Raw genomic sequence first — 60,948 nt, 5'->3', positions numbered from 1 at the left:
TTAAAGGAACTAAACAAGTGTGTTGGCATTGCACCTTTTGTCCTTTTCCACCCATATATCATTCATGCATTAAGGTTGTGTTAAACAGCTGTAGTTTTTCTTTTATTTATCATCATTATTCTATTCTCCTATAGTTTTCAAGCTTACACTGTTTTTATACCATTACGTTTATTATAGTGAGTTAATTAAACTCTATATATGTCTTACTTTGTCCACCACTCCACCCAATCACATTCTATATAACTACAGTGTCCCAGTAGAATCCCAGTAGAATCCAACAATATGAAGGGGTCTTTTGTACTTTTTTTAATTCACACGCTTCTCTTGCATCTTTGTCTTCTAATTGCTGTCTTACTCTCTTCTAGTTCTTATATGGACCAAATGTTTTTTTGTGTCATTCAATATATATAGGGAATACCTCGGAGTGATAAAGCTGAAACTGATTATTGTTACATACATGGGAAGTTTATCTTTGTCTTATAATTCAGAAGTTATTAGTTGCTTTGCAGAGTCTTATAATTCAGAAGTTTATGTGTCATTCAGTATATATAGGGAATACCTCGGAGTGATAAAGCTGAAACTGATTATTGTTACATACATGGGAAGGCCTTTCAGAAGTTATTAGTTGCTTTGCAGAGGTAACGTTGTTTCCTGCTTTTATTAAATTGAGAACACTCCATTTTTAAAGAGAATAATATCAAACAAAAGAAGTTTATCATGGAAATGAATATAAAATTAATTAATTTATCAGAATTGAAAAAATAACAAATTAACCAAAAATAAAGTTATTTACTAGAAAGTCAAGAAAAAATTTATCAAATAACAAACATAAAATTTATTAATTTATCACCTATCAAAACATATTTTAGCCAAACAATATATGTCTACCTTCATTTACTTTTAACTTCCAAATCATTAAGTTTTATTTTTATTTCACAATCATTGTTCAATTATCTTTTTTAAAATAGTAATAGAATGAGAAAATGTTAGGAAGAACCTATCATGCAAAATTGAGTGCGACACCACGTGAGCAATGACCACATCGACCGTCCCACAGTTTCCACGTAACGGCAACCATTATCTTTGCTTCTTCTTTCAACTCTTTTCACTCTTCCACAAACTTTCATTTTCACAGTCATCAACGTTGTCTTACAGAAGGAAAACAATTGACACCCAAGTTTACTTAGTAATAATATACATATATATATATATATATATATATATATATATATATATATAATTTTTTGAACAACTAACCATTATTCATAATTTCTTTTTATCTCTTTCCTTATGCTACATCATATCTATTTATAAGGCCTATATTTCTCTCTCTCTCATTAGATATGTATAATAATATATTAGGTGTTCATGAATATTTTTCCTTTTGTTTTTAGTAACACAGTCAAATAACCTTATTATATGACAATAAACCGCGTGTTAGGTTAAAGGCACAAAGCAAGTGCGTTTCATTCGAATTTTTCCGGGCATTGATCATTCATTCATTTGGGTTTCGTGTCAAACTTCTGTAGTTTTCTCATGTTTTCCCATTCTTCTAGTTTTCAGTGCTTACACTGTTTTATTTTATGGGTCGTAAGCTAGTGTCACACTCACAAAGGTTAAAAGAAAAAATATGTTATTGAAAGCTAGCAAATTTAAAAATTACAGGAATGTATTTTTATGATCCTAATAAACATCTTTCGTCGTTTTTTATTTTTTTTAAAATCATTGTCCTTAGAATACTAATTAATTTATTTTATTTTATTATGTTTATCAAAATGAGTTAAAACTCCATGTAAAATTTACTTTTCTTTGTCCACCACCAATCACATTCTAACTACTACAATGTCACAGTAGAATCCAACAATATGAGGGGTATTCTGTACTTTTTTTATTCACACGCTTTTCTTACTTCTTTGCTTCTAATTGCTGTCTTACCCTCTTATGTACCAAATGTTTTTTGGGGTGTCATTCAGTGTATGAAATACCGTGGAGTGATAAAGCTGAAACCAAATCTTGTTCCACGCATGGATAAATCTATTAGAAGTAGTTATTAGTTGATTTATAGAGGCAAAAAGTTGGTGAAAACATTTGTGGCAATTTAAAGTTTTCCGCTAGCTGCTCCTCCCTTTATAGCAGGTGCGTGCATATGAAACTTTACTATATATATATATATATATATATATATATATATATATATATTGATTTGCTTGCTGTTTTTATATTTAATTATTAAAATATCGAATATTCTTATGACTAGCTAATTTTCCAGTAAATTTAACAGACTACTTTTGTAGATATCTTTTCTCAACTTTTATTTTTGTATCCTCAAAACTCTAATACTTTATTTATGATATTCGAATTTGATGCCAGTTAAACCAAAATTATATTATAATAATATTCTAACTTATTAATGCTTTCTAAAGTAAAAACAAGGAGAAAATGAACACAAAAAGTCTTCTTGAACCAAATTAGTTTTAAATGTTATGGAAAGGTTAGAATTAACTATTTGGTTCTGTTTATTTTTAAGAAATAATCGTTTCTTATGGTAAAATAAATACTTCTTTTCTCCTGAGAAATTATCTCAATCAAACGAGGACGACTTAAAATCAGCTTTACTTTCTGTTATACATCTCAGTCAGATTTTCTTTTTTGTGCGTTACATGCATTGTACTTTAGATCTTTTTTTTCCTCTTAAAATCTAAGAGTCGGCAAGATGTTTGTTAATTCCTGACTGATAGGTATATGTCTGTTCACTAGCCTCTATTATGTAGCTAGTAATAATTTAAACTTTTAGGAAAATTAGAACTTTTCATGATATCAAAACTTTTCTATTTAAGAGGCTTAAGGTTTGTTAATTGTCACTTCCATTCTTGAGTTTGAATTTTTACACAAGGTTTCATATTTCAAGTTCAAAAAGGTTCTTGTATAAGCGAGGTGCAACAACTATCTCCTAACTAGCTACTGAATCTTTTAGTAGAGTTGGTCTTATATTCTACTTATTGAGACCCGTTTTTTTTGTTTTGTTTTGTTTTTTTTTGTTTTGTTGTTGTTATTCTTCTTCTTCTTATTATTTTTATAAATTTAGGACAATGTTTTGTTAATAAAGACATAATTTTATTGTCTTCCATGTCAGAGTAGGAGCAGCAACGAATACTTAAGTGCAATGATGGAGGATTTTTAAAGCATGTTTTGCGGAGAATCTGATTGTCCTGGAACCGGACAATTGCAACTACTTACTCAGAAGTTAAACTTAATTGTTGGAACAATCTTATGTAAGTTCATCCCCCATATTGTGTAACATAAGGTGAATTTGTTTAAACTTATAAAAGGTAACTTTAAAATAAATACTTTTTAAAAAAGTTTTGTTTTAAGAAAAACAAAAATCTGATTATTATATAAACTTAAACAAACTAATCCAGAACAAAACATTGTACTAATAAGCATGGAAAGTAAACTAGCAGAATGAAACAAACATGTAATAATGATAATAATAATAAAAAAAAGGCTACAGCAGTTTAACACGAATTGAACCCCAATGAATGCATGAATGATGGGTGGGTGGGAACAGACGTGGTTTTCTTCTTCTTTCTCTTGTCGTTGTTGGACGACAACGTCGTGGGATGTGAAAACGATTTCTTGTACACAAGAAGAGTGAAGACTTGAACGATAATGGTTGCCAGATACATGGAAACTCTAGGACAATTAATGTTGTTATTGCTCGCATGGTCTCGCGTGTTTAATTTTTAATGGACGTATACTCGAAGAATTAATGAAGAGTACTGGTTAGTGTGTGAATGATCATGTGTATTAAACCAATTTCCCACCTCATGGATCATATGGGAAAATTTTAATTATTTAATAAAGGCCAAGGCTAGGGTGGACCACTTTGATAAGTGGTTCACTATGGACCAATATTTTCAACCGTTAGATTAATCTGTTATCGTAGGTTTGCACATACTGGATTCCCCCACCATCCTTCTTGTTGCAGCTTCTTTAGTTGGAGAATGCATTGGAATAAGTTAGGATGGGTTTGGTTTGTATTTTTATTTTTTGTTTTCATTTTTTGTTTTTATTTGTTAAAAATTATTTTTATTTTTAAAAGATTAGAATTCTAAAAATATGTTTGGTTTAATTTCTTGTTTTTTGTTTTCAAAAAATAAAAATACTAAAAATGCGTTTTCAAAAAGAAATATATTTTTAGATTTGTTTAAAATTACATTTCTTGTCACTAAGTTTTCATTTTACCCAAAATAAAGTTTTAAGGGAAAAAACTTCTACATCGTTGCCAGACATCATTGTCACGGGCGGCAAACCATAATGGGAGGAGGTTGATAGAATCTCGTGTTAACCTATGATAATAGATGAATCTAATAGTTAAAAATATTTGTGCATAGTGGACCACCAATCAAGGTGATCTACCATAGGCTAGGCCTTCAATAAATATATATAAGTGTTAAGGAATATTCTTAAACACATTGATTAATGATTAAGAAATTTTTAAAAAAATTATTAGGATGTACAAAATTATGGTGTTTATGACTTTTTCTGGACTCATATAATTTTTACAAGAAATACTTACAATATTTAATTTCTTAATCAATATCCTAACTATATACGGATTAATAAGACCCTATAAGTTTTGGTTAAAATAACAAAAATTAATGTACAGTTATTAATTGTGAAAATGAATAATACTGATAATAGATTATATTTAAGTACTATTGGTTCAATAAAAGCATAAAAAAAAATAAATTATAGTCACCTTAATTACTTTCAAACAAATTTATATCTTTTGAAAGAGCTTTTTCTACATGAAAATATTTATAGTGTCCTATTCCTGCAATGTTGGAATTATTGTTGTCTTTATTTTTAAAACTAAAGAAAAATTAACATCATATAAAATAAAATAAAATAATTTTTTAAAGTAAAATATTTTAATATTTTATTGTCAAATTACAAATTTTAAAGAAAATCATTAAATAACATAAAATCATCAGCCTTTTAAGTTTTGGATAATAGTAATATTTTAGATTTAAGTAAACTGGAGCTTATTGAGTAAATTCTATTATTAAGATGATTTGTAATTTTTAAAATTAATTCAACATATTTAAAATTAAATCTAGAAATTAAAAATAACAAAATTTATAAAAAAAGTAATACATTGAGAATTAAAAACAAAACCAGTGGAGTTAAATAAAATTAAGTAAAAAAAATAATTGTCGATGTTTAGATATATTGTAATACATAAAGACAATGTGATCACACCCTACAATTATCTATCTAATTATTGTAATGGATTTCTTTTTTCTTTAATTTTTTCCTTTGCATTGCTGTCTACTCTTTTTTTTTTTTTTTTCTGTTTTTCTTTTTCTCTTTCTGATAGTGCTCTAGTCATCTTACCATGAGTTCAAGCCAAAATACTTGATTAACACGGTGATGAATTCTATAATTATAAAATCGATCGAGACAACTTTTTATGAATTCTATATATACAAAGATCGTCAACTGTTGTTGCAGACATAAAAAATGCACTTCAAGTACAAAATATAATAAACAAAATAGCAGTAACTATTACAAGTCAAAGTGCCATAACGCATCCAGATCCAATTCAAGCCTCAATAATGCACAGATAATTATTAACTATGTATTCCCTCCGTCCCATAATATTTATCAATGTAGGTTTTTTTTTTTTACACAAATTACAAAATTTAGTTAATAAATAAATGGAAGAGTTACAATTTTATAAAATTCATCTTATTATCATTAATTTATTTTTAAATTTTATTGTTTATCATTGATATTTTAAGATATATAAATAAGAAAAATACTCATTAATATTGTATTGAAAAATTAAAACAAAAAATATCATAAGACTTATTTTTTCTTAAACGATAAATATCATGATATCAAGACTTTTCTATTAAAGAGGCTCAGGGTGTGCTAATTGCCACTTCCATTCTTGAGTTCGAATTTTTACACAAGGTTTCATATTTCAAATTCAAAAAGGCTCTTGTTTAACCGAGGTGCAACAACTATCTCCTAACTAGCTACTCAAGCTTCTGGTAGAGTTTGTCTTATATTCTACTCATTGAGACCCGTTTTTTTGTTTTGTTTTGTTGCTGTTTTTTTTTTTCTTTTTTAATTTTAGGACAATGCTTTGTAAATGAAGACATAATTTTGTTGTCTTTCATGCCAGAGTTTGAGCAGCAACGAAAACTTACAATGATGGAGGATTTTTGGAGCATGTTTTGCGGAGAATCTGATTGTCCTGGAACCGGAGGAAAGCCACCTTTCTGTTATGATTTCAAGTTTTTGAAAGATCCTTCTACATGCACCAACCAGTTCTTGATCATTTGCTTTGATTTGCTACTACTGATCATGCTGGCATTCATTTTGATCCAGAATTCTTTGTTCAGACCATTTCGGGGTCATCAGTTTGGGGTGGCAAGATTTTCAAACTTGCAGCTAATTTCTGCCATAATCAATGGCTCTTTGGGTTTGTTGCATTTGTGCTTAGGCATTTGGGTTTTAGAGGAGAAGTTAAGGAAGAGTCTCACTCTTATTCCTCTTGATTTGTGGTTGCTCGAACTTTTTCAAGGATTCAGATGGTTGTTAGTAGGCTTGAGTGTAAGTCTTCAGTTGAAACAGCTTCCAAGGTCATGGTTGTGGTTGTTTTCTCTTCTTACATTATTTTTTTCCACTGTTTTCTGTGTTCTATCCACGTCCTATGCAATAAGTAGCAGAGAATTGTCCTTTAAGGAAGCTTTAGGTGTTCTGTCCTTTCCAGGGTCAGTTTTACTACTCTTGTGCACTTATAAAGCGTATAAATGTGAAGACACTGACGGGGAAATTGATGAAGGCCTTTATGACCCTTTAAATGGTCACTTTAATGAAGTTGATCCTGATAACTATGTAACCCCTTTTGCCAAAGCTGGATTCTTTAGTAGGATGTCGTTTTGGTGGTTGAATCCATTGATGAAAAGGGGCAAAGAGAAAACACTTCAGGACAAGGATATCCCAAAGTTGCGTGAATCAGATCGAGCAGAAAGTTGCTATTTGTCATTTTTAGAACAATTGAACAGAGAAAAGGGAAAAGAACCATTATCACAATCATCAGTTTTGTGGACTATTGTTTTGTGCCACAGGAGAGAGATTTTGATGACTGGATTGTTTGCATTGCTCAAGGTACTCACTTTGTCTACTGGTCCTGTACTTCTGAATGCTTTTATATTGGTTTCTGAAGGTAATGAAAGTTTCAAATATGAGGGTTATGTATTGGTCATATCACTTTTCATTATAAAGATCATAGAGTCTCTGTCACAAAGGCAGTGGTATTTCCGCAGTAGGCTTGTTGGGATGAAAGTTAGGTCACTACTTACAGCAGCAATTTATAAAAAACTATTGAGGTTATCTAGTGCAGCTAGATTGACACATGCTGGTGGTGAGATAATGAATTATGTGACTGTGGATGCTTATAGAATTGGAGAATTCCCATATTGGTTTCACCAGTCGTGGACGACAAGCCTTCAAATATGTATTGCATTGTTGATACTTTTTAATGCTATTGGGGTGGCAACAATTGCCTCATTGGTGGTGATAGTTCTCACAGTGCTTTGCAATGCTCCACTGGCAAAGTTGCAGCATAAGTTTCAGAGTGAACTCATGGTGGCACAAGATGAGAGATTGAAGGCCAGTACTGAGGCTCTTACGAATATGAAAGTCCTGAAGCTGTATGCATGGGAAACCCATTTTAAAAATGCTATAGAAAGACTAAGAAATTTGGAACTGAAATTGCTAAGTTCCGTGCAATTGAGAAAGGCATACAACATCTTTCTATTTTGGACCTCACCTATTTTGGTCTCTGCTGCTTCTTTTGGAACATGTTACTTCTTGAACATTCCTTTGCGTGCAAATAACCTTTTCACATTTGTGGCAACTATACGCCTTGTGCAGGAGCCAATTACAGCCATCCCAGATGTTATTGGGGTGGTCATTCAAGCAAAAGTGGCATTTGCCAGGATCGTTAAATTCCTTGAGGCACCTGAATTGCAAAGTGAAAATTTCCGGAATAGAAATTTTGATGAAAGTAATAAAAGCCCAATTTCAATCAAATCTGCTGACTTTTCATGGGAAGGTAATGCATCAAAGTCAACACTGAGGAACATAAACTTGGAGATTAGACACGGGCAAAAGTTGGCTATTTGTGGAGAAGTTGGCTCAGGAAAATCAACCCTCTTAGCTACAATTCTTGGAGAAGTTCCAATGATAAAGGGAACTGTAAGCTTTAATTCCTTTTATGCTCATAGAGTACACTACTAAATATTGGGGTACTTTGTTTTGTTATGTTGATGACATTTCTACTTCATGGCCAATAGTTATATTTTAGCATATATATTCAACTTTCTGCAGTGAAGTTTTCATGTCTGTAATATTTAATAGATGTTTAATTCTCTCTTTCGAATTACAGATTGAAGTTTATGGAAAGTTTGCGTATGTTTCTCAAACAGCATGGATACAGACTGGTACTATACAGGAAAATATTTTGTTTGGATCTGATTTGGATGCTCATAGATATCAAGAAACACTTCGTAGATCTTCGCTACTGAAGGACCTGGAGCTGTTTCCCCATGGAGATCTCACTGAAATAGGTGAGAGGGGAGTTAACTTGAGTGGAGGTCAGAAGCAGCGAATTCAACTTGCTCGTGCACTTTATCAGAATGCTGATGTATATCTCTTGGATGATCCATTTAGTGCTGTTGATGCACATACTGCCACTAATCTGTTTAATGTAATGACATCTTCCTTTCTTCACATATTACATTTATGTTTTATTTGTTATTCTTTATTCAAATTAACATGGTTTTGAAATTTGGCAGGAATACATCATGGATGGTCTTAAAGAGAAAACTGTTTTACTCGTAACTCATCAAGTTGACTTTCTTCCAGCGTTTGATTCTGTTTTGGTGATTCATTAATCTCTGGACAATGTTTATGCCATTGTTCTTCTATTCCATTTTCCCGCATACAACTAATGGTTGTAAATTAGTAATGAATTGGAAGTTACTGATTTCATTTTTGTAATCATTAGGCTCCATATCCTTCTTATTTATCTTGCTTCTACTTGTAGGCTGATGTTCTTTCTTTCTTCATTCACAGTTGATGTCAAATGGGAAAATCCTAGAAGCTGCTCCTTATCATCATTTGTTGTCCTCAAGCCAAGAATTCCAAGATCTTGTTAATGCTCACAAGAAAACTGCCGGTTCTGACAAGCCTATGAATGTTACTTCTTCCAAGAGACGTTCGACATCTGTTAGAGAGATTACACAAGCTTTCAAGGAGAAACATTTAAAAGAAGCAAATGGAGATCAGTTAATAAAGGAAGAAGAGAGAGAGATAGGAGACACAGGGTTGAAGCCTTACATGCAGTATTTGAATCAGACGAAAGGCTACATATACTTCTTTGTGGCTTCTCTTTGTCATCTCTTGTTTGTCATTTGCCAGATATTGCAAAACTCATGGATGGCTGCTAATGTTGACAATTCCCAAGTCAGCACATTGAGGTTGATTGTAGTTTACTTCTTGATCGGGGCTATTTCTACAATATTCTTGTTGATCAGAACTCTACTTATTGTTGCCTTGGGTATTCAATCATCAACAAATTTATTTTTACTGTTAATGAACTCCCTTTTTCGTGCTCCGATGTCCTTTTATGACTCTACACCATTGGGAAGGATACTTAGTAGAGTAAGTATATTAAACAATTTCTTTGCTTGCTATGAATGGTAATGAATGTAATAGTATTTTGATTGTCATTTCCTTGTCTAGGTCTCATCAGATCTAAGCATTATGGATCTTGATGTCCCATTTATCATCGCTTATACTGTGGGAGGTACTACAAACTTCTATTCTAATCTCGCAGTTTTAGCAATTATCACTTGGCAAATCTTGCTTGTCTGTGTACCAATGGTTTACATTACAATACGCTTGCAGGTAACGAACAAATTCTTCTTTGAAAAGTATTGTGATACTAAAATGGTGTCTTCTATTTTGATTAGTATTGAGAAAGCCATCAAATTTAACTAAATAATGCTCATCTTTATCTTTTGGTAACTTTTCAACAATTTTTTAGTAAAATATGTAATATCCATGGTTGGATAATAAACATGGTATATCTTTTTTGAAACCAGAGGTACTATTTTTCCACTGCAAAAGAAGTGATGCGCATGAATGGCACAACAAAATCCATCGTAGCTAATCATGTAGCTGAAACTACTGCTGGAGTTGTGACAATAAGAGCCTTTGAAGAAGAAGATCGTTTCTTTGAGAAGAATCTTGATCTAATTGACATCAATGCTAGTCCTTTCTTCCATAGTTTTGCCTCAAATGAGTGGCTGATCCAAAGATTAGAAATAATTAGTGCAATACTTCTTTCTTCCACAGCACTATGCATGGTTATGCTTCCACCCGGGACTTTCAGCTCTGGTGAGACTTTGGTCATTATTACATGTGAAATATCATGGTTTGGAGCATTCCAATTAACTTCAAATTATTTTCTTTTATCCTCAAAGGGTAGCATTATGTCTCTTGATGCATGTTTCTCAATTTTTAATATCCGTTGTTCTAGGATTCATTGGCATGGCTCTCTCTTATGGTCTTTCACTAAATGCTCAGCTAGTATTTTCAATTCAAAGTCAATGCAATCTTGCAAATTACATAATCTCTGTAGAGAGGCTAAATCAATATATGCATATACCAAGTGAGGCCAAAGAAGTAATTGAAGGAAATCGTCCTCCTTCAAATTGGCCAGTTGCTGGTAAAGTAGAGCTAAATGACTTGAAGGTAATTGGTACTTATTTAAAATGTGAGTCATAATGCTCATAAAAATGGTCATTGAAATGAACTGAATATATAATTTGTATGTTTATACCAAGACAGATACGATACAGGCTCGATGGACCACTTATACTCCATGGAATCACATGCACATTCAAAGCAGGACACAAGATTGGAATTGTTGGAAGGACAGGCAGTGGAAAGTCCACTCTTATCAGTGCTTTATTTCGTCTAGTGGAGCCGGCAGGTGGAAAAATTGTAGTCGATGGTGTAGACATATCTTCTATCGGCCTTCATGATTTGAGGTCACGTTTTGGTGTTATACCTCAGGATCCTACCCTTTTTAATGGGACTGTTAGGTATAATTTGGACCCTTTAGCTCAACACTCTGATCACGAGATATGGGAGGTAAAACCAACTACATTCTGTTTATCTTTGCTTAACATTGCAAATGTAGTCTAATTGTTGCTCAATATGAAGGTTCTTGGGAAGTGTCAGTTGCGAGAAGCCGTCCAAGAGAAACAAGAGGGCCTGAACTCCTCAGGTAAACTTTCATCATCATATGATAACTATGTGACAAGTGCTTCTTTCCTAGTTGTAATAACTAGTAACAAATTGATACACAGTTGTTGAAGATGGATCAAACTGGAGCATGGGACAAAGGCAATTGTTTTGTTTGGGGCGTGCTCTTTTAAGGAGAAGTAGGATATTGGTGCTGGATGAAGCAACTGCATCAATTGACAATGCAACTGATTTGATTCTGCAGAAAACCATTAGGACTGAGTTTGCAGATTGCACAGTGATCACAGTAGCACACAGGATACCAACCGTGATGGATTGCACTATGGTTCTCTCAATCAGCGATGGTAAATTGCATAGACAACCCCTTTATCTCATGCAACAAACCGTTTTTTGACTAATTAGACTAATTCATAACTCTATTTCCACTTTCTTATGTTGACGTCAAAGTATCCTTTCCTGAGTATGAAGGCAAGTTAAGAGTGAACATAGGGGTGTTCATAAGTTCCTAAATAGAATTCTACTCATACCACTTGGTTTGACACACACCATGCTCAGGCATGTGTTGTTGGGCATGGGTTTTAGTTGCATTCATTTAGTTAAAGGGTAATGTAATAAACAGTAAGGTAGTTGATTTAGTGATAACTTATAAAATATGGGATACTTGATTTTTACACTTGAATTTTTATTAGAATAATGTGAAGAATATTTTTTATCATTCTCTTCTTTTCCTCAGGAAAGTTGGTGGAGTATGATGAACCAACGAGCTTGATGAAGAAAGAAGGATCGCTATTCAAGCAGCTTGTCAAGGAGTACTGGTCTCATTTTCAATCTGCAGAATCACATTGATAATGCAAAATATTTTGTTTTTGTTGCTGTTTTATGACAACGTTGTTGTCTATCTTTCTTTGATATTAGCATAAAAAATGAGTCAACAAAGTTGTGCGTGGAATAAGAAAATGTTAAGAACCTTGCGAGTTACGTTTCAAAACAGAATATAAACTAGACCTTGATTTATGCGTTTTACTTGCTTTAAATACAATACTAAATTTAGAGCAAAACTCCATGTAATTTCTTCAAGATTAATATGACACCCCTTCTGTTTTAACGCCTACAAGAATATATACAGACAGGGTATGTGAAATTTGAAGAAACTTCTAGGAATATGTTATTAATAGTCTCCATCACTAAACAAATCATATATCTCTCAATAATATTAAATTATCTACTTTTTATCTCTTTGGGATTAACTCAACCTAAAAGATCAGGACGTAATTCAACTCTTAAAGTTAGTTCAAAGAGTAAGAATGCTCATCTTATATACTCATATATACTATCTTTAGCTAATATGAAACTTCGATTTTTTTTAATTATTTTTTATTTGTTTAACCTTAAAAATAAATCTATACTACAATTTAAAATATCTATTATAAATATAAAATATAATTCTATGCATTAAAAATAATTATTTATTTTAATTTTTAAATATAATATACTAATATTTCATATTTCTTTTTGATATAAAAATCAAAGTGAGACATTCTGTAAACATGAACACCAACTAAAATTATTTTTAAATAAAATTATAATTTAATCACTTGTAGAAATATATACACACATTCATCTTCTCATGAAATACTTATAAATAATTAATGACAAAACTCAAAAAAATGAAATTGGTCGATATATATATATATATATATATATATATATATATATATATATATATATATATATTAACATGAAAATTAAGTTTAATTAAATTTATTCATTTGATATAATTTTAATTAAATATTAAAAAAATTAAGATCAACTATATTTGATTTACAATACTTAACTTTAATAAATAAATACTAGGTTGAAAAGAATTTTGTGTAATATTATACAAATCAATTAATCAACTTAGTTACTATGACATAATACGTTCTCCAGTTATAAAGAGATTGAGTTGGAGCAAGCATTCAAGAACACGTAAGACACCACAAAGTTTTAAACATCATTATTGAAAGAAAATAGTACCACAAACTTCCAAAAAAAGCCGTGACAAATTCAGATTGTTTTCCAGTGCCAGAACCTTGCATTGACAAAAAGTTTATTGTCACGCTCTAAAGAAAATAGTACCATAAACTTCCAAAAAAGCTGTGACAAATTTAGATTGTCTGCCAGTGCAGAACTTTTGCATTGATGTACAAAAAGTTTAATGTCACGCTCTAGTTGTTCATATATATACTATGTATAAGTACATACTAAAAAAATAGTCATAATCTATATGATACAAGATGCACAGTTAACCATTACTTTTTGTTTTTAAATCTGCCGTTTGTCCTTGGATCATCTGTTGCGATCCCCTGACCATTCCGTGAAAACATAGTATGTTTTAAAATAGTTTTTTATTTATTGAATAACAATATCAACTAACAGTTTATTGATATGAGTTCAAACTTCTTGTATGATTGGTATTAAATTTTTTTATACTATTAAACAAATAAAAATGAATCTAACTAATTAAGCTAAAATAGATTTTTGGTCCATTATCTATATCTTAGGTTTCAGTTTGATCTCCTATAAGTTTGAAAATTTTTATTATGGTATCTTATAGTATTTTTGTAAGATGAAATTAGTTTTTTTTGTCACTAATGTTGTGAATTTTTGCAAACTCCACAATTTTATCAGTTTTTCACGTGTCAATAAATTGACCAAATTAATATGATATAAACTAGCTACTAGAAAGATCAATTTGGTGTAATGAAAAAACTTCAAAGAACCAAAGTAAAAAAATTTAAACATAAAATACCAAACTGAAATATAAAAATTAATGTAAATAAATGATTAAAAATTTATTTTAGCCATCTAAATATGACTTTTAAAGCAGTTAAATAAAGTCAATAATATTATCATATGTGACCGAATAATAATTATAATTTTAAAAATATTATATATAAATAATTTTAAGAGAATTAACTACATAAATAAAAAATTGTAAAATTTAATTAATATTATAATTTTTGCAATTTGTAAAAATTAGAAAAATAAAGTCAAAGTTACTTTTTAGTAAACTATAGCTTTATCTGTTGTCCTATTATATTTTTAATTTACTGTGATAACCTATCATATCTTTTTGCCACCAAATGAATCCTAAAATTCATCTCAAGGAAACTATATATTTTTATGAGTTGTTATAGCGTAAAAATGTTTTTACTAACAGTAATGCTAATTAAATTGTATTTAGAATTTCCCCCTTTTTCGTTCTATTTACCACATCATTATTTTTAATTAGGTTCCCCATTAACTATCACGCTTAAAGTAATTAATGATGTAACAACAAGACACTTGCTATATAGACTATTAGTGCTGGACTGGTTAAACTCTCAGACAAGTTTTTCTTTTGAATTATTAAAATATACTTAACTTTTAGCCTTATATTAACAAGAATAACATTTTCTACTTGTTAATTCATGAATTTTACACTTGATAAGCCCAGAGCCTTACTGTAAAGAAATAAATTCGATACTAAAAATTATTTTTTATCAGTAAAAATTAAAGATAATATTAAAAAAATTATATTAACTCACATATCTTATATCTTATATCTTATTCAACTAAGTTAGAAACAATAACTTTACAGAATGATACAATGAAACATGTCTGTCATTCATTAGGTTTTACTATGGCGCGTTTAATTGTTTGATGCATTCGCTTAAAAAAGAATTATTTGATGCATTGGACAAGTATGAATTCCACGTTCATGATGATAGGGTTAGTTACACCTACATTAAACACTTGTTTGTACGTACTTTGTCCCTCACATTTTCATTCAATTGACGGTGTACTGCAGAAAGACCCAGGTTTTAGCTTGCTTTGTAGTCAAGGGAAATAATTCAATTTGTACCAAATGAATTTAATTTCAACCACACCGAACCAGCTGCAAATTAACTCGAGAGTTATTAACGCACACACCATGTGCACCTGGGATGGCGTCATAAATTCATCTCAGTACAACTTATTTGTTCTTATTCAGACCTCAATAACGACCAAGCTGATATCACTTGGCATTTTCAGATTCTTCCCCTCCCTTTTCTCAATTTTATTTTGATGTTTACATAACTTTCATGTTCAATAACCAAGCTCTTATTGCACATTTTTTACTGAAATTATTTAGAAATTTAAGTAAAATACATTGATCATAGATATTGTCAAATAATAAAAAAAATATTTACATGTGATATCTAAAATAATTTTTAATTAGTTAATAATAGTATAAATACAAAATAACACATGAAAAATAAACTCAATATTAATTTTATCTTATTTAATGTTATTATTCTTAAAACACCATTTATTTAATTCTATAACAAGTTTTAATGAAAAACATTTTAAGAATATATATTTTTTATTGAGATAAGAAAATTTAAATGATGTCAACTAATTTTTTTAATAATTAGTGTGAATTTTTTTTTGCTTATACATGGAGTATCCCTTCATTCCAAAAAATCAATAAATAGATAAAAAAATAATAATAATATAAAATTAATCTTATAAAATAAATGAAAGAGAATAATATTAATATTATATTAAAAACTAAAATAATATTTAATAGAGATATCCGTGACAGTGACAAGGAGCAATTAATGTTACATTAAAATATCAAATGTAATACTTATTTTGGGATAATTTTTTTTTTATCAGAGGTGACAGTTATTTTGGAGGATGAATTACATCTAAGTTAAACTCTTTATTATTTAGTAAGGACTTCACCTCTCCAAAGACAAAATAATAATAAAAAAAAAACCATTCAATGCAGCTCATAACAAATAAACTCTAATACAACACATTCAAATACTCATGCACCGTTTCTTTTCATTCATCCAATTCCTTCCGAACTCCTCAAGCCTCACATATTGACTTGTAGCTAATACCAAAGAAAGATGGATAACAATGTCGACAAAAGAAAATAAACATTTTGCAGTATCAATGTGATTCTGCAGATTGAAAATGAGACCAGTATTCATTAACAAGCTGATTGAATAGCGATCCTTCTTTCTTCATCAGGCACATTGGATCATCATACTCCACCAATTTTCCTGTCAATACAAGTATCCCTTTGAAGAAAACAAGTAATAGTAAAAAAATATTCTTCACCTTTATTCTAATAAAAATTCAACAGTGAAAATCAAGTACCCAATATTTTACAAGTTATCACTAAATCAACTAATTGTCTATTATAATACCCTTTAACCAGGTGAATGCAATTAAATCCTCTGCTAAACAACATAACATGCCTATCTATGGGGTGTGTCAAACCCAGTGGTATAGGTAGAATAGTTTAACATAACCATAAGAAAATGGAATTAGAGTTATGAATTAGCCCGAAAAAGGTTTGTTGAATGACATAAAGGAGTCGGAAATATGCATTTTTACCATCTCTGATTGAAAGAACCATAGTGCAATCCATCACGGTTGGTATCCTGTGTGCTACTGTGATCACTGTACAATCTGCAAACTCAGTCCTAATGGTCTTCTGCAGAATCAAATCAGTTGCATTGTCAATTGATGCAGTTGCTTCATCCAGCACCAATATCCTACTTCTCCTTAAAAGAACACGCCCCAAACAAAATAATTGCCTTTGTCCCATGCTCCAGTTTGATCCATCTTCAACAACTGTGTAACAACATATTACTAGTTTTTTATCAACTAGGAAAAAAGTACTTGTGACATATAGTTACCATAATGATGAAAGTGTACCTGGGGAGTTCAGGCCCTCTTCTTTCTCTTGGACAGCTTCTCGCAACTGACACTTCCCAAGAACCTTCACATTGAGCAACAATTAGGCTACATTTGCAATGTTAATCAAAGATAAGAAGAATGTAGTTGGCTTTACCTCCCATATCTCGTGATCAGAGTGTTGAGATAAAGGGTCCAAATTATATCTAACAGTCCCATTAAAAAGGGTAGGATCCTGAGGTATAACACCAAAACGTGACCTCAAATCATGAAGACCAATGGAAGATATATCTACGCCATCGACTACAATTTTTCCACCTGCTGGCTCCACAAGACGAAATAAAGCGCCTATAAGAGTGGACTTCCCACTGCCTGTCCTGCCAACAATTCCAATCTTGTGCCCTGCTTTGAATGTGCATGTGATTCCATGAAGTACAAGTGGTCCATCAGGCCTGTATCGTATCTGTCTTGGTATAAACAAGCAAATTATCCATTTCATTTCAATGACTATTTTTATGAACGTTATGATTCCCAATTTAAATAAATACCCATTACCTGCAAGTCATTTAGTTCTACTTTACCAGCAACTGGCCAATTCGAGGGAGGACGATTTCCTTCTATTACTTCTTGGGCCTCACCAGGTGTATGCATATATTGATTTAGCCTCTCTACAGATATTATGTAATTTTCTAGACTGCATTGGCTTTGAATTAAAAATTGTAAGGAAGCATTTAGTGTAAAGCCATAAGAGAGAGACAAGCCAAGAAATCCTGAAAAGAATATTACTGAAATTAAGAAACTTGCATCAAAAGAGATAATGTTACTTTTTGAGGATAAAAAGAATAGAATATGAAGATCATTGTAATACTCAAAGGCATGGCATTTTACATGAAACAATGACCAAAGTCTTACCAGAGCTGAAAGTCTCTGGTGGAAGCATAACCATGCATAGCGCTGCGGAGGAAAGCAGTACTGCACTAACTATTTCTAATCTTTGGATCAGCCACTCATTTGAGCTAAAACTATGGAAGAAAGGACTAGCATTGCTGTCAATTAGATCAAGATTCTTCTCAAAGAAACGATCTTCTTCTTCAAAGGCTCTTATTGTCACAACTCCAGCAGTAGTTTCAGCTATATGATTAGCTACAAAGGATTTTGTTGTGCCATTCACGCGCATCACTTCTTTTGCAGTGGAAAAGTAGTATCTCTAGTTTCCAAAACAAATACCTTATTTACTCTCCAACCATGAATATTTTGAATTCTATTAAGAAATTATTAAAAAGTTGCCTAAAGATAAAAGCTGAAGGACAATGAGCATTATTTAGTTAAATTTGATGGTTTTCTCAATGCTAACTAATCAAAATAGAAGACATAATTTCAGTATCAAAATATTTTCAAATATGAATTTGTTCATTACCTGCAGGCGAATTGAAAGATATACCATTGGTATGGCGATAACCAAGACTTGCCAAGAAATAATAGCTAGGACTGTCAGATTAGAATAGAAGTATATAACACCTACCACAGTGAAACTGAGAATAAAGGGTATATCAAGATCCACAATGCTTAGATCTGATGAGACCTAGACAAGGAAATGAGAGTCAAAATACTATTACTTCCATTACAATTCTGAGCGAGGAAAAAATTGTTTAATATACTTACTCTACTAAGTATCCTTCCCAATGGTGTAGAGTCATAAAAGGACATTGGTGCACGAAAAAGGGAGTTCATTAACTGAAAAAATAAATATGTTGATGACTGAATACCCATGTAAACTACAAGTAGAGTTCTGGTCAACAAGAAAATTGTAGAAATAGCCCCAATTAAGAAGTAAACTACAATCAACCGCAAAGTGCTGACTTGGAAATTGTCAACATTAGCAGCCATCCATGAGTTTTGCAATATCTGGCAAATGACAAACATGAGGTGACTAAGAGAAGCCAAAAAAAAGTATATGTATCCTTTCGTTTGGTTCAAATACTGTAAGTAAGGCTTCAACCCTGTGTCTCCTATCTCTCTCTCTTCTCTCTTTATCAACTGATTCCCATTTGTGGCTTTGAAGTTCTCCACAAAAGCTTGTGTAATCTCTCTGGCAGAAGTTGAGTGTCTCTGGGTAGAAGTAACATGCATAGGCTTGTCAGAACCTGCAGTTTCCTTGTGAGCATTAACAAGATCTTGGAATTCTTGGTTTGAGGACAACAAATGATGATATGGAGAAGCTTCAAGGATTTCCCCATTTGACATCAACTGTGAATGAAGAAAAAATAACTTCAGCCTAATGATTACAAAGATGAAGTCAGTAACTTCCAATTCATTACTAATTTAGAATCACTATTTATATTTTCAGGAAATGGATAAAAGAAGAATAATGGCATAACCATTGTCCTGAGATTAATGAATTTACCAAAACAGAATCAAATGCTGGTAGAAAGTCAACTTGATGAGTTACAAGTAAAACAGTTTTCTCTTTAAGACCATCCATGATGTATTCCTGCCAAGTTTCAAAACCATGTTGGAGTAAAGAATGACACAAAAGCACAATTATAGTATGTGAGGAAAGGAAGATGCCATTACATTAAACAAATTTGTTGCAGTATGTGCATCAACAGCACTGAATGGATCATCCAGCAGATATACATCAGCATTCTGATAAAGTGCACGTGCAAGTTGAATTCGCTGCTTCTGACCTCCACTCAAGTTAACTCCCCTCTCACCTATTTCAGTGAGATCTCCATGGGGAAACAGCTCGAGGTCCTTCAATAGTGAAGATCTACGAAGTGTTTCTTGATATCTATGAGCATCCAAATCAGATCCAAATAAAATATTTTCCCGTATAGTACCTGTTTGTATCCATGGTGTTTGAGAAACATATGAAAACTTTCCATAAACTTCAATCTGTAATTCAATAGAGAATTAAACACCTATTAATATTACAGATAAAATAAAGGACAGGAAAAAGTACTCACTATAGTTGAAGTCAAGTGCTAAATATAACTATTGACTATAAAGTAGAAAGGTCGTTAAGATTGTAACCAATTAATTAGAGTACCCCGATATTTAGTAGTGTTTTCTATCAGCCTAAATTTATGAACTTAAGAGGAATAAAAGCTTACCGTTCCTTTTGTCATAGGAACTTCTCCAAGAATTGTAGCTAAGAGGGTTGATTTGCCTGAGCCAACTTCTCCACAAATTGCCAACTTTTGACCATGTCTGATCTCCAAGTTTATGTGCCTCAGTGTTGCCTTTGATACATTACCTTCCCATGAACAGTCAGCAGATTTGATTGAAATTGGGCCTCTAATACTATCATCAAAAGACCTATTTCTGAAATTTGCACTATGCAATTCAGATGCCTCAAGGAATTTAACAATCCGGGCAAAAGCCACTTTTGCTTGAATGACCACCCCAACAACATCTGGGATGGCTGTAATTGGTTCTTGCACAAGGCGCAAAGTTGCCACAAAAGTGAAAACATTATTTGCATGTAAAGGAATTTTCAAGAAGTAGCATGCCCCAAAAGAAGCAGCAGAGACCAAAACAGGTGAGGTCCAAAATAGAAAGATATTATATGCCTTTCTCACTTGCACGGCACCTAACAATTTTAGTTCCAAAATTCTTAGTATTTCTATAGCATTTTTAAAATGGGTTTCCCATGCATATAACTTCAGCACTTTCATATTCACAAGAGCCTCAGAAGTGGCCTTCAGTCTCTTATCTTGTGCCACCATGAGTTCGCTCTGAAACTTGTGCTGCAACTTTGCTAGTGGAGTATTGCAAAGCACAGTGAGAACTATCACCACCAATGAGGCAATTGTTGCTAGGCCAATAGCATGAAAAAGTATTACTAATGCAATACAGAGTTGGAGGCTTGTTGTCCACGTCTGATGAAACCAAAATGGGAATTCTCCAATTCTATAAGAATCCACAGTCACATAATTCATTACCTCACCACCAGAGTGATTCAATCTAGCTGAACTCGATAACCTCAATAATTTTTTATAAATAGCTGCTGTAAGTACTGACCTAACTTTCATCCCAACAAGCCTAGTGCGGAAATACCACTGCCTTTGTGATAGGGACTCTATGATCTTTATAACGAAAAGTGATACCACCAATACATAACCCTCGTATTTGAAACTTCCATTACCCTCAGAAACCAATATAAAAGCATTCAGAAGTACAGGGCCAGTAGATAAGGTGAGTACCTTGAGTAATGCAAACAATCCTGACATCAAAATCTCTCTCTTGTGGCACAAAATTAAAGTCCACAAAACTAACGACTGTGAAAATTTTTCTTTTCCTTTTTGTCTGCTCAATTGTTCTACAAACGATAAATAGCAACTTCCTGCTCGATCTGATTCTCTTAACTTTGGAATATCCTCATCCTGAAGTGTTTTCTCTTGACCCCTTTTCATCAATGGATTCAACCACCAAAAAGACATCCTACTAAGGAACCCTGCATTGGCAAATGGAGTTAAATAGTTATCAGGATCAACTTCATTAAAGTGGTCATTTAAAGGGTCATAAAGGCCTTCATCAATATCTCTATCAGTGTCTTCACATTTATACACTTTATAAGTGCACAAGAGTAGTAAAACTGCTCCTGTAAAAGACAGAACATGTAAAGCTGCCTTGAAGGACAATTCTCTGCTGCTAATTGCATAAGACATGGATGAAACACATAAAATAGTGGAAACAAATACTGTAAGAAGTGAAAACAACCACAACGACGATCTTGAAAGTTGTTTCAACTGAAGACTTACACTTAAGCCAACTAAGAACCATCTGAATCCATGAAAAAGTTCTAGCACCCACCCATTAAGTGGAAAAAGAGTGTAGCTCTTCCTTATGTTCTCTAAAACCCAAATGGCTAAGCACAAATGCAACAACCCCAGAGAGCCATTGGTAACGGCAGAAATTAGCTGCAAGTTTGAATATCTTTCCACGCAAAACTGACCACGAAATGGTCTGAACAAAGACTTCTGGATCAAAATGAATCCCAACATGACCAGTAGTAGCACATCAACGCAAATGATCAAGAACTGGTTAATGCATGTAGAAGGATCTTTCAAAAACTTTAAATCATGGCAAAAAGTCTTTCCCCGGGTCCCAGGACAATCACGATCCCCACAAAACATGCTCCAAAAATCCTCCATCATTCTAAGTTCTCTTTGCTGCTCAAACTCTGAAATGAATGACGATAAAATTATCTCTTAAATTATTATTAAAACTTTGTCCTAAAAGTTAAAAAATAAATTGAATACAAGAGGGGTCATCAATAAGCAGAATAAGCAACGCATTTGTTCATCAAAGACCAACTACACCAAAACAATAACAACAAAAACAAATCCTTGTCTCAATAGGTAGAGTTAATTTGTTCCATGAATCACATACATGACGCCATTTGACTCAGTTAACAACAACAAGCCAAGCTTGAATAAGTTTGCTGTTTTTAAGTTCACTTGTACATTTGAAAAAATTATTTTTTAAGAACTATATGCTAAACCAAATAGCTTATTTTAACCTCACATAACAGTTATCTTCTGAAAAATCAGTTGTTGCATGTGCACCAGCCAAAATGAGGAGCTGCAGCGAACTTTAAATGGCAACAAATAAATGCATCTATGCAAGAAGAATAAGTTTGAGCTTTATCACTCAAGGGTATTTCATATGCTGATTGATACCCTGAAAAACATTTGGTCGATAAAGAAGAGAGTACGACAGCAATTAGAAGAGATAGATATAAAAGAAGAGTGTGAATTAAAAAGTACAAAGAGCCCTTCATATTGTTGAATGTTCTACTGGTACACCTGTGTTAGAATGTGATTTGGTGGAGCATGCTAAACAAATCACAAAGATATTTTTTTATGAACCGGGTAAAATGCGAGTATTTAATGAATTTGTATATCCTAGACAATTGCAACTACTTACTCAGAAGTTAAACTATTGTTAAAACAATCTCATGTAAATTCATCCGCATGTTTAAACTTATAAAAGGTAATTTTTAAATAAATACTTTCTAAAAAAGTATTTTTTTAAAGTTAAAACAATTTAGACAATCACATTAGAAAAACAAAAATCAGCTTATTAAATAAGCTTAAACAAACCAATCCAGAACAAAACATTGTACTAATAAGCATGGAAAGTAAACTAGCAGAATGAGACAAACATGTAATAATGATAATAAAAAAAATAAAAAAAAGGCTATAGCAGTGAACCCCAATGAATGAATGAAGGATGGTGGAATGCCAACTCACTAGTTTTTATGCATTTACCTTCAGACGTGGTTTTCTCTCATCATAGTAAAAGTGAAAGGTTGTTGTCCGTCGTTACTGGAAACAAACTTGGCTGTCAAAAATTGAAGTTTTCTTCTTCTTTCTCTTGTCGTTGTTGGAAGACAACGTTGTGGGATGTGAAATGATTACTTGGACACAAGAAGAGTGAAGAGTTGAACGATAATGGTTGCCAGATACATGGAAACTGTAGGACAATGTTGTTATTGGTTGCATGGTCTCGCGTGTTTAATTTTTAATGGACGTATACTCGAAGAATTTAATGATGAGTACTGGTTAGTGTGTGAATAATTATGTTTAGTTGGAGACTCACAGCACATAGATATCTTGGTAAGTGTATTAAACCTATTTCCCACCTCGTGGATCATATGGGAACATTTTAATTATTTAATAAAGGCCGAGGCTAGGGTGGACCACTTTGATAAGTGGTTCACTATGGACCAATATTTTCAACCGTTAGATTAATCTGTTATCGTAGGTTTGCACATACTGGATTCCCCCACCATCCTTCCTGCAATTGTTTGTTTCTTTTGTTGGAGAATGCGTTGGAATCAGTTAGCTTCGAAGTGTTGAGGAAAGAAGGAGAAAAAACTTATACATCGTTGCCAGAAATTGTTGTCACGGGCAGCGAACAGTGGTACAGTTATTAATTGTGAAAATGAATAATAATAATAATAATAATAATAATAATAATAATAATAATAATAATAATAATAATAATAATAATAATAATAATAATAATTGTTATTATTATTATAGATTATATTTAAGTACTATTGGTTCTGTAAAAGTATAAAATAATAAATTATAGTCAACTTAATTACTTTCAAACAGATTTATATCTTTTGAAAGAATTTTTTCTACATATGGAAATATTTAGTGTCCTATTCCTGCAATGTTGGAATTATTATTGTCTTTATTTTTAAAACTATAGAAAAATTAACATCATATATAATAAAATAAAATAAATTTTTAAAGTAAAATATTTTAATAATTTATTGTCAAATTACAAATTTTAAAGAAAATGATTATTAACATAAAATAATCAGACTTTCATGTTTTGGAGAATAGTAATATTTTAGATTTAAGTAAACTAGACCTTATTGAGCAAATTCTATTATTAAGATGATTTTTAATTTTTTAAATTAATTCAACATATTTAAAATTAAATCTTGAAATTAAAAATTACAATTTATTAAAAAAAAGTAATACATTGAAAATTAAAAACAAAACCATTGGAGTTAAACAAAAATGAACTAAAAAATAACAATAGTCGATGTTTAGATATATTGTAATAAATAAAGACAATGTCAAGAGGTTTAGAATAACTTAGGGATCCTGTAATTATTTATATAATTATTATTATAATAGATTTTTTTTTTCTTTTTTTACCTTTGCATTGCGGTCTACTCTTTCCTTTTTTCTGTTTTTCTTTTTCTCTTTCTGATAGTGCTCTAGTCATCTTACCATGAGTTCAAGCCAAAATACGAGAGAACTATTTATAATATATATATATATATATATATATATATATTACAAGTCAAAGTGCCATAATGCATCCAGATCCAATTCAAGCCTCGATAATGCACCGATAATTATTAACTATGTATTCCCTCCGTCCCATAATATTTATCGATATAGTTTTTTTTTTTACACAAATTACAAAAACTAGTTCATAAATAAATGGAAGTGTTACAATTTTACAAAATTATCTTATTATCATTAATTTATTTTTAGATTTTATTGTTTATTATTAATATTTTAATAGCTATAAATAAAAAATTACTCATTAATATTACATTGAAAAATTAAAACAATAAATATTATGAGACAGAGAGTACATGATAATCGAAATGAATTAGCAGATAACAGGGAGAATAAATTTGACCCAGTTTAGTAATTGTTGGACTTGCATGTGTCCGAAAAATGAGTGTGTGGAGTGTAAGGTCACATGCATGAACTTTAAAGTCCTTCTTCAGGTCAGTGAGGTCAAAAGATTCAAACCGTGAATCATGAAAAACTCACTAGCTAATTAGATATATACCACGGTTTAACGAGCTTTACTGACTCAAGTGTAAAACAAAATAATCAGAAATTACATTATAATGCAAGAACCCTTCAATCAAAATCTTTGAAAGTTTTGTAAGCTTAGACTACACAGCAGTTTCATGAGCATATTAATTACGTTAATTAAAGCACATGTTTGTTGTGGATATTAATTACAATTGCACTTGTGATAGATCGATCTAGAATATAGCTTAATATTTGTGTTCCACTGAACTAAGTAAGATCGATCTAAAATAATTGAAGCTCTAGCTAGCTAACATGAGAAAGATGATGTCAAGGGATAAACTGTAGATAACCTTCATCTTTTACATCATTGTCTGAGTTCGGATTCCTTTTTTGTTTTGTAAAACATAGAAATACACTAAAAAAAAGTTTAATGTGTTTTGAAAACTTCTTCACAAATTGCATATTTTGAAAAATGCATAATCTTTTGTTGGAGGTAATTAAGGTGAGTTTTAATAGCTAACAGCTCTTTTTTGTTAATTAAAAATGTTTCTTCTCCTTAAAACTTAAAAAGATTAAAAACAACTTATAAGCAAAGTTTAGACAAGAGGGAAGGTCACAAATTTTATATTAGTTCATCTTAACCTAAAACAACGTCCCCCTTAACAACCTACTATGATTTATTTTTTTTACCAACTAATAAAATGATTGCAAGTATTACTTATATATACAAGTCTCTTAAGGATGAAATCACAAGTTTTCTTTCTTGCTTCTCAAAGCAACTTACCTAAGTATCGTTTTCACACAAGTCTCACTCAAACTCAAGTATTCTATAAAATACAGCCTCTTCAGGCTTCCAACAATTTCACTAAGAAAGAGCTCATGGGTAAATCCAACTTATTAGTAACTAACAGAAGGATATACAAATTTAGAGCGCACTAGCGCAGTCTTTTCTTTTCACTCGAAAACACAAAAAAAAAAATAAAAAAATAGAGGAAATAAAAAATAATTTAGCCAAATAATTTAATTTAACATTACAGAAACACACTTCACATCCTACATCTGGTCACACTTTCTTAACTTATTGCTATAGCAAAAAAAGAGAGACATCAATACTTGAATTAAAAACATAGCCATATCTACAGCATCAATGTGATTCTGCACACTGAAAATGAGAGTAGTATTCATTGACAAGCTGCCTGAATAGTGATCCTTCTTTCTTCATCAAGCTCATTGGTTCATCATATTCCGCCAAATTCCCTGTTAATACAATATCCTTTTCTTTGAAGAAAAAATTGTAAATGATAAAAATAATCTTCAACTACTTTATTTTTTTTTATCAAGTTTGAAAATCAAGTAGCCTATATTTTACATCTTATCCTTTATGTGCCATGGAAGTGCAAATGTTGAATCAATTACCCTTTGTTTATCATATTACCCTCTAAGTGAATGCAACCAGACCCTTTGCTCAATAACAACCCTATGTGTGGTGACAGTCAAATATAGTACTATAGGTAGAAATCTAGTGGCTAACACATATCAAGCCCATTATTTGCACTCTTAATTGTTTCATTTTCAGAAAAAGGAATATTTTGACATCAACATTAGAAAAATGGAAATAGAGTTATGGACTAGTCTTAATTAAAATTTGTTAAATGGTATAAAATGGAAGTTAATATACAACCTACCTTCACTGATTGAAAGAACCATTGTACAATCCATCACAGTAGGTATCCTGTGAGCCACTGTGATCACGGTACAATCTGCAAACTCAGTTCTAATGGTTTTCTGCAGAATCATGTCAGTTGCATTATCGATTGATGCAGTTGCTTCATCCAACACCAATATTTTGCTTCTCCGCAACATGGCACGCCCCAAACAGAACAGCTGTCTTTGTCCCATGCTCCAGTTTGATCCCTCTCCAACAACTAGGTAACAATTTCGTACGAATCATTACTAACATGGGAAGAAGTGCTTACATTATATATAGTTAAAATAGTGAAAGTTGAAAGTGCACCTGAGGAGTTTAAGCCCTCTTCTTTCTCTTGAACCACTTCTTGCAATTGACACTTGCCAAGAACCTGAGTTTATATTAAGCAAGAATTAGTCCATATTTGCTCTGAATAGCAAAGAAAAGCAGAGTGTAGCTCTAGTAGGTGTTACCTCCCATATCTCTTGATCAGAATGTTGAGATAAAGGGTCCAAATTATATCTAACAGTCCCATTGAAAAGAGTAGGATCCTGAGGTATAATACATAAACGTGACCTCAAATCTTGAAGGCCAATAGAAGAAATGTTTATGCCATCAACAACGATTTTTCCGCTTGCTGGCTCCATGAGACGAAATAAAGCACTGATCAGAGTAGACTTCCCACTGCCTGTCCTGCCAACAATACCAATCTTGTGCCCTCCTTCAAATGTGCAAGTGATGCCATGGAGTACAAGTGGCCCTTCAGGCCTATATCTTATCTGTTTTGGTATAGACCACAAAATTATGCATTTCATTTGAACTCCCATGCTTTTTAATATTATATATGTTGCAAATTTTAAAGTATGCAATTAGACAAATACCTGCAGATCATTTATTTCTACTTTGCCTGCATCTGGCCAATTCAAAGGAGGACGATTTCCTTCTATTACTTCTTCTGCCTCACTTGGTATATGCATATATTGATTTATCCTTTCTACAGATATTATGTAATTTGCTATATTGCATTGACTTTGAATTAAAAATACCAAGGCTGCATTTAGTGAAAAACCATAAGAGAGAGCCATGCCAATGAACCCTGGAAAAAAGGATATCGAAATTAAGAAGCTTGCATCAAGAAAGATATTGATACTTTCTGAGGATAAAATCAAATAATTTCAAGATAATTTATATACTCAAGTAATGACATTTTATCAGAGGTAACAATGACTGAAATCCTACCAGGGGCGAAAGTTCCAGGTGGAAGCATAACCATACAAAGTGCTGCGAAGGAAAGAACTACTGCAGAGACCATTTCTAAGTGTAGGATCAACCATTCATTTGAAGAAAAACTATGGAAGAAAGCACTAGCATTGATATCAATTAGATCAAGATTCTTCTCAAAGAAACGACCTTCATCCTCAAAAGCCCTTATTGTCACAACTCCAGCAACAGTTTCAGAAACATGATTAGCTACAAAGGATTTTGTTGTGCCATTCATCCGCATCACTTCTTTAGCAGAGGCAAAAAAGCATTTCTATTTAAAAACAAAAAGAACAAATCTTTACTTTTCTTACTTTCCAACTGAGGATTTTGAAAGGCTGAAGAAGGGTTAAAACATTTTAGTCTCCCATACCCCCATGCCCCTCCTTTTATAGAAAAATGAGGATTTTGTAGTTAAGTTTAATATGTGTCAATAGAAATAAAAAATAAAGAAAACACCATTTCACTATTACAGTAAATTTCAAAGAAGAATCTTTTAATTACCTGCAAGTGAATCGCTATGTACACCATTGGTATAGAGACAACCAAGACTTGCCAAGTGACAATTGCTAAAACTATAATATTAGAACAACAAATTATAGGTCCTCCCACAGCAAAACCAAGGTAGAAGGGCATATCGACATCCACGATGCTCATATCTGATGAGACCTAGACAAGGAAATGAGAATCAAAATATTGTTAATTTTTTTACCTTCATTACATCTCATTTCAAGGAAAGAAATTGTTTACTATGCTTACCCTAGTAAGTATCCTTCCCAATGGTGTAGAGTCATAAAATGACATGGGTGCACAAAAAAGGGAATCCATTAACTGTGAAAATAATTTTTTTGATGATTTCATACCCAAAGCAACTGTAGCTAGACATCTGATCAACAAGAAAATAGTTGAAATAACTCCAATCAAGAAGTAAACAACAACCAATTGTAATGTGCTGACATAGGGATTGTCAACATTAGCCGCCATCCATGAGTTTTGCAATATCTGGCAAATAACAAAGACAGTGTAACAAAGGGTAACCATACAAAAGTATATATAGCTTTTCCTCTGATTGAGATACTGTAGGTAAGGCTTCAACCCTGTGTCTCCTTTCTCTCTCTCTTCTTGTTTAATTAATTGATTTCCATTTGTTGCTTTACACTGCCTCTCCATGAAAACTTGTGTAATCTCTCTAGCAGAAGTTAAATGTCTCTGTGAAGATGTAGCATTCACAAACTGATTAGAATTAGAAGTCTCCTTGTGAGCATTGACAAGGTCCTGGAATTCTTGGCTTGAGCTCAGAAGTTGGTGATAAGGAGCATCTTGTAGGATTTCCCCTTTTGACATTAACTATAATGAAAATATTTGAGTCAGCAAGTTAAAGTTGGAATTCATGACTGAATAATATCAGAACAATAATTTAGTACCCACTCAGCAACATTAAAATTAAGTAGCAAAAACTACTATACCAGAGAAACAAACCCAAATGTCAACTTCGACTGTCAAAACACTCCATTTCTTGCTGAATTGAGGAGCCTTGTTATTATTCATTGTGGGAAATTTAACGTATGCTCTCTAGTACTTACGAAAGTACTAAAGCAAAAGTCTTGATAGTAGATTAACAGATATTTCCTTAGGAAATGTTAAAAGTATATTAATTATGATACATGGGCAAAAATGCATCATGAATCAACAGATTCTGTTCTTTAGCCTAACATGTTAGTCCAAATTTCTAGAAGCAGGATAAATAAGAAACATATGAAGGCAAATGATAACAAAAATGAAATCAGTAAGTTCATTACAAATTAACAATTGTTATGGCAGGAAAGGATGAAATGGAAGATGAAGTTCGAACATTCAAAATTAATGCCTTAAGACGAACGAAATTACCAAAACAGAATCAAATGCAGGTAGAAAATCCACTTGATGAGTCACGAGTAAGACAGTCTTCCCCTTAAGTCCTTCTATGATGTATTCCTGCCAAGATTCAAAGGCATCTTTCAGTGAAGAATGACACTGAAAATGTATATGCAGAATGTGAAGAAAGGAAGATGTCATTACATTAAACAAACTTGTGGCTGTATTTGCATCAACAGCACTGAATGGATCATCCAACAGATATACATCAGCATTCTGATAAAGAGCACGTGCAAGTTGAATTCGCTGCTTTTGACCTCCACTCAAGTTAATTCCTCTCTCACCTATTTCAGTGAGGTCACCATGGGGAAACAGCTCAATGTCCTTAACTAGTGAAGTTCTATGAAGTGTTTCTTGATATCTTCGCATGTCCAAATCAGATCCAAACAAAATATTTTCCCGTATTGTACCCGTCTGTATCCATGCTGTTTGAGAAACATATGCAAATTTCCCATAAATTTCAATCTGTAAATCAGAAAAAGAATCAGACATTAATTTATCAATGTTAGACTCAGAAAAGGTTAGGCCAAAAAACTGCTGCTCCTCATGGAGATTTCTCATATAAATACACTTTAATTACAATCTGTCAAGCTGATTTTCAGCCCAATAAATAGCTAAACTATCATATATACAATTACAGCTAATTATCCTAATTAAGAGATAATTGTTACAAATAAATGTGCAATCCCATACAATTTGCTGTGGCATTTAATTCTGTTGACATCCCCCCTCAAATTGATGCCCAGAAATCGACCAGCATCAATTTGCTAAGTAGAAAATTGTGTTGCTGATGTGTCAATGTTTTAGTGAAAATGTCAGCTATTTGAATGGAAGTTGAGATGTGTGGTAGACTGATGACTCTTCGATCATAGGCATCGCGAATAGAGTGACAATCAACCTCAATATGTTTAGTCCGTTCATGGTAAACTGGATTTGCTGCAATCAGTATGGCACTGGTGTTGTTAGCATGCAGCGGAGTTGGTTGTGCTTGAGAGAATCCAAGCTCTGTGAGGAGACCACGCAGCCATATTATTTCGGAACAAGCGACAGACATCGCGCGATATTCTGCTTCAGTGGAGGACTTTGAGACTGAATCTTGTTTCTTACATTTCCATGAAATAGGAGCATTCCCTAGGAACATACACCAGCCAGTAGTAGATTTTCTTGTGTCTGGACAACCAACCCAATCAGCATCACTGTATGCTTGGAGTTGTATGGAGGAATCAACAGGAAAAAACAGACCATGCTTTGGGGTGCCAAGGAGGTATCTAATGATCCATTTTACTGCTGAAAGTTGCAAATGCCTCGGAGATTGCATGAACTTACTCACGGTGTGGACAACAAAAGAAATATCTGGGCGAGTGATAGTTAGATAGATGAGACTTCCCACGAGCTTGCGATAGTGAGTGGGATCATCAAGAAGTTCACCTTCATCTCTCCGATATTTAACATTAACTTCCATGGGAGTGTCAACAGGGGTGGCATTTGGGAGTCCAGCTAGTTGGACCAAGTCTTGAATATACTTGTGTTGACATAGAGAAATGCCTTGGTGATGATAATGCACCTCTAAGCCCAAGAAATAAGTGAGATGGCCTAAGTCTTTCATCTGAAAGGTTGAATGCAACTGATTTTTTATCCTAGAAACAAAATCTTGATCTGAACCAGTGACCACAATGTCATCCACATAAACAAGAAGCACCACGATGCCTTTAGGAGTCCTTTGTAGGAAAAGAGAGGGATCATACTGACTTTGAGTGAATTCAAAAACAAGTAGTATCGAGCGAAACTTTTCAAACCATACTCTTGGTGCCTGTTTTAATCCATATAAAGAGCGTTTCAGTTTGCAAACAGTATTAGGTGAAGGGGTAGGCATACCATTAGGAAGCTTGATGTAAACTTCCTCCTTAAGGTCACCGTGAAGGAATGCGTTTTTGACATCCATTTGATGTAGTGGCCAAGATTGTGAGGCAGCAAGAGCAAGAATAGTGCACACAGTTGTCATCTTGGCGACCGGTGCAAAAGTCTCATCATAGTCCAGTCCATATTGTTGCTTATTTCCAAGCACAACTAAACGAGCTTTGTAATGATCTATGGATCCATCCGAACGCAGCTTTATAGAGAACACAAACTTGCTACTTAAAGGCTTAACAGATGTGGGACACGGGACTATATCCCATGTTTGATTTTCTTCCAATGCTAGAAGTTCAGTTTCAATAGCTTTCAGCCAACAAGCATTCTTCATGGCCTGGCTATAAGAGGAAGGGATAGGAATAGAGGATAATGAGGCTGTCATGGAATGGATATACCTGTCTGGGGGCTTAATAATGCGTGAGCTGCGTCTTAGAGGAGCTGGTTCTGGTTCTTCTACTTGATCAGCAGCCAAGGAATTATCTCGAGGGGGCCCTTGAGGTTCTGTTTGTTGATTTTGGTTTGCAGTGCTATGTCTGTTGTAGGTCAAGATAGGTTTAGGAGATGGTTCTCCTGCATGAGAGTTAGAAAACAATGGCAAAACAGAAATTGGAGGAGAGGTAAGGTCAGGATGTGATGCAAAAAAGTATACATTTTCTTGGAAAATGACATTTCTAGATACTCGAATCCTACGGATGGTAGGATCATAACATAGAAAGCCCTTTTGATGAGGAGAATATCCAAGAAAGGCACATTCAACAGATTGTGCAGTGAGCTTGGTGCGTTCTCTTGGAGGAAGATGGACATAACACACACAACCAAAGATACGAAGATTGGAGTAATTGGGTGGATGACCATATAATCGATTGAAAGGGGATTCATTACCTATTGATGGAGATGACAATCGGTTGATAAGATGAACTGCAGTGGAAAGGGTTTCACACCAAAAACGTGATGGCACATGAGACTCCAGAAAAAAGGTGCGAACAACATAAAGCAAATGATGATTTTTTCTTTCTGCTACCCCATTTTGTTGTGGAGTTGAGGGGCATGACCTTTGGGATACAATGCCATTGGATTGCAAGAAGTCCTGAAATGAGTGTGACATGTATTCTTCCCCATTATCAGAGCGGAATGTTTTTATTTTTGACGAAAATTGGGTCTGAATAAAAGCATGGAAAATTTTGAAAGTGGAAAAGACTTCATCTTTTGATCGCAGAAAATAGACCCAAGTGAAACGACTATAATCATCAATAAAAGTTATGAAATATTTATAATGAGCATGAGATATAACCGATGCCACCCCCTAAACATCACTGTGGATGATTTCAAAAGGTTGTGTTACATTAGACTGATGTGGTGGAAAAAGCAGAATTTTACTTTTACCAAGTTTACAAGGAATACAATCAAAGTGAACAACATTAAGAGATGAATTGTGTTTATTTCCAAGATAATTAGATTTGAGCAAGTCATGAAGAACATTTGCGTTTGGATGTCCAAGACGCTTATGCCACACTTGGTAATCAACAATAGCAGAATTACAAGAAACTAAAGGCAAAGAAAGACTGGAAGGCAATGAGAAATGGATTGGGAAAAGGCGTCCAACTTTAGGCCCCTTCGCGATTATCTTCCCTGAGTGTTGATCCTGCAGAAGACAACCAAACTGTGAGAATTGTACTTGACAATTATTGTCAACTAATTGACCAACTGAAATGAGATTACTAGTAAGACAGGAGAAACAAAAACATTGGTTAGAGATGGAGAAATATCACCAGTGGCTGTGATAGGAAAAGGATTTCTATCAGCGATGTGTATCTTGAGGTCTCCAAGATATTTTTTGATATTAGTAAGAAATTGAGCATTGTTGGTCATGTGGTTGGAAGCCCCTGAATCAAAATACCAAGGGGAAGAGGATTTACCTAAGAATCCTAAAGCAGAGAATGCTGAAATGATCATTTGTTGAACCATTTCAGGGGTCATAGTCGGAGCAGGATCAGGAGCTTGTTGCTGAACAGGTGTTGGATTGGCTGAATTATTAGGAATAGATGAATCAACTGAGGCTGTAAAAGCTGTGACATTTCGCTTGGGTGGCCTTATGGGGCATTCTTTAATAATATGTCCATCCTTTTTGCAGTAGTTGCAGAATTTGTTCGGACAATTAGAAGCATAATGTCCAAATTGCTTGCAACATAAACATTGAATAGTACGCATGTCATGGCTTTTTGGTTTTCCTCGGGCCACATATGCCACTGGAACAATAGCAAATTTGTGATCTTCAATGATGGATTGTGTAAGGAGGCGTTGTTCTTCACGCAACAGAGCATTAAAACATGCATCCAGTGATGGTACATGATTTCTATGCATGAGGTTGGACCGAATACCTTCAAAATCATATCTCAATTTCATAAGAAATTGATCGCGTTTAGTAGTTTCATGAACTGTTTGGACTGAACTGAGGCCTTCAGAAGGCAAGTCCGCATAAATTATATCAGTGTATTCAGCCCAAAGATTCATGAATTGAGAGTAAAAATCAGAGATGGAGAGACTATCCTATCTAAAGGTAGCGATGTCGTGTTCAAGCTGGAACCTTCGAGCTTCATTGTTTTGACTGTAGACTTTCTTCAAGTAATTCCACATTGTGGCTGCTGTCTTGTAAGGCCGAAGATTCAGGACAATGTTGGGATCGACAGAGCCTAGGATCCAGGCCATGACTTGAGCATCTTTGACTGTCCATTTGTCATGTTCAACCTTGGCTGTGTCTTTGTCAGGGACGGGAGAGCTGCCGTCAACATGACCCCATAAGTCTTTTCCTGTGACAAAGATCTGGAATTGGAATGCCCAAGCTGAGTAGTTTTTGCCATTAAGGCGAACCAAGAGAACATCATACTTTTCGGTAGATATGGAACAAGGGATTGTAATCTGGATTGGGAAAGAAATGACCAAGAAACAGAAAAAAACAAAGACTTGGAGAGAACTGAAACTTGGACGAGGCTGAAAGAACAAGAAAAGAAGTGCAGACTAGGATCTTGGATCGAAACCTAGGCTGATACCATGTTAGACTCAGAAAAGGTTAGGCCAAAAAACTGTTGTTCCTCATGGAGATTTCTCATATAAATACACTTTAATTACAATCTGTCAAGCTGATTTTCAGCCCAATAAATAGCTAAACTGTCATATATACAATTACAGCTAATTATCTTAATTAAGAGATAATTGTTACAAATAAATATGCAATCCCATACAATTTGCTGTGTCATTTAATTCCGTTGACAATCAACATTAAAGCTAAAATGAAGGACATGAAGGATTCACTGTGGTAAGGTGAATACATGTGCTAAATATAATTGCTGACAGAAAAGTAGAAATGTCATTCATATATATTATAACCTATGAGCATAAAAGGAATAAAATCTTACAGTTCCCTTTGTTTTAGGCACTTCTCCGAGAATTGTTGCCAAGAGGGTTGATTTTCCAGAGCCAACTTCTCCGCAAATGGCCACCTTTTGCGTGTGTTTAACCTCCATGGTTATGTTCCTCAATGTAGGTTTTGATGCAGTACCTTCCCATGAAAAGTCAGCAGATTTGATTAAAATTGAGCCTCGAATACTATCATCAAAACCCCTGTTTTGGAATTTTTCACTTTGCAGTTCAGGTGCTTGGAGGAATTTAACAATCCGGGCAAAAGCAACTTTTGCTTGAATGACAGCCCCAACAACATCTGGGATGGCTGTAATTGGCTCTTGCACAAGGCGTAAAGTAGCCACAAAAGTGAAAACATTATTTGCATGTAAAGGAATATTCAGGAAGTAACATGCCCAAAAAGAAACAACAGAGACCAAAATAGGTGCAGTCCAAAAGATAAATATATTGTATGCCTTTCTTGATTGCACTGCAGCTAAGAATTTGAGTTCCACATTCCTTAACTTTTCTATAGCATTTTTAAAATGAGTATCCCACGCATATAGTTTTAGCACTTTCATATTCACAAGAGCCTCAGAACTAGCCTTCAATCTCTCATCTTGAGCCACCATGAGTTTTGTCTGAAACTTGTGCTGTAACTTTGCTAGTGGAGTATTGCAAAGCACACTGAGAACTATCACAACCAATGAGGCAATTGTTGCTAGCCCAATAGCATGATAAAGTATTACTAATGCAATAGATAGTTGGATGCTTGTAATCCATGTCTGGTGAAACCAAAATGGAAGTTCTCCAATTCTATAAGCATCCACAGTCACATAATTCATTATCTCACCACTAGAGTGTGTCAATTTCGCTACATTGGATAAATTCAGTAACTTTTTATAAATGCATGTAGAAAGGAGTGACTTAACCTTCATTCCTATAAGTCTACTGCGGAAATACCACTGCCTTTGTGATAAGGATTCAATGATCTTTGTAATTAAAAGTGATATGGCCAATACATAACCTTCATATTTGAAACTTGCATTACCTTCAGCAACCAATATGAAGGCATTTAGAAGTAAAGGACCAGCAGATTGAGAGAGCACCTTGAGCAACGCAAAAATCCCTGATATCAAAATCTCTCTCCAGTGGCAAAAAATTATTGTCCACAAAACTGACTGTGATGGTGGTTCTTTTTGTTTCTGTCCGTTCAATTGTTCTACAAACATCAGGTAACAAGTTTCTGCTCGATCTAACTCCCGCAACTTTGGGATATCCTCATCTTCAAGTGTTTTCTCTTGACCCCTTTTCATCAATGGATTCAGCCACCAAAACGACATCCTACTAAAGAATCCAGCTTTGGCAAATGGGGTTATATAGCTAATAGGATCCACTTCATTGAACTGGCCATTTAAAGGAGCATAAAGACCTTCATCAATTTCTTCATTAGTATCTTCACATTTCCATATTTTGTATATGCATAAGAGCAGTAAAATTGCTCCTGGAAATGATAAAACATCTAAAGTAGCCTTGAGGGACAATTCTCTTCTTCTAATTGCATAAGACATGGATAAAGCACATAAAATACCAAAAACGGAGAATATAAGAATAGAAAATAACCACAACCATACTCTTGTTAGTTTTTTCAAGTGAAGACTAACGATTATACCTACTAACAACCATGTGAATCCCTGAAAGAGTTCTGATAGCCACCAATTAAGAGGAAAAACAGTGTGTGTTTTCCTTAACTTTTCCCCTAAAATCCAAATGCCTAAACACAAATGCAACACGCCAAGAGTACCATTGATTATGGCAGATACTAGCTGCAAGTTTGAATAACTTTGCATTCGGATTAGAGGCCAAAATGGTCTCGATGAAGACTTGCGGATCATGTTAAGTGACAGCATGATAAGTAGTAACACATCAAAGCAAATGACCAACAAATGGTTGAAGCATTTGGAAGGATCTCCCAAAAGATTGAAATCATAACAGAAAGTCTTTCTTCCACTCTCAGAACAACTAGAATCCCCACAAATCATGCTCCAAAAATTCTCCATCTTCATTTTATGCTCAAACTCTGTAACATACATGGCAGCAAAATCATATCTTTACTGAGAAAGTTCTAGGGTGAAATATATTTTTAATTCTTTATATTTTAGATTATATTTTTTTAGTTCTTTATCTTTTATAAATCAAGTTTAGTTATCTATGTTTTTAAAGTGAGTAAATTAATCTTTCTGAAACAATGATTGCTTTTCGATTTTTGAATACATTCTTGAATTTTTTATTTATTAATTTGAATGTCAAACTTGTGGTACTAAATTCATGCAAATGAGAACTATAGAAACTAATTATAACTGTCATATGAACCATAAAGGGTCTAAATATGATAAAAATAACGTAAAAAGTGAACCAAACAAGCAATTCAAAAATTAAAAAATCTAATCAAATCATTTTTTCTCTCTCATGAGACTCATTTCATATGATTTACCCATGTTTATGATCTATTTTTGGTTTGAATATCAATTGCATTCCATATTTTTCACCTAAGTAAATTGTTAAAATAAATTCACGTCTTGAATCATTAAAAAAATTCAAAATTATGTCTTAAAATAAAAATAAAAATAAAAACATTTTAACTCACTTTTTTAAAGTTAAAAAATATTTGAACCAAAGAATGCGGATCATACCAAGTACAATAAGCTAACACAACAGTCACCAAGGACCACATCTTCTGAAAGCTAAATTCATTACATGATTGGTGGGGGTTGCAACTAATCCATGCACAAATCTTTTGGGCTTGCAATCATGTGTTAAGATCCAACTTTATTATTATTATGGATTATATTTGCTAGCATATACATACTTATTCTTTTAGTATAAGTGTGATAATAAGTTACATCATTAATGTATTTTAAGAAAATCTTTAAATATAAAATGCTAAAGCACTTGTCCTAAAAAACCCAAGTTATTTAAGTTAGCAAATTCTAAAAACATTTGCTAATGTACACATAATTTTCTTTTAAAATAAGTGTGTTAACAAGCTACATGTATTTAAGACAATATCTAATTATAACTTATTAACACATTCATATATATTTAAAAAAATAAGTGTGTGTACGTTAATAAAACCTAAACCCTCTAAAATCATGATACGAACCAATTTATCTAATAGCTAGCTTATACGATATAACTCCTCTAAAATTAGCAACTTTACTTTAGAAGGTATAGTTATGATAGGGAGTTATGTTCTTTACGTGCCAATATTCATTATTTTTGTTGGGGACAGGTGTGGTTGGTTTAGAGGTTGTGGTGGTTATGTATATTTGGTCCTTGGTGGGTATCTTTGTACGTTTTGTTCTGAAGTGGTTATTGGGTATTTATGTGACTCTTTTTACATAAATAGTTAGTAACCATTTTAGTTTTTTCTTTTTTCAGGGGATTGTTTGCAGTGTCCCTGATATCTACTCTGTAACTTAAATTTGGTACCAGTATATATATATAAAGTAAGTAATCTTGAATGTTAATAAAAAATTCATCTATTAAAATTACGTACACAGGCATTATGAATGTGTTGGAATATACTAACAGTTGATTTTCTATCAACAACTTAAATTACTTACTTTACTCTGATTATAGAGAAGTCAAAATCCAAATCTTTAAGATATTAGGAATTAATATAGAGAAGACTAACTAATGAATTATCATATATAGAAAACATCAGGAAGAAAATTAAAGTTGAAGAGAAAAAAATACTGAACATAAAACAAACCATGAAAAAAAGTTCACGTCTTTATCTTAAAATGCAAACTGTTGATGCTAATTCTGTAGAGCATTTATTAGTTTGTACACAAATTCTGTAGAGCATTTATTAGTTTGTACACAGATGCATACACATAACAAGTGTTTCAACTTTCTAGAACACTTTGTTTCTGCGAAATAAATACTAACAGACTTGTTCAACGCATGCATGATGCAACAAGAATCAATATTTAGCTTGGTCTCTTAAGGATTGCTCAGATATGAATGATACCCAAAATTCATTTGGTTCATAAAGCAGAAGACGAAGAATCCAAAGAATCCAAAGACAGACATGACTGAGACAGGAACAAGAGTGTGATAGAAAGCAGATAAATAACGTTAACAAATCATATATAATACGTTGGATTCTTCATAATAAAGATAAAAAAGTGGAAGCATTTAAAACTACATGCAAGAATAGAACATATATACATGTAATAATGATTTGTGAAAGAAGAATCAAAGCAACTTCACCGTCTACGTTATTCAAAGGGAAGAAGCTTTGCGTTGTGAACCTCCTTACATGCATTTTAAACTATCTTATATACATAATCATACGATTTGGAATATCTTAAAGTAGACTTTAATAAAATTAGAAAACCAGATCTTCCTCAATTTTAAAATCAATTATAATACATTAAGTTGACTCTTAATCCTGAAAAAATATTAATGTGTTACTCGTGGGAATATTTTAATGACTCGTTGCCGTAATTAAATAATAAAACCTTCATACTCTACTTTTTAAAAATAAAACCATAACCTTTGAAATATTCAATCTTCAAAAACCAACAAGTCATTGGTTCCGTGGTGTTCGAGTCAGTCCACCAATAATATGATTACTGAAAAACACATATTCAATCTTCCAAAGCACTTTTTAGTAAAGAGTTGTATGAAGTTTGCATACATAAACTTCCTACAAAAACCTTTTTTATACCTCTCATATTCGTAACATCTTTCTTATCTTACCCTTCTGTTCTTTTTAAGTATAAAAAAAAGTTATATTTCTTTCTACTAATTTTTGGTGATCTTTAATATAAAATAACACTAGATATTGACCTGCACATTGTTTTTTCTAAAGGAAAAATGAAACTTTTGTATTAATATATATAGAGATTCAGCTACATATATCTGTACAAGATGTTCGGCATGTTACTTACATCAAAATTCCTACAGAAATCCTTTCCCCGATATATATTTAGCTACATTAATTAAGGAAAAACACTCATATTATATTGCTCAGAGGATGAACAAAGAACTTGTATAAACTGTAGTGTAGAACAAAAGCCAAACTTCTATAAACAGAGAAAAAAATTCTTTTTATTTGTGATGGCAAGGATAGGCATTCATCCTCAACTCGCGATTGCTTCCCTCTAGTCTTAGTTTGTCAAAATTCAAGTAGTCTCCGCATATGCCTTTCCTCTGATTCTACAATTTATTGGGTATAATAAAATGAATCCAAATAATTACAATTAACAAATTAATTCAAAAATTCAGAAAGTAATTTAAACCTTACCCAGACAGCAACGCATCTCTTGCAAACACATCATTTTGTGTCCCTCCTTCGCTCACAATGATCATCATACAAATGACTACTCAAAATGACAAATTCAAACTGCATGTGATTTGGAGTTCAGTTTCCTTTGCTTTTAGCACATGAGAAAAGGCTACCAATGTATTGTTGCTCATAAGACAACAACAACACAAAGTGAAAAAATATCAAATGCAGATTTGAAGGTTTTAAGTACCTTTTTATTCAAATTTGTTGTATTTATTGTCCCTTAATTAGTCCTTGTAAAGGTCAATGTTTGCTGAATTTGTAAATGTCAATTGTTAAGGAAAAAAACTTTACTAAATTGTCTTAATTTGCTTTTAGTATGAAATTAAAGGACTCAAAATAAAAGAAATGTAAGGGTTATAATTAAGTAGTGAGTTGAAGGCAAAGAAGAGGGGACAAAATAAGAACATGTGGAAAATTAAAGACACACCTGTCTTCAGCCTCTCATATATAAATGATTGGCCCTGCGTGCTCGATCTGCGTTGTTAATTACCTAACAAATGTTATTTTTAATCAAACCATGAGAACAATGTTGACGAAACCTTAAAGGCCTCTGCAAGAACGGTGAACGGTGAAACAAGGTGAACCCATATATCTTATGGAAAATAGAACAATGTGTTCATAGTTCATACACATACCAAAGGTAGTTGAGGAAAAGTTGTTGCCCAACAAATGGTCTTCTTCACAGTCCCTTTTCACTAACCAGTCAAGAAATTAAAAATTTTAACAATTGGCTCAGAATTTATACATATTATAATTAAATGGATTTCACATCTTCTATAATTTTAGAACGTAATCAGAATAATGAAACTTTCATTTTTATAATCGTTTATATGTCAACTTAATATAAAATAGAGGGCATTTTACACACGCTATAATTTTAGAAACGTAATCAGAACAATAAAAAAAGCTTTATTTTAAAATAATAGTTGTAATCTTTATGTATAAACATAACATATGCACGAGTGTATTATCTATAATTTACTCCAAATAAGAGAAAAATCTAAAGACGCTAATGAGACTGTTCCCACACCTAAGGTCGTAGAAAAGTTCAAATCAATATTAGAAATTAGAAGTGAATCCGCCAGCTTTTCACATCTCTGGCATGAAAATATAATATAATAAAATAAATGAATAACACGAAATAGGCACGGAATTTGCAGTTTATGGCGTATTAGCTTCAAAATTTCAATCTGGGATGAAAGCTTTATGAATAGCTGAATGAATGCGATATGTACTATGTAGTATTGATGTTTGCCATGCAATGCAAAATGAGTGTTTAGAAAAACCTATTGATTTGATTGTCTTTTATTGTATAATCTCTTTGCAATTTTTTCTTTTATTGCCAATTTATACATGTCAGCAAGAATGCGAAATATCAAAATAATGTTTGTTGATCAGGCTAGTATGTTCCGACTACTTATTTAAGCCTGCAAAATTTAAATACTCGCTTTACGACTTACAAAATAAGGATTATAATTACATTAGCATTTCTCTTTAATTACACTGATTTGTTGGTAATTGAATAATTAAAAATGCTTTTGTTTTTATCATCAAAGTATTCAGTGCAAATTAGACAATTATTACATCAACATGCTGGTATCATAGCTGTCTATTGAGGTTCTCCTCGTCCTCTACGGCTATACCTTGATTCAGTCTTATCAACAAAGGTGTGAAAATGAAGTTGGTCAACATCCAGCTATCTTCACTTCATTTTATTTATTGTCCAACCATTTTTAAGGTCCAATATCAAAGAGCTTATGAATTTTACATCATTGCTTGTTCTTAACTTGTCATGCCATGCTTTTTCGGCATATATATACCATCATCTTTAGGAAACTTGATACAACTCGTCCTCTATATAGTGTATTTACTTGTCTGTTACATCCTGCTGCACCACATTTGTCTCTGGCTTGATGTTCAGAGACACAACAATCTTTAAAATCGCCACTTTTCTCTTTGGTGCCTGAAGCTTGATCCTGAATGGGAGACTTGGAAGCATAAACATCAGATTAGGCATAATTCTTCATTCCAATTGACGACATGTTACATACATAATATTGTTACAGAAACTTTTGTCATACTATCCTTAGCTCCAAATAAAGAAAAAAAAAAGCTTTCTGTCATATATGGTTCTTAATTTGTGGAAACAAAACATTGCTCTAGTGCAGCTCTTTTCCAGAGTTTTACTTGCACTGAGAAAAATATAACAAAAAGAGTCAGCTCTAAAACATGATGTTAGAATTATGCAATTAAAGTGCTTGGCGTCTATGTGATAGCCATTTCCAGAATATTTATTGATAAGACATCAGAGTAGATTGGAAAAAGAGCATACAAAATCAGCAGTGCTAACTGAATTTATTATACACATATAGATATCATAACCATTGTCTGTAACGAGCAGATAAGAAATTTTTCTCTTAGAAATATAAAAGAAATAATCTCGTTTGAGTTAAAAACGAAGACAGTTTAGAGAAGCGAAAATATAAAATAAAAACAGAAGTTGTAAAACATATAAGACATCACCGAAACTACTAGAATCCTCTAGAACAATATTGGATTGGACCTAACAACAAAATGTCACATCATGAACTTTTCAGCTGAATTTGAATAAAACATAGCACCAAATCCTATTACTATTTTAGTTAATCTTTCACCCTTAACTCACGTGGATCAGAATATGTTATCATATATTAAAATCAGAGTTGCTAAATTGTCAACAACCAAACTTTTTGTTATTAATGGGAGGAAGAAATCCTCAACACAAAAAGGTACTATGTAAGCAAAAAGAAATTACAATCCCCAGAATCAATAGGCATTAATTGCAATTTGGATAAGAACAGCAATAGCATCCTCCAAAGCTTTGTTATATGCTGCAGATTACAAAATTGTAGCAGTCATTAATACCAATTTGCATTATGCACGCTATTTTGTTCCCATTGCTGTTGTGGAAGTACTTTTGCTCCAGACATGGAATGGAAATTGAACAGGAATTTTGTTTTTTTGTGCCATCGATTGAGTTTGTATAAGTGAGGACATGTTGATCTTCAGACCACTTTTGTTTTCGAAATTATAATAATTACTAGTTCGCTATCTAAATTCATGGGAAATTGAAAATTGATTCCCACGAGACTGTATTCTTGTTGTACATTACACTTCTCAGGTGTTCTTAGAAGTCCTCTTCCTACTGGTAAGCCGTATCATATTCACTCTCCCCTGCATTCTGATTTCTACTTATAAATAAGTTAATGTCTAAGAGCAGGGTTGAATGAGCATAGAAAAAAAGATATTTTCTATGAAGTTTTAAAACAAATTTTACCGAATTACATTGTAATTGATCAAATTCCAGAACCAGCCATTCAGTATTCTGTTCTGTTAGGCTCTAACGTAGCTAACCCTACTGCGTATGTATACGAACTGGCTTAGCACACTTTACATTAGTGGTTGGGTCTTGAACATATATAGTTTGTTATGCTTTAAATTAATATTATGCATTGTGTTACTTCTATGATTGGGACAGCTAATAGAGGATGGGGTTGGATTTTGGAAATGAGGGGCTCCCATACAAGTCTAGATCCTGTTTAGTTTGTGAACGAAAACTATGTTTTGGTTTTGCCTATCTCTTATGCTTTTAAAATTATTCTAGAATCCACCTACAGTTTTTTTATTCAAAAATAAGCATTGGAGTGTTAAGATGATGGTGTCAAGTTAACTTATATAATTTGTTTGGTGACCTATTGCGGAAAATTTCTCTCGTATTTATTCTTTTTGATTTTTCAAAAAATTGATATCAGAGTCAATGATTCGACTTGGTCACCGACTTAGACGAGTAAGATGGCGTCGATAGATTCATGTATATAGAGTTATTTATATCAAAAATCTTTCTGACGGATGAATTCATGCATGAATGTCAAGTTGCAGGTGTTGCAATAATGCAAAATACTAGAACATGTTATAACAATGGCTAGACAAGCTGGGGGCAGTAACAATTAAGCTCTAAGGGTCATCATTGAATATTTCTGAATTGAAAATGGCTTATGCTCTAGGAAAAGGTTAACATGTGAAAGAGACACAAACTTGAGGGAAAAGATTATTAAAGTACAAGTACGAGCACAAGTCTCACATGATATAGAAATGAAAAAGTTGAGTACTATATAAGAAGTGAAGAAAAAATTATAAATATGAATCTTATGATTTTAGGTTAAGATGTGATGTAAAAATCACTACTCGGGATAAAATATTGAGAGAAAAGAGAATTCACTTAGAGCCTTTGTCTTAGTTTACACGTCGTTGTGCCATTAACAATTGATAATTCTGTTTAGCATGCTATATTGTGAACATAAATATTTTTCTCTTTATTTGTTCATTTTACATATTTCCTGGTGTCAAAATATTCTTTTTATTGTATTTTTATATCATTTAAAATAAATTTGCTTTTAGATTTTCTCTTGGAGCAGATACCATTCAAAGAATTTCAGGTAATGTAAATGCACTGGTTTTTTTTAAAAAAATTTTGATTTTGTGGCATTTATCTCTATATTTGGTTGATATATTTGAAACTTTATAGCGATTAGCTGATGTATCAGTCAACAGACCCTAGTATGGAAAAAGAATACGGTGAAGACAGAATTTTGCCACAAACTAATGTATCAGCGTGAGTTTCGTTTAATTTTCTTTTGATTTAAATATTTTTGTGGACGTGTTTTAATTTTTCTTTTTGATGTGATTGGCGAGCTTAATTTTCTAACCCATAAGAAAAAAAAATCACCAATAACTTGTAGATGCATGTTCTCTTAAACAGGTGGTATTCTTCTAGACCAAAAAAAAAGGTTGTATTCTCTGTGTTCAATGATGTCTTTTGGCTGGAATCTTCCGTGTTCATATGTTGGGGATTAAAATATTTAATAGGGATTAATTAACATGAATATATCCAGAAAATAAGTAGTGGAGGAGTAAAATAATAACAAGCTTAAACATACAAAATTATGTTAATTAATAAATTGCATAACTATATATTTTATATAAAAAAATTAATTAACCTGTATATATAATTGTTTTAAATGAAAATATGAGAGGGAAACCATTCTTATTTCATTTGATACTGTCATGTTAATCAATCACGTCTACTAAATATTTTCTTATATGTTGTGATTTGATTTTTTTTTCTTTAATTAAAACATGGCTTTTAAAAAATTACTCTTACAAAATCTTACCATTCTTCAAGAAAAAACATTAGAATTTATAATAAAAATATCAATAATGATATAATTGTGTAATAAAATTATTTCGTATATTAATTACAGGTTCATGAAGATATAGTTCATATTGTAGCAGCATGTTGTAATAACTAAAATTTCATCAGATAATTCGACAAAAAAATGATGTTAAAAATTTTAATAAATAAAAAATATAAATATGATTCTATTTTTACATTATCAAGAGAATTTTTGTAATGTCATTAAATTAACACAAACAAGGCTTGAACATCATTTTGGCTACTATAAAGGTATTTGAGTTTGTCACTTTAACGAGCATCATGCATATGCTTAGAAAAAGTCGTTGTAAAATTAACACAAACAAAGCTTAAACATCATTTTGGCTACTATAAATTAGTGTGTTTTCTGCTTTAGTTTTTCAAAGTTTTTTATTTTAGTCCTAGTCAAACTTAAAAAAATATATTTAGTCTTTATTGTCAAGTAAAAATATTAATTGACGACATAACATGGAATTACATTAACGGTTAATTGACTTATAAAGATTTTAACAATAAATAATATGTAATTATTTTTAGTAAATTATATTTTAAATTTCTCATCAATTAATCTAACATCATCAATTATTTTAGACATATGAGAATTTAAAAATTCAATTTACCAAAAAATTTACATATAATAGCATGTCAAACAATTGATATCGTGGACAGAACAATGAACTACCAACATCACTCTTAACCTATTGATAGTTGATAACAAACTATAAATTCAAATATTAAAATTACAAGCACTAAAATATATACAAAAAAAATTTATATATTAAAGTACTAAAAAAATCCTTAATTTTTTAAGGAAAAAAAAACAATTATGTAAACCCACAAAAAATATGATGTGTTATTTTATCAAATTACGATATATGCAATATTAATTTACCTTTACACTAATGTTTTGCACAGACTACAAATTAAGGCATTTATTCCTAAATTAGGGAGACTTCGCCTAAAAGAAAAATTAGTATTGCAATAGATATTTCAGTGATACCAGTGAGAATATGTACTAATTACTAATGATACCATTTATTGCAGACAGACTTCTTATAAAACTAGAAGTTTGATAGTTTACAACATTTAGAAAGTGTAACAATTTAAATGGCAGAATACAAATTAAAAAATGAAAATTGCAAAAGAAATGGCAAAACTGCATGGAATGAAGTTGTGTTTTAGACTGCCTATGATCCTTTCCCTTTTCTTACGAAACTTATTCCTAAAATAAGGACTAGATGATGGGATCTAATTGGTACTCTCATATTGGTGCAACGGAAGAGAGAGAATTTCAAATTAGCATTCATTGTGTGAATTTCATTTACAGATGTACCCTTTTCTATCTTCGTGATAATTGTGAGATAAATAGATAAAATATGACAAGACCAGCAACCTAACACTAGCTTGATGCAATTTTTAATGCTCTGCTAGCTACTTTTGGCAAAGCATAAGTGCATGTACAGAAGGGGTCTAACACAAGGATGCAAACATACTGGTAGTAACTAGGAACAAATAGGGTATCTTGCATTCTTCTTCTCATGCACAAATTTGATTCACAGTTAAGTATAGCTGCACTAGCAGAATATTGTAGAAAACATTGTTGAAGATGAATATGAAGAGGTGAAATTTTAGATATCACAGATCTAAGCACAATAATGAAAAACAAACAGCATTACAAATATATTATACAATAAATACAGCAATAGCATACTAAGTTTCTGGAAACAAGATTTTGCAGTTCATTACTTAAATACAAAACATTGTAAACTCCTATACTAAAGAATTATCTCGCATTTGTAGCTGCCAACGATGGTTTCTTGTCTGATCAGAAGCGTACAGCACATCTGCAACAATCAGCATTTTTTTTACAGCAATTAATGTGCTGGATTAATTACAAGATATAAACAGAATTATATTTTTTCATACAAATATGAAAATGGAAGTATACATGCAGGGACCATGGCCCCCAAGTTTTTTCACGAACTGTAATTAAAATACCATGTTAAAAGAATTACGGTCCCCTTAAAATTTATGAAAAAAATATTGATAAATAATACATGTCATCTTAGTTGACACTTAGGGAGACAAAAAGAAAAAAGAAAGAGAAGTGTATGTATAATAGGTAATATAATGTGATAGTAAAAAGTGAGATAAAAAGAAATTAAAGATAATAATAAAATATTTGTAATGTGTAAGTGTACATTTATAATTATGGAAAATCATTTTAAAAAAATGCATCTATTTGTTTATTCTATAAATGTCTAATTAATATATTTGAAAGAGTTTATGTTTCTAATAATTAGGAATAAAAAAATATTTATTTATTTTTATATAAATGATAAAATTAATTAGATAGTAATGTTTTTATGCTTAACATAGTTGTATATTTTTTCTTTGTGAAAAATTAAAAAAAAGTTACAAGTCAAATAATAATTAGATTACATTATTATTATTATTATTATTCTTGGCCTCCTCTAAGTGAAATCCATATTGCTCTTTTTGATCAGTGAAGCAATTTCTTGATATATGTAAAATAAAACAAAGTCAGAACATAAACCATGAAATTGACAAATAAATCTAGAACATACCTTTTTGCCTTGGAGCGATCAGCAACAATTCCCACATTCACAATAAACATACATATACATAGTCTGTTAATCTGTTCAGAAACCTGATGTAAGCAATTCTCCAAGGACGCCACAGTAGTAATGGCCCTAATAAGCCCCAAAATCCAGTGAAGTATCCAATCCCCAAGCTGATGTATAATCCCTCATAGAAAACTGAATCATCACCTTTGACTGGTGGTTCTTGATGCTCTTCTGTTGTCTGATCTTCATCCCCAGGACAAGTTTTGTTAAGTTGTTCACCACAAAGATCAATGTTTCCTTCAAAACTAGAGGCTTCAAAGGTTTCAAAATGTCTTCCTGATGGGATTCTTCCAGAAAGAGAGTTGTGTGACAAGTCTAATTTTTGCAAATAATCAATTTCAGAAAGAGAAGAAGGAATTCTCCCAGAGATGTGATTTCTTGACAAGTCAAGTGATTCTAGTGACCTTAAATTCCCAATCCGAGAAGGAATTTCTCCACTCAAATTGTTTCTTGATAGATTCAAAGAAACTAACCCAAGCAAATATCCGACCTCCTTTGGTATTTCACCGGTTAAATGGTTACTGGAAAGATCAATGCTCTTGAGCTTTAACTCTGGATTCTTGAACCCCTGTTCCACACCTTTCCACATCCATGTTATGTCAAGTGTATAACCTTCCAATGAGTAACTACCATAAATTTCATAGTAAGTGTTATTATACCAATATATACGAGACATAGTGTCACTTGAGTTGATGCTCTGTTCAGACATTGCAGTGAAATTCTTTAAGCATGATGGAATTCCTCTTGACAAATTATTCCTTGAAAGATCCAACAATTGAATACGGTTCAAATAACAGAGATGAATGGGTAGATTTCCGGAGAGGTGATTTCCTCGCATGTTCAAGATTATCAATTGATGCATACTTTCTCCAATCCATGATGGTATTGGACCCGACAACATATTTTCACTCAGGTCCAGCATAAATAAACTGCTGCAATTCTTCAAAGAAGAAGGCAACTCACCCATTAAACCATTGTTTCGTAAAACCAAGGCTTCCATATTAACAAGGGCGCCCATGGACATAGGAATCTTCCCTGACAATTTATTGCTGCTTAAATCAAGGAACAGTAATTGCTTTACTGATTTCCAACAATCTGGCAGTTGCCCATTTATTTGATTGCGTGACACATCTAAAGTGGCCAAATTTGAAGCTGTGCTTTGGTCACATAAGAATGAAAACAAATCTGAAAAATTATTTTCAGAGAGCATCAGCTCGGAAGCTTGTAGTAAAAATGACGGAATTTTACCCTCAAACTGATTTGAATTCAGAAGTATAGACGGTCTGAGAGGAAGCTTCAACGATATATTAGGAATTGCACCAATGAGATAATTGGAAGACATATTTAACAATCCCATATTTTGCAACTTATTCCAAAACCAGTCTGGTACAGAGTCATTAATCCCGTTATCAGAAATATCAAGCATATACAAAGAACTTTGAGTCTTGAGCCAACTAGGAAAAGTGGGGCCCAACTTGCAAGATCTGATTTCCAATGATTCTAATTGGAATGGAGGAACCCAACTCGGGACAAATTTCAGAGACAACGAGCTCTCTGATAAGAACAAGTATTTTAATTTGGAAAAATTAGAAAGATGGGATTCAGTGACATCACCCTCCAAAGAATTCCCAGCCAAGTTAAGATCCTCCAACTCTGATAGAAAACCAATGCTTTTAGGTAACATGCCAGTAATCTGGTTATTAGATAAATCCAAGCTCTTAAATATGTTTCGGTTGCACCATGAAGAATTTTGAAAGAAGCTAGAAATTTCCCCATTCAACTTGTTATATGAGAGGGATAAACTCTGCAATGCGCACATGTTCCCAAAGAAAGTTGGAATCTCTCCTTGCAGTTTGTTACCGGAGAAGTGAAGAACTTCAAGAGAGTTCATTACTTTCCCAAATCCATCTGGAATGGGACCTTCTAACATGTTATAACCAAGGTCAAGGTTATGAAGATTGGTGGAGTTAAAGAGCCAGTAAAATATAGTTGATGATTTCAACTGATTTGAGGAGAGATCAAGGGATACAAGAGAAGATGAAGAACTCATAATGAAAGAAGATGACATAAGAAAACTTCCATCCGTAAGACTACAATTATACAAATAAAGATTTTGAAGTTTTGAGCTGAAGTTGAAACTACCTTGAAAGACTGATGATGTCATATTATTATAGGAAAGGTCAAGGATAACAAGAGCCGGAAAGTTTGGGCAGAGAGGAGATGACAAAACAATGTTATTATGACCAAGATAAAGCTCCTGAAGATTAAGGCTAAAGTTTGACAACAGTTGAAATGTTGAGGATGTGAGCTTATTTGAATAAAGATCAAGGATGGTAAGAGCAGTGGAAAAGTTGGAAGGTGAATAAAACAGAGATTGAATATTTGTATCTGAAAGAGAACAACCAACTAGCCTCAACTCTCTTAAGTTTGGAATAAGCTTGCTGATCATTTGTAGCCAGTGATGAGAAGAGGAAAGGTTGTGTAGTGAACTTAGCCTAAGTTTTGTCAAGGAAGAAAGATTAGTCAACCACTCTGCATCCTTAGATTTCACATCAAAATTGCCACCAAGTGCAAGAGTGTGCAACAAAGGAAGATTCCCAACTTGGAAAGGAAATGCTCCCGAGAATGAATTCCCCCCCGCAAGATCAAGATACCTCAACTGTGAGAGATTTCCAAGTTGATAAGGGAGTTCCCCATCTAGATCATTATCACTTAGATCAAGATATTGTAAATGTGTAAGGTTTCCAAGTTGATAAGGGATTTGTCCATGGAGATAATTCTTACCTAGATCAAGAGACAGTAAATGTGTAAGCTTTCCAATATCAGAAGGAATACTCCCACCAAATGAAGAAGCAGAGAGATTGAGATATCTTAAGTTGGTGAACGAGCCCATGAGTTCTGGGATATGACTCACTTCAAAATAATTATAGCTGAGATCCAAGTGTTCAATATTTTCAAGGGCAATCAATGAAGAGATATTGATTGCACCTATCAAATATTGTGTATCCTGACCACGGAGATGAAGCATCTCAACATGACCAGTTTGATTGTTGCATTGAATGCCTTTCCATTTGCAACAGTCTCTGTTATTGCCATCGTCCCTCCATGTAGACAGCATGCCAGAGTCATCTATGAGGCCATGTTTGAAGTTGAGGAGTGCTTGTCTCTCACTCTCAATGCACTTAATTTCTGCGCTATTGGGAAGGTAGTTGAATCCAAGAATGGATACTGCAGCATGCAATAAAAGCAGCACAAGTGCATAAAATTTAGAGAATAACAATCATTATGAAATGACTAAGAGTAAAAAAGATCGTTACTGTGATCAGTTTTCTCTTAATTGTCGATATCGATCGACAGGATTTATATAATCAATATCGTTATTTGATCAGTTTTTCTTAATAATTTTTGACATATCTGCTTCCATCTTTGCATAAATTGACTTCCAAGTCAATGCAAAACAAAAGACACTATAGCAACGTTTTGCACGGGATAGAAAATTGGAAACTTTGTGTCAAACTTTTTGACTAAAGAAACCTCTACTCACCCACAACACACTTTCTATCCCTCTCATTCTCTCCATTGATGATATTTGCTTTGTTTTATACTAATAAATAAGCAAATTATAATCAACCCAATTAACAAACTCATTTGCAAGATTTCTTTGGCTAATTTAATGCAATTATGATTTCTAAACTTTTGGGGATACACATACCAATTATATATGTAAGTTCTAAATTATATAAACTATATAATTCTATTAGTGTATTCTTTTTTAATTGGCAAATTATTTAGTTTATTAATATTATTTAATTCCATACAACTACTTGCTAAAACTGATTATCCCCTTCACAGAAGTATGAAGGTTTTTACAAATTACAAAATGCATTTTAAAGAGAAAAACTAAAACAATAAAATTGATACATGAAGTAGAAAAATCAAACAAATCATATTTGGAGAGAGTTCCAATTTAATTCAAATGAATACTGGGCACAACCTGAGATACGAAAGGGTTAAAAAATGAATGTTGGTTTGCATGAGGGATGGATTGTTCAAGTGTGTTTGGTTGGGTGTTAGTAAAATTGATTTTGATTAAAATTAATTTTGAATTAATGTGTCTTATGTTTAAATATTTTATTATAAAATTAAGTTAAAAATAAATTAAAATTCAATATAAAATTTTGGATCCAATACAAAACCTATTCAAAGTTGCTTCAACCTAACTAGAAATTATGAACTCAAAATTAATTATGAATTCTTCTCTAACATCAAACCAAACAAGTAGAAATATATTCAAAATCAATTTTAAATTTAAAATCAATTATCGAACACAAAATCAAACTGACACGGTATAAAAGCTTTTGGGACCACATGAGACCCAAAGGGGCCAAATGACCAATCAAGAATTTTTTTGTCAAATTTACAATATGAGGATAAAATTTAAATTAATATTCTAAAAGGTTGTAACATGTTTTTTTACACTAAAATCGTGAAAAAAATTATAACTTTTATATTTTTTTTCATTTTTTTAAATACAACTTTAAAGTTATAATAATTTTTTTAATGACTCTAAAGTCGTAAAAGAAATATTTATTATAAAATTAAATACAAAAATTAAATACAAAAATTAAATATTAATTAGGGATCAAAACTATAATTAAAACTTATCTTAAAGATTATATTTATTATAATTATTAATTGGTTCATAACATATAAATATTTTCACTTGTTAAAATTTACTATGATTTCTCTTAAATTATTTTAATGAAAAGCAATAGTAAAATAGCAGGAGCTTAATGTAAGTTATGTTCAGTACCTAAATATTAGGTAAAATTGGTAAGAGTACTGTGAACATGGGTTGTTTAGCTGGAGAAGAAAGAAACATAAAACTTATAATAAAACTTATGAACATTCAAGCTTTCACATGGACATTGCATCATATAAAAGAAGTAGAAGAAAGAGCACACTCCCTCTACATCACAATAAGAGAAATATAAAGAAGAGACAATCCCTCCAACTCAACTCCATTGAGACATTATTTGTGCGTTTTAAATAATAATGTTCATATGACATTTTTTATAATATTACGTTTTTGTTTTTATTTTTGTTTGTATTATCTTATTCATTAACATGATTTAAAAAATCATTTCTTTTAGAATCACTCAGAATTTTTTTTACTTTTTATTTCTCACTTCAAGGGATAAGATATGCAATTTTTATTACTTGAACTCTTACAACTAGTGAAATCAATGTAACTAAATACATCAAATTAAATTATTTTTTTATTCTTTTATGTAAAGCACATATAAAATTATTGTTTACTAAACGAAATAAAGGTTAAATGTTTTAGCTGGTAACAAAAATTCAATCATAATTTTATAAAATTGTCATTGTAATAATTGTGTCATATTGTCAAGAATGACTGATTTATTGCTACTTACAAAGTCACAATTTTAAAATCCTTTTAAGAAACTAATAATTTAAAACTATATTTAACTAGTTGATATGTATATTATTATATCAACAATAAAACGTTAAAAAATAAAACTCCCGTTAATTCTCTTTTTTCATGTAGTGCATGATGATAATAAAATAAAATATAATAATTTACGAGTTCGCTCATGTGGTCATGTAGTTAAACGTAAAGGTAGGGTTGAACTCATGGTCACAAAACATGTACAATGATGAAAAAATTTCCTCAAAATTAGTTTATAAACTCATGGTCTCAAACCATGTACAATGATTAGTGATTCTCTTTTCTGTCGATCACAGAGGCTTAATTAATATTAACTAGAATTTCAAAATTTAGATGTGAAAGGACGAAAACTGCAATGTGAAAAGTGAAAGTTGGACTAAATTAAAAGAACCAATAAAAACAAAAGTAAGATCACTAACTAAACTTAAAGTTAGACTAAATAAAAGAATCAATAGAAACAAAAGTAAGAGAAATAAAAGGCAGCAGACAGGTACCACCACAAATACTTGCAAGCTTAACAAATTAATGAAAATCTAACAATGCGTGGTCATATGCATTGTTACATATGTACCCTTGTTTTTTCCACCTTTTTTACCTTACGTTTTTTACATCAGGATAGTTTTGTAACTTTTTTTTTTTTACCAAAATTAATGAGATATTATGAAACCTAATTTTTATTAATAAATTTAAAATATTTTTATAAGTTTACCTTAAGTGATTTCAATCAATAAAATTTTTATCATTTTGATCTTGAAGGATAATAATACATTGATGTTTACTCAATTCAAGTTAATAAATCTATTTAATCAATAATCAATAGTATTTGATTTTTTTAAAATTGAAAAACACACACACACATATATACATATATATATATATATATATATATATATATATATATATATATATCAAATAATAAATTAATGGATCAATACATTTAAATTTTAAAACTCATATCTCAAATCAAATTCAACAAATTTAATTAGTTTAAATTTGACCCAAAACAAAAAAATTTCAATTTAAACTATTTAAATTTAGGTCAATTTGGATTTAGAAATAATCCGCATCCGCTTACACCCCGACTTCGCAGTTCCTGCACTCCATAGCATACTCCTAAAAATTTGCTTAGTGAGTTATTGTTATTCATTCCTCAACTTGTCTAAGTTGCATTTTCCACTATTGGCAATATGCCACTACACATCTAATATGCTTTATAGGGTAGAAAATTAAGCCAGTCAATAATGTGAGAGGGTATGAAATTGGTGCAAAGGCTTCGAGCTTTTGGTATGTATCTAACCACAAATAATGTAATAAAATTTATCATCTAATAATTTAAATTTAAAAGAGTTTAACGTTTATACTATGATAGTTTAAAAACGTTTTACATGTCATTCAATAATATATTATTATTTGAATTATTTTAAAATAATTAATTTTAAATACATAATAAATTATGATTAAATAAATGAGTAAAATTTTTTATAATCATTTTTATCTTAAAATAATATCTCTCGTCAACAACCATTATATATACCACCTTTTGTTGGATATTCTGATACGTATTTCTTTGTTGTCCATTTTTTTACTGGTAAATTAGTTTATTCAAAAGTTGAATATGAGCATGGCGTGAAATCAGATTATTATCCATTTTATACTCTTTTATGCAAACAGGAACATATTTATTTATTAAAAAAAATAAATTAACGAGAACATATTTATTGTCTTTTGCTTTTAAAATAAATAATTAACAGGAACATATCCATAAAATAAGTACTGGAGGAGTAAAAAATAACTAGCTTAATTATGCATACAAAATGATCTTACTTAATAAATAGGCGAACACCAAAAGAGAATGATGTTGTATGCTTTTTGTAATAGCACTGAAGATAACCATTTGATTTCCATATTTCTTAAGCTTTCTATAGCATTTTTAAAATGGATTTCCCATGCATATAGCTTCAACACTTTCATATTCAGTAGAGCCTCCGAACCAGCCTTGAATCTCTCATCTTGTGCTACCAAAAGTTTGGTCAGAAACTTATGCTGTAACTTTGCCAAATGGAGTATTGCAAAGCACTGTGAGAACCATCACTACCAATGAGGCATTCAGTAGTAGAGGACTAGCTAGCAGAGTTAGTACCTTGAGCAATGCAAAAAGTCCTGACATCAAAATCTCTCTCCAATAGCACAGAATTATTGCCCACAAATACAACTTTGGGATATCCTCACCCTTAAGTGTTTTTTCTTTTAACCCTTTCTCATCAATGGACTCAACCACAAAAATGAAATCTTACTAAAGAATCCAGCTTTTGGCAAATGGAGTTACATGGCTAATAGGATCAACTTCATTTAATTGGTCACTTAAAGGGGCATAAAGACATTCTTCATTTTCTCCATCATTGTCTTCATATTTACTTACGTTATATGTGCATAAGAGTAGAAAAATTGCCCCACGAAAAGATAGAACATCTAAAACTGCCTTGAGGGACAGTTCTTGGCTACTAATGGTGTAAGACGTGGATAAAGCACAGAGAAAACCAGAAACAAAGAATATAAGAATACTAAATAGCCACAACCATGCCCTTGGAAGTTGGTTCAGCTTAAGACTTATAGCAACAACCCAACAGAGCCATTGAATGTGGCTGAAACTAGCTGCAAAGTCGAATATCTTTCCACCTGAAACGGTCTCAATGAAGACTTCCAAATTGCAACAAATGCCATCATGATCAGCAGTAACACATCAAACAAAATGATCATCAAATGTACGATGCATGTGGAAGGATCTTTCAAAAACCTCAAATCATAACAGAAAGAATTCTCTCTAAGTCTAAGAATTACACCTTTTTTCTTATAATAGGAGAATTCAATTCTCACTCAAAAGAATTCTCTCTAAGTCTAAGAATGAAATACTAAAACTGAGATGGAATAATCAAATGAGCAAAATTGCTTTCTATTTATAGGCCAAGATTGCAACGGATGCATTAAATGTCCCAACCCTCCTTTTTTGTTTCAAAACAATTGAATGTAATAGATGTTCATTTTAAATATATAGGCTTTTGCATTAACTATTTATAACTTTCCTCACAATTATTGAAAAATAATTTATGAAAACTACATATTAGTTGACACTCAAATATAGAAAGAAAAAAAAGTATAAGTAGGTGTTAAGAGTTTTTGTAATTGTTGATGTCTTTATATATAATTATTTAAAATTATTTTATTTATCTAATTATTTATTTTCTCATATAGTAATATTATTATTTTTATTTAGTATAGTTATATACTTTTTATTTATAAAAAATATTAGATACATATTATATAGTAATTTTTTGTATATTTTATGCATGTAAAATTTTTAATTTTTATACTATATGTTTTTTTTCTTGACTCTCTTGAAGCGAATTTTTTACTTTGTCCCTGATATATATACTCGAAAAAATAAATATAAGACACAAACAGTATATTTGGTTAGAGAGAAATAAAGGAGAGGATGATTTTATTTTTAATTCTACCTAATTTTTTTCAAAATTTAAGAGAGAATGTAATTGCTTAACAAACAGTATATTTGGTTTAATTTCACTCACTACACAGAGACTAGAAGAACATGACAACTCAAACGGTTAACAAATTAATGTGTTAATTAAGAAAACCCTGCTTCTGTCACGAAGTACATAGCGACAGAGTTTTCAATGCATGCAAAACCGCCAAAGAACTGCAACATTGCCACGGTCGATAACATTACTCAATGATTCATCCCAAGAGAAGATACCCAAAAACATTCTGTTCATAGAGTCAAAATTCAAAAAGAAGAGGAAGAGAGAGAAGCTGAAACAGACAAAATTAAACACTGTACATTGAACTCAATCTAAAAAAACACAACTTATTAGTATTAATTAATACTATTTGTCTATTGATTGATCATTATAATGCCATTATTGTTGGGAGTTAGGTTTGAGACAAGACATTGAATTAATGTGTATATAGATTGAACACTCTAATGACATCATTTTTGCAAGTGAGAAATTTTAGTTTATAAACTCAACTCAATTAAGGATTTATTTTTTGTTTCAATTCAATTAAAACGCTGGATTTTCATCCACGCTTTTTATATGTAAATTTGAAATTGTTGACGTAATAAATATATTAATTGATCTAACAACATTAAAATACTGAGTTGTGGTTTATACTATAAAAGCTAGCAATGAATACTAAGTAGAACCTGTAGAAGTTTAGAATATCAGGATATTGTGAAGCTTTCAAAAGAAAGAATACTAGTTGTAAGAGTGTTTGATCTTAAAGGAAAATCCTATAAGTGTAAATATTGGGTGTAGTCCGGGTTGGGATGAACCAATTAATATAAATTTCTGAGTTATTGCTCCTTAATTGCTTATACATGTTGCATACATATTTTAAGTTTTGGAAAACCTCATTTTATATAAGTACAACTCTGATCTTATATTATTTTTTTTTACAACTATTTTAACCTTCGAGCGCTACACTTTATTTTTATTGAAACAAAAACCAGAATATGTAATAATAGGTTTTGTTATTTCCAGGAGCAATTTTCCGAAGCAACATAACATTTGTTTAACTTAATTAGAGATTTTTTGTTGGATTATCTATTTTATCTGAGTAATTAAGATGAAAAGCCTAGCTCCTAATTAAATTTTTAATTTCCATACAATAACTTGAAAATAAAATATCATAAGCAAGTTTTTATTTGTGCAAAAAAGACCTAGTGAATTTGTGTGTGACTATTTAATTCTCCTTCTAATGACTAACTGATCCACTTCGAAATATAGTTTTATATGAAATTGCCACATTTTATAAGCTTTTCTTCACCCAATAAGCTTGAGCCGCGTGTTAATGAGTTTCACATAACATTTCCAATCAAAATTACATTATACTTATATAATCATGATTTCATTGTGAATAAAACATAGCTATATATATTTCGTTCAAACAAGAAATATTGGTTTATTCCATGGCAGAATAAATTAAAGGTGTCGTGCACAAGATGTGCAGAGGCTAATAAGTAGTACAATTGTTAAAGGGATTGTGTCAGCAGCAAACAATTGTTAAAGCGATTGTGTAATTATTGCCAAGGGACAATATGAAGGGATTTGAAAGAAGAAACCACCAAAGAGGAGTCACACTCTAACCATATAACTTCCTTCAACCTTTCTCAAAATCTGTTTTAATGGCAATCATGGCCACACTGAAACAAAATAAAATTACAATACATTATACAATGGAAGACAATCAAACCAAAAAGTTCCTTCAAACAGAGATTTTACATGGTAAACATCAATATACTAAATATCCTACACATCTAGCAATCCATAAAGCTTTCATCCAAGATTGCAATTTTGAAGCTAATCAGCCATAAACAGCAAACTTTGTGCTACAATTCAGAATACAAATATTAATGGTGATAGAGAAAAGTTAAAGACTGAATTTCAGTAATAAACTAAATGAAACTGAAAATCTACCTAGCCATTGCAAAAAAGTACATAAATCTAAGCATTATTAAAGAGGTTTAAATTTTGCAGGAAGTTATTTGAAAACAACAAAAAATTCTCTAAACAGAACACGCCATCTATAATTTCTTTGCAATAAGAAAAATAATCATTAGTCAAAGCATGAACTAAAGAAATAGAAGAGTTGGTTTTACGAAAGCCAATATGTGTGTTGGAGAGACATAGGAGAGATAATGAAGTAAACCACTACTTCATGAGTTAGCATTGACATGGATAAAGAATTAAAAAAATATATTCTAACAATTAGATTCATGCTTTTAGAAAAAAAGCTAATGATTTAATTAACTAAAGCAGAGAAATAAAAACTATGAAGTTCATAGAAAGAAGCTATCAGTATTAGGTACCTGGCTACTAGCCTGTGAGCCACCTATAGCACTTCCCCATATTTACTTCCATTGTTACAAGTATATAGTCTGTCAGTCTGTTCAAGAATCTCATATAAGTAATTCTCCATGGTTGCCAAAGTAGTATTGTCCCCAATAAGCACCAAAAGCCTGTGAAGAATCCAAACCCCAAGCTCATGTATAATGCTCCATAGAAAATTGAATTGTCATCTTCACCATCAATTGCTAGTCCTTGAGGCTTTGCTATTGTCTCATCTCCAGGACAACTTTTGTTAAGTTGCTCCCCACAAAGACCAAGATTTCCTCCAAAAGTAGAGGCGTCAAAGGTTTGCAACTGTCTTCCCCGGGGGATTCTTCCAATCAGATTGTTGTTTGATAAGTCTAACACAGAAAGACGATCAATTTTGGAAAGAGTAGAAGGAATTTTGCCTGAGAAATGATTTCTTGATAAGTCGAGAAATTCTAACAAATTTAAATTCCCAATCTCGTCAGGAATTTCTCCATTTAAGTTGTTTCTTGATAAATTCAAAGAAACTAATCCAAGTAAATACCCAAACCCTGTCGGTATTTCACCCGTTAAGTTGTTACTTGAGAGATCAATGCTCATTAAAAGATACTCAGGATTGAAAAACACATGTTCCTGGCCTTTCCACATCAATGAGACCTTAGAGTCATAATAGCCTTCTACAATTTCAGATCTGTTTACTGGTCTTTCCATCATTGCAGTAAAATTCCTCAGACATGTTGGAATTTTTCCAGACAAGTGATTCCTTGAAAGATCTA

General features: G+C 32.0%; 3 protein-coding genes and 1 pseudogene across 3 annotated transcripts in view; 1 reads left to right on the top strand and 3 right to left on the bottom strand.

Moving 5' to 3' along the window:
• Positions 1-408: 408 nt before the first annotated feature.
• On the top strand, positions 409-12,378 carry LOC114390614 (ABC transporter C family member 10-like). The gene is made up of 14 exons (XM_028351414.1): positions 409-638; positions 1,974-2,136; positions 3,134-3,272; positions 6,149-8,277; positions 8,468-8,788; positions 8,877-8,963; positions 9,157-9,744; positions 9,826-9,990; positions 10,188-10,482; positions 10,625-10,839; positions 10,936-11,241; positions 11,314-11,377; positions 11,460-11,699; positions 12,089-12,378. Exons 4-14 carry the CDS (start codon positions 6,190-6,192, stop codon positions 12,199-12,201), a joined length of 4,482 nt encoding a protein of 1,493 aa, XP_028207215.1. The 5' UTR covers positions 409-638; positions 1,974-2,136; positions 3,134-3,272; positions 6,149-6,189; the 3' UTR covers positions 12,202-12,378.
• A 3,751-nt stretch (positions 12,379-16,129) lies between these two features.
• LOC114390009 lies at positions 16,130-41,550 on the bottom strand (annotated as a pseudogene).
• A 6,197-nt stretch (positions 41,551-47,747) lies between these two features.
• LOC114390860 (receptor-like protein EIX1) lies at positions 47,748-52,066 on the bottom strand. Its single transcript, XM_028351768.1, has 2 exons — positions 48,749-52,066; positions 47,748-48,004 (listed from the first exon to the last, which is right to left on the bottom strand). The coding sequence occupies exon 1, from the start codon at positions 51,924-51,926 to the stop codon at positions 48,786-48,788; it is 3,141 nt and encodes a 1,046-aa protein (XP_028207569.1). The 5' UTR covers positions 51,927-52,066; the 3' UTR covers positions 47,748-48,004; positions 48,749-48,785.
• Positions 52,067-59,210: 7,144 nt separating this feature from the next.
• The window catches only part of LOC114390857 (receptor-like protein EIX2), a 4,404-nt gene continuing 2,666 nt past the window's right edge, over positions 59,211-60,948 (bottom strand). The window contains exons 1-2 of the mRNA XM_028351765.1: positions 60,166-60,948; positions 59,211-59,499 (exon numbers count right to left, since the gene is read on the bottom strand). The exon at positions 60,166-60,948 is cut by the window's right edge and continues 2,666 nt beyond it. Of these exons, the coding sequence (XP_028207566.1) occupies positions 60,173-60,948 (776 nt within the window). The 3' untranslated portion in view covers positions 59,211-59,499; positions 60,166-60,172. The remainder of the gene's footprint in view (positions 59,500-60,165) is intronic.

Source organism: Glycine soja, chromosome 16 (genome assembly GCF_004193775.1).
Source record: "Glycine soja cultivar W05 chromosome 16, ASM419377v2, whole genome shotgun sequence".
Lineage (NCBI taxonomy): Eukaryota > Viridiplantae > Streptophyta > Magnoliopsida > Fabales > Fabaceae > Glycine > Glycine soja.
This window is presented reverse-complemented; position numbering and strand designations above follow the sequence as displayed.

Coding starts and splice junctions, on each gene's coding strand:
- LOC114390614 (XM_028351414.1), top strand. CDS start 6,190: ATGCCAGAGTTTGAGCAGCAACGAAAACTTACAATGATGGAGGATTTT. Junction 8,278..8,467: donor TTCCAATGATAAAGGGAACT/GTAAGCTTTAAT, acceptor TTCGAATTACAG/ATTGAAGTTTATGGAAAGTT. Junction 9,745..9,825: donor TGGGAAGGATACTTAGTAGA/GTAAGTATATTA, acceptor TTCCTTGTCTAG/GTCTCATCAGATCTAAGCAT.
- LOC114390860 (XM_028351768.1), bottom strand. CDS start 51,926: ATGCTGTCTACATGGAGGGACGATGGCAATAACAGAGACTGTTGCAAA.